General features: G+C 37.9%; 1 protein-coding gene and 1 pseudogene across 2 annotated transcripts; one reads left to right on the top strand and one right to left on the bottom strand.

Moving 5' to 3' along the window:
- The first annotated feature begins 2,568 nt into the window (after window positions 1-2,568).
- On the top strand, window positions 2,569-32,087 carry RAD21 (RAD21 cohesin complex component). 2 transcript variants are annotated; one of them, XM_058564822.1, is made up of 14 exons: window positions 2,569-2,731; window positions 9,612-9,786; window positions 14,622-14,751; window positions 16,078-16,177; window positions 17,958-18,064; window positions 18,755-18,961; window positions 19,446-19,571; window positions 19,922-20,044; window positions 21,830-22,053; window positions 23,607-23,766; window positions 24,206-24,354; window positions 27,340-27,489; window positions 29,061-29,144; window positions 30,344-32,087. In XM_058564822.1, the coding sequence occupies exons 2-14, from the start codon at window positions 9,643-9,645 to the stop codon at window positions 30,533-30,535; spliced, it is 1,896 nt and encodes a 631-aa protein (XP_058420805.1). In that variant the 5' UTR covers window positions 2,569-2,731; window positions 9,612-9,642; the 3' UTR covers window positions 30,536-32,087. The 2 variants fall into 2 exon arrangements, with proteins under 2 accessions (XP_058420805.1, XP_058420806.1); XM_058564823.1 differs by lacking the exon at window positions 2,569-2,731 and adding an exon at window positions 3,049-3,115.
- LOC131419757 (U2 spliceosomal RNA) lies at window positions 15,734-15,825 on the bottom strand (annotated as a pseudogene).
- Window positions 32,088-61,153: the final 29,066 nt, after the last annotated feature.

Genomic DNA, 61,153 nt, shown 5'->3' with positions numbered 1-61,153 from the left:
AAGAAAAGAACAAATAAACAAAAAAATTTTCCCAACTGCAAAAGGACATTCACTAGCTGAAGCTTTGAGTTCCAGCTGCCATGGCTACTTGGCAAATGGACTCCAGGCAGGGAGACGAACTCTGCCCCAAGCCAAAAGGAGGAGACCCAGAGCAAGTGGAGCACAAGACTGTCCACTTCCTCATCCACCTGCTGCAACAACATAGGAAGGGTAAAAGTAAGTTGTGTTGTGTGTTGTTAAAACCCTGGAAGGTCCAGGAATTAAGGGTAGTTGTTGCTGAAGATGAGGAACGTATGCGTTTAGATGACTGTTTTGCCTGCAAACTTCTTTACTTTAAAATGTGTCTACACTCAGAAACTACGACAGGGAAGGAAATTATTCTTCTATCTTGTAAGAAATTCCAAAACAGGCAGTTAACAAACTAACATGTAATTGGGCTGGATTAAAACTGCTAGATGTCCACATCAAAACATAATCATCTCACTACCCTCTACTCTGACTCGGAGCATTTTGTCTAGTTCTGGCTGCCATTCCTTAGGAAAAAAATTTATAGAGGATAATGGTCATAATGACAATGAAAATAGTAATAAAAACTTAGATTAATTTTACAATGTGCCATGTGCAGTTCCAAAGGCTTCTACATATATTAATTCATGAGTCCTCACAACAACCCTCAGATGAGAACCCTGAAGCACCAAGAGACTAAGGTACTTATTCATGGTCATACAGGCAGGAATTGGCAGGGCCATTTTGTAAAGCCCTGAAACTGACATTTTGGGCAGGGAGGGGAAATTTTTTACAGTAATAGTGTTACTCTAAATAATACAGAGGATCAAGGAAGACTCTCTAGAGTAAGTGACTTTTTTTTTTTGTGAGGAAGACTGGCCTTGAGTTAACACCTATGCCAGTCTTCCTCTATTTTGCCTGTGGGTCACTGCCACAGCATGGCTTGATGAGTGCTGTAGGTCTGCACCTGGGAGCCAAACCATGAACCCAGGCCGCCGAAGCAGAGCACGCCAAACTTAACCACTACGCCATGGGGCCTGGCCACATGAGTAAGAGACTTTTGAACTAAGATGTGGAAGGTTAAGAATTAATTAGACCCAAGGGAGGGGATGGAAATGCAAGATTGCTCTAAACACAAGGAACAGCAAGCACAAAAATCTTGAGGCAGGAGTGTTCACGGTGTGTTTGATGATGATTGAAAAGGCTGGGTGACGGGAGCACAGTGAGGAAGAGGGCACAAGAGGGGAAGCTGGAGCAGGAGGCAGGGGCTAGATGACTGGATCATCTTAAGCGTTTTGGATAATAGTCTAAGCGCTATGGAAGAGTTTTTAGAAGGGAGAGGAGTGACCAGATATGTGTTTTGCAAAGGTTCTTTTGTCTGCATTGCAGAGAATTGATTAACTGAAGGAGGACAAGAGTGGAAGTGGAGAAACCAGTTAAGGAGAGTAGAAGCTTGACACTGACACGGATGACAAAACAAACAAACAAAACCCTCATATAACCCTCTTCCATCTTCCCTGTCTCAATGTATGGCTCCCCCAGTCTGGTCTAGCTAATCCTGCAAGCCCCAAAACAGAAGAATCATCCTTGCAACTCCCCCTACCACAACCCCATAAGGAATCAGTCACCAATTCCTATTGGTTTTATTTCCTAAAAAACAATCCCTCAAATAAACAAATTACATCTAGACATTTACTCTAGTCCTCTCCAATATGCCTGGATAGTCTTTCTAAAATGTGGAACCCTCCCTTAGTGTCCAGATACATGGGCTTTCTTTCTCTTCCTCTATCCCCATCTTGCTCTCTTCTGCCACAGGACTTTTGCACATGCTGTTCACTCTTCCTGGAACTCAACCTTCACATCCCAGCTCCACTATTAGTTCCTCAAGACAGACCTTCTTTCCCACTCCCCAATTTCCCCACTATCAGGTCTCCCTCAATATCCAACTGCTTCTTCATAGCACAGATAAGTGTTTGTAGAAATTTTAAGATTCCTCCCTAGCTACACTGCAAGCTTCATGAAGGCAGATACTGTCTCTGTTGTATTCATCATTATACCCCAGACCACAGCTATCACATTATGTGGTTAGGGAGAAGACCGTCTATATATATAGGTTGACTGAATGAATGAACCTCTGCATTTTAAAGAGCTTGTTTAAGGGTTTTATGTTACCTTCGTCGTTACAAAACCATAAAAATGAATTTTTGCGTCAGGGGCACGCAAAACTGCACAACGACCGTTCTTCCCTTTAAAACAAGCCTCAGAATAAAGCTAAACTCAAATCACTTCACTGGCGAGCACTGCGCATGCGTTATTTTCCAGTGTCACAACGCTCTAAGACCCTCCGGCAAAAGAATCACCTTTGCGCTTGCTCGATTCGGGGCTGCACAACCAGGGGGCGGGGTCCAAAGAAAAGGAAATGGTCACTGCGCCTGCGTCGCTCCCGCTGGGTCTGAGGCAGGCTGCGCAGGCGCACAGGTACCATTTTGACCGTAAACATCCTGCCGATTTGAACCGAGGATTTGGGCGGCAGGAAGAGCCGCGGCGTAACGGCAGCCATCTTGTTTGTTTGAGTGAATCGGAAAGGAGGCGGCGGCTGTGGCGGCGGCGGGAGCTGCTCCGAAGCTACACCTCGCAAGGGCTCCCCCCCTTTCCCCGCCCCCTCCCCCGACCCTTTTCCCCTCCCCAGGCCACCCAGCCCGCCCAACTCCCGGCGGAGAGCAAGGTAAGATCATCGGCCGCCCCCTTCTTACCCTCCGGCTCCCTCCCCCCACCCCTTCCCCGCCGTCTGGGAGCCGACTCCGGGGTGGGGACGGGCGGGCGACGGCGACGGCGGCGCTCGCCGCGCCCCCGGACGGGGCCGTGCTGCCGCCTGCCGAGGCCCCTTCGCCCCGGGCCCGCCCTCGGCCGGGACCCGCGCAGCCTTGGGCCCGCATCATCGCCTGGTCGCGAGCAGATGGTTCTGGTCCATCCCAAGGCCAAAAAAGCCGTTACTCCGCCGGTTCCTGGGGAGCCGCGTCTCCCCGAGGGGGCAGAGGGCGCCCCGGGCCGCGGCGGGAGACGAGGAGGTTTGAACGAGCCCGCTCTGGGGACAGTGCCGCCTCCTCGGGTAAAAATGGCTGGCTGGGAAGACGCGGGATTCGGGGCGGGAGGAAGCGGCGGCGGGCCCGGCGCCCGCGATGCCAGCTCGGGGGGCAGCCGCCGGCCTCGAGTCTGCTGCGGGGGTCGGCGACGTGCGGCCCCTGCCACTGCGGGCACGGGGGGGCGGAGGGCGGCGGCAGGCCCCCCTCCCCTTTCTGTAGAGAAAAATTTTTACGTTGGGAATATTAAACGTTGGGCAGACTAATAGAAAACGCGACCAAGGGAAGTTGCCTCTGATTCTTGGGAAATTAGCATAATTGCACCCCCCCCGACTTTTCTAATGGTTAAGGATATTAAGTGTTGTAGTTACGCTTTGGAGAGGTGTGTGTTTCTGACAAATGCTTGCTGTCTTTTTTCCTCGCCGAGAAAAGGCTTTGCAAATGGTCTGCTGTGATAGTGCGGGCTGACACTGTCCTGTTGTGCTGCCAGACTTAGCGGCCTTCTTCAAGTTTGAAAGAAGAAGACGCTGGAGGGGTTGTCTGGCCGCCCTATGATTCGTTAGGCTGTTTTCAGCGCTCAAAAACGCACTTGTGTTTTTAAGGGTTTCTGCTAAAGGCTTGTGTTTATAGGCTTCTCTTTGCAAGAGAAAGTTAATATTTGCTCTCGTTACACTGTTTAGAATAATCACTGAATTCCAGGAAAAAAATTCCTATTTTATTAAAATGAATGTAAATGCCAGTAACTGTGTGAGTCTGCAGAATTTTGGAGACAGGCTGGAGAAAGAAGCCTTTTGAGTGGTAGTCATTAAATTTCTTTGTTGAATGTTGGAGGCAACTAATAATTGTTTTTACAAAGATATTGATGAGAACATATGCTATATCCAGTGATTAAATTACTTATCAGTTGGTAGATAGTTGAGGTGCCAGAAGTGCATAGCTAACACATATAGTGCTTTTTAAACGTAAATCAGAATTACATTGGTAGACCATAACTTGACCTGTTTTAGTGTTTATAAAGGCAACATATTGGTATGCTATACAATTAAATTTTCCATTTAGTGGTGTATGTTTAAAGTATTCTTAAGGTTGAGAGTTTCTTTCCTGATCAATTGCTATTTATTGGAACAAAAATTCTGAGAAATTTTATCTTTTCTAGTTTGGTTGCAGAAGAGAAATTCCTAATTCTTGAGAAATAAAGATTTTGTGTTTTTTGTTTAAATGTTATGTCAGAATTGTTAGGCATGATCATGCTGACTGGTATGTGCTCTGCTGTGAGATATTTTTCGAAGTTACTGTTTGCGTCTACAGTGGCACCCTGTTAGGGATGCTATTCTATTTAATTCTCATAATCCTGTTTGGTGAATATTTTCCTCATTTTATAGATGAGAAAGCTAAGACTCAGGTGTTAAATAACTTTTAACCATTACAAAACAGCTAAATAAGGAGGGAGCTGCATTTGAACCTAGGGCTATGGGATTGTAAAACTTGTTCAAAGAATGTTGGTACCAAAAGGGAGGGGAGCTCTAGTGTGCGGGGTTGGAAATAACCTTCTGTCCCTGGGACACTCCACCTGCTCCCCAAAGAACTAGTTCCATTCTCTTCTGAGTTAGGTATTATTGATGTTTCACAAGGTTACTGAATCGCTGAATTTCAACCCTCCAGGTTTTTACAGTTAGGGAAAATGAACAACAGAGTTTAAGCAGCTTAACTTGCTAGTTAATGGCAAAGCAAGAGTTTTTACTTTGGATAGGTGATATATGTGTATGCTCCAATTAAAAAAAAAAAAAGTACAGAAGAATAGGCCTCACTTTCCCTGCAGACCCGCTTTCCAGAGGTAACCAGTGTGATCAGTTTCATTTGTACTCCACAGATATTTTATGCTTATGCAGGTGCATGTAAATATAGAGTGTGCCCTCTTTTTTTAGTATACATATATATATCATTGTTGAAGCCTGCATAGAATTCTGTTGAATGGCTCTATTAATTGTTAAAAATCACTTACTAGTGGCCAGGTAGGTTATTTCTAATATTTTGCTATTAAAATTCGTGGTAGCAAGGCAACACAGTGTTGTAGTTAGAGGTGCTGGCTCTGAAGTTCAAGTTCCACTTGCATTAAATACCAGTGACCTTTGGCACATTGCTTATCTTCTCCTTTTCTGTTTCCTGGTCTGTAAAATGGGCCAGTGTTTACTTTATAGGACTGTCATAAGGAGGATGGACACACAAAATTCTTAGAGTTTAGTAAGGTTTTTTTAAAAAAATTGTTATTAATATTATATGTCTCCAAGTATATCTTTGGCATTATTACTGCAGTTTCTGGCTAGAAAGTATGAATGTTTGAAATTGTCATAAGATGTTGCCAAATTGCCCTTCAAAGAGGTCATACCAATTTATACAACCATTCTTCTACTCTACTTTCTAACAGATGAGGGAAATATTGGTAATGACTAACATCATTGTAGAAACTTGAGCTGTAATTTGACTTTGGTTTTGGGGAAAGATCTTAAAGAAATTGCTATTTTTTGCATTCCTGAATATGTTCTAAAATATCAGTTTTTCTGCCATTGCACATCAGACTTAAGTTATTTCTTAGCATCAATTGAAAAGAAGTTTGCTGCTTTAGAAAAAATTGATTGAGAAATCATGAAATTGCTAAACTGTGCTCTGGGACCAAATGCAGGCTTTCTGCTGAGATCTTTTATAAAGAATTAGCAGAATTTAGAATCTTCAAAACCTATGGAGATTAGGCAAACTGTTTTTTTAAGACTGGTTAAAGTTGGATATTACTAAGGAAAAAAATGGTTTGAAAGGCAGCAATGATTACACTTTCTCCTTTTTTAGATATAGGCCAATAGTTGATCCACCAGTGTGCCTCAGGCTTCCTTTAGTTATTAGGGTGATTTCCTCTTGCTAATTGTTTGCCAGATTAATTTTAGCACCACTCTGCTTTAGTTACCCCCCATTCCATGCCAAGAAAGCGTCTATTTAGGAATCTCTGCCTCAGCATTGCTGGGATATTTTAGGCATGGTAGTCTGACTAGCAGCTGAAGTGCTGGCCATGAGCTACCGACACCTGTTGAGAAGTGCCAGTAGTTTTAATTTCTGAAATCTCCAGAATTTTTTACATATGTCAATTGTGAGATCACTTGGTGTATCCCATTTCCTTATTCGTTAAGTACATATTTAATAGTTGTCATGCAACAGGCAGTATTCTAGAGGGTTAATATTAAGGAGTTTTTTATTTATTTGGGACACAACTATCTTCTGTAGTGAAACTTGGGACTTGTGTATGACAGAGACTATATTTTTAAGGACATACTGCTATATTGGATTTCTACAAAATCCTGTAGATTTTATTTATAATGCTGTAGAGGCAGCTTAATTTTTGTGCTAACAAACTTTAAGGCTTGAAGTAGAAGCACTGATTTGCAACATAGGAGGCTCTCTTTGATTATGGGAAGCATATTTTGATCTATAAAATACCGCTAAGTGGGACATACGATGCGCTTGAAGTGTTGTCATTTAATGCTTCTGTGAGTGTTTGATCTGAATTCTTCCTAGTTTAGTATTCCTTAGTCTTTTAACTCCAAGTTTAAGAGAAAGACTTCGCAACATTAGGCAATTGATGAAGCCTGTTTTATTTTTTTCTTTTGAGAAAATTTTCCTAGTGTGAATTAATGATCCTCTGGGAGCATCTGGTGCAGAGAAGAATTTCAGGACCCTTTGCCATTAAGTGATGGAAAATGGAGATGAGGCAAACCTGACTGAATTACTCTTCTGACACCACCCTCCCAAACATTTTTGACAGGCATAAAATCTCTTGCCTGTGATATGTTGAACTAATATATATTTTCTGTACCTTATTGAAAAGAATGGGCACAGTTTTTAATTGAAAGTACAAAGAGCAAAATTCTCTCTTTAAAATTTACAGTCTCTTTGTGAAAACATGAAAATTAGAGTTAACATAGTCTGGATCTTTTTTTAAAAAAGCTAATTCAAAAGAAATTTTACATTCCCAATAGCAGTGTATGAGAGATGCAGCTTCTCTGTATCCTCACCAGCATTTGGTATTGCCATTTTTTAAATTTCAGCTCTCGTAATAGGTGTGCAATGATATCTCATTGGGTCTTAGTTTGCATTTTCCTAATGGCTAGTGATGTTTAGCATCTTTTCTTGTTCTTATTTGCCATCAGCATATCCTCTTCTCTGAAATTTCTCTTTGTTTCTTTTGCCCATTTTCTAATTGAATTTTTTTTTATTATTACTCTTGAGTTTTATGAGTTCTTTATATATTCTAGGTCCAGCTCCCTCTCAGATACGTGGTTTGCAAATATTTTTTTCCTATTTTGTATCTTGTCTTTGCATCCTCAGTGGACTCTTTCATAGAGCTAAAGTTTTTAATTTGATGAAGGCCAATTTATCGGGTTCTTTTCCTTTGGGGGACATGTTCTTGGTGTCATGTCTAAAGATTCTTACAGAGCTTTAGGTACCAAAGGTTTTCCCTTATGGTTTTTCGTAAAAACTTTATGGTTTTACCTTTAAGTCTGTGACTTATTTTGAATTAATTTTTATATAATGTGTGAGGTTTGGGTCGAGGTTCATTTTTTTGCCTATGGATGATATCCAGTTGCTCAAGCATCATTTGGTAAAAAGACTGTCCTTCCTCCTTTGTTTGGCTTCTGCATCTTTTTGAAAAAGCAGTTGGACTTATGTGGATCTGTTTCTGGGTTCTTTATCCTGTTCCATTGATAATGTGTCTTTCTCTCCACCACACAATGTTGACTGTTGTAGCTATATAATAAGTCTTGAAATTGGTAGACTAATTCTTCACACTTTATTCTATTTTGAAATAGTTTTAGCTATTCTAGTTCCTTTGCTTTTTCATATAAATTTCAAAAAATCTTGTCAATAGCTATAAAAAAAACTCACAAGGATTTTGATAGGAGTTGTGTTCAAGTTTCTTTAAAAACTAAATATACACTTAACTTGCAACCCAGCGTTCACACTTCAGGACACTTGTCCCAAAGAAATGAAAACTTATGTTCACCAAAAGTCTGTATACACGAATATTTATAGCAGCTTTATTTGAAATAGCCAAAAACTGGAAACAACCAAATGTCCTAGAGTGGGTGAATGGCTAAGCAAATTCTGGTGTGTCCATCCCATAGAATGCTACTCAGCAATAAAAAGGAACATACTATTGATACATGCAACAACTTGGATGAATCTCAAGAGTATTACGCCGAGTCCAAAAAGTCACATACTGTATGATTCTGTTCATAGAACATTCTCAAAATGATAAAATTAGAGATGCAGAACAGAGAGGTGGTTGCCCAGTCTTAGGAATAGTACGGAGCACGGAATGGGTGTGACAATTAAAGGGATAGCAAGAGGGAGAGCTTTGTGGTGTTGACATGGAATAGTTCTTATTTGCTTGTGGTGGTGGTTACACAAATCTACACATATGATAAAAAAGTGCTTTTCATGTGTTACGGGTATGCTTGAGTTCATTTCTGTAAAAGCATGACTTGTATATCTTCGAGTCATGGACATTTTAGAAAAAGATAGAAATTCACCTTGGCAAAATTGATTTTTTTAAATCTTCTATGAAAGAGGGAAAATAAGTAATATAAGGGAAATAGTAATTTACACAGTTAATACACTCTGCAAGGTGGAGTTTTCGGGCTGCTTTTTTTCCTTATATTGGTGTATTAGCTTGCTGAAAGACAAATAAAACGTGACTAACATACTTGTATTTCTACTATTTTGGGCATAAGATGAACTTTATACTGTATCATTGTCCTAAATTTAGTATTTACATTGTAAGTAGACAAGTGCTTTTCAAGTTCCCGAGTTGAGAAAACTATATATTTTACCTTTTTAAGCTTCAGCTTTTCTAAACTACTCACCTGAAAATGGGGCAACCTGCCTACTTATCTTTGCTTTGTGGAATGTGAAATACTTAGCACAGGGCTTGTCATGAAGTAGCAATTATTGTATAAAGCCTTTAGCTGAGAATTCGATTTTTAATGGAGTTCTAAAAATGGAAATTTCCACATTGATTAATGTCTGTGCCTGACTGTTTTTCTTCTTGGACATTCTTTTTTTGCCATGAAGAATACATTCTCTAGCTTGTGGCCAGAAGCAGATTATTTCCACAGTCAGTAATCAGGATAGGAATGGAATTAACACTTGATGGAACTTCAAAAAGAAGAAGAGTTTTCTGATGACAATTTTTACCTTTTAAAGAAAACTAGCACTTTTATTTTAAGATGACAGTGGGGTGTGAAAGTGATTTGACTCTTTTGTCCCTTTTCCCTTCAGCTTTTAATATTTTGGGGTCTTTTTCCTGTCCTCTCAAAATTAAAGCATTTGGTTGGTTGTTTTAATGCGTACTACACTTGACTCAAGCTTTTCATAGTTCTCATGAAAAAGAATGGGAAACTTTTATTTTCGGATTTCTTATATGTCTCAATAAATATTTCAATTCTCATATGTTATTTATGTTAACTTTTTCCCCTTCAGGTTTCCTCTTGTTTCATAGTCCACCAGAACAATGTTCTACGCACATTTTGTCCTCAGTAAAAGAGGGCCTCTGGCCAAAATTTGGCTAGCAGCCCATTGGGATAAGAAGCTAACCAAAGCCCATGTGTTTGAGTGTAATTTAGAGAGCAGTGTGGAGAGCATCATCTCACCAAAGGTATGTCTGATGTTGATATTTTCATTCATTTTCTTGGTTGTTTATTGGTATGTGAAATAGAATTCTATAAAACAACTTTTTAGGTAGGCATCTATGTATATTGGAGGCAAAGAACATCTATAGATTATCCAGAGTTCTAGTTTGATATTCTCTTCTCTTTAAAAATTCTATAACTCTGTAAATAACAGATATTTTCATTTGCCTGTTTAAGTAGTAGATGAACAAGAGGTCGGGCAGTACCCAAATATTTTATATTTGGCTTTGAAGGTGTTTTTATACTTAAATATGTGTATATGTGTTCCTGGTTTAGGAATTTACAAAACATTCAAAATAAGGACCCATTAATTAGAAAAGGTTGCAGGGGGCAGATCAGACTGTCTTATCCACCTAGCAAATAGTATCTGTAACACTTGCTCCACCTTAGCTTCACAGGCTTACTGGCTGTTTCTTAAAGATCCTAAGCTTTTTCTCTATCTCAGAACGTTTGCACTCCTGTGCTCTTCCCCTCAGTTTTTAATTACTGTCTGTCTCCAACTAGAGTGAAAGCCTTACAAATGTCCTTGACTTATCTGCCTTGTTTACTGCTCTGTTCCTAGAGAAGCTTTTATTGACATCCTCTGAATCTATTCTGAAGCAGTGGTTTCAACTCTTGGATTTCACAAATAATATAACTTAAAGTAATACAAGGCTTTTGTGTTGCCAGGAAAGGATTTTAAAACACACAGGTACAGTTACTTCTACTTAATATCATTAGCATTTCATTGAGGAACAGACATGTTGACTTAAAAAATGTATGAAGGACTAATCTCAAAGGGAAAGTCCTTAAATATAATTTTTTAATATACATTACATCTGTGTTTTAAAGGTCCTCTCCTGGACCTTGTAATTATGCATATGCATATACACACATACATGCACCATTGTGAAACATTTGAGATCACAGCTGTCTGGACCAGCATTAGGAGCCACTCTTAGAATTGGCAGTTTGGACGGTGCTGGCATGTTAAATAAGAGTAGTTCTTTATTGCTGAAAGAGCGAGCAGATCTCAGAGGAATAAAGCTAGGATGTAGCAGAGACTTGTTCAGAAAGTTAATGTGGGAAAGTATATATTTTAGGTGGGGGAAATGAAAGTTTGTATTTGGAATTAGAGTAAATTATAAAGTTTCCATCTATATATGGAATTTTGGCTGGTTTTAGAGTTACAGCTGGTGGAATTTATTGGTATTAAAGACATTTGTATCATGTTCTTTCTAAGACAATATTGATTTGAAAACTTTGCAAACAGGGAAAAAGTGACCTATAGTCGTAGCACCTAGAGAAATCTTTAGTATTTTTGGTATGCCTTCTAGACTTTTATGTGTGCATGTTTTTTATGTGTAATTTTTCTCCTTTTTTGTGCATATACACAAAAACTGAATTACATGTTTTGTAGCAAGACTGCATTCAGGAAAAACACTGTTCATAGCCCTACCACCATTTTTAATGATTGCATTGTACAGTGTCATAGTTTCTATCCACAGAACCTAAATACAAAAAACGGAAACATACGGGGCCGGCCCGGTGGCGCAAGCGGTTAAGTGCACGCGCTCTGCTTTGGCGGCCCGGGGTTCCCAGATTCGGATCCCAGGCGCGCACTGACGCACCACTTGTCACGCCATGCTGTGGCAGTGTCCCATATAACGTAGAGGAAGATGGGCATGGACGTTAGCTCTTTCTCAGCCAAAAAGAAGAGGATCGGCATCGGATGTTAGCTCAGGGCTGATCTCCCTCACACAAAAAAATGTGTATATATTAAAACAAAACAAAACAAAAAACGGAAGCATACTTGACCTAAATTAAAGTGAGGTCATTTGTGTATCCATAAATTCACTATAGAAATACTAATGTCTATGATTATGGGAGGCTGCTCTAGACATGCCTGGGAATGTCTTAATATATGACATATACACTGCAGTACCTTTATAATATTCAAGAAGCTCTGAATTCCAAAACACATTTGGCCCCTAGGATTTCAGATAAAAGGATTATGGGCCTTTAATTCATTGTTTTGATTGTGCATGATTTGTTTTACCAGTCTCTCTCTTTTTTTTTAAATACATATTTTTTCCTAATTTTTTGAATTTTAATTCCTCCTATCCTATACAATGCATCCATTAAAAATTATGGTAATGCTATGCACAGAGCTTTTCCCGAATGCAGTCTCATTACAAAACAATGTGATGCGGTTTTCGTGTACACTGACACACACAAAAAATTGTGTATATGCACACATAAAAGCCTAGAAGGCACATCAAAGTATTGTTAAAGAGTTCTCCAGGTGGTAGGATTACAGGTTGTTTTGTTTCCCTCTTTTTTAAAAATAACCACTTAGTAAACATGGCTTGCAAAAATCTTTTTTCACATCTGTAGACTTTTTCTTAATATTGATGTTTAGGAATATAAGTGATGGGCCAGGTGATATACTTGTTTTTAAGATTTCTGGTGTGCATTAACAATTTGCTCTGTGGGGAGATTGTACCAGTTTGCACTACTAGTCGAGTTGTATGAGAACATGACGTTTTCTACTTAATAGTTATGCTTACTGAGATAAGTGAATGGAAAAAGGAGAGATTGAGCGCTTTTTTTTTTTTTTTTTTTTTTTGCAATTGACATGGGTGGCTAATCTTTAACATCCATAAGCCAACATGAGGGTGATTTGGCTTAAATGGATAGCAAATTTTTTCATAGTATGTGCAGAGTACTTTGTACCCCGTTAGGGACGCTACAAAAGAGTACGAGACGATCTGATACATGAAGGTATGCTCCAACAGCCACAAAGCAAGGTATGCGGTTCAGGAATAATGTAAAAAACTGTAGAGTGTGTGTGAGAGAGAGAATAACTTTAAGAACCATTTCTAAGTGGGTTTTTATTTGATTAATTTTGTTTTATTCTGATTGCATATAAAGATATTTCCACAGTGAACTGACCTGAAAATTTTTAATGTTTGCTCTTGGTGTGCAGTTCTTCTTAGGGGAAAATGTTGGTTTAGTTGTTTAAAACAAGTGTCAGACATATGTCTCAGTTGTAACTTCATGCTTTCTCTCCCCCCCTTTCCCTCTCCCTTCCTCCCCTTCTTTCTGGTTCTAACAGCCACTGGCAACCTCTGCGGAGCTTTCCCTGGATATATAGCCTGTGTTCTTTATTATACCTACACTCTTAACATGACAGCAAAAATGTCACACCTCTTTTTACCTACTCCTAGGCTAAACTCAGATCCAAAATAATCCAGAAAGAAAGCCTTTGCCCAACACGACCTTTTAAAAGTTGCTAATTTGGGACAAGCTAATGGCATGCAAAGATTTTTATTTTCCCTCCTCCTTTGTTATGTGACGGTGTAGTCAATAGTAATTTTAAATTTCCTAGGACCACATCATAAAAATAGATTTTTCCATTAGGAGCAGTGTTTTAATTGGGTATTATTTTTCATATTTATGAGATGGGATTTATCATCTGATGAGTCCTAAATTTGATCATAAATTTATGATCATTTTAGATACCTAAGAATTTATAGCAGTAAACTTAATAATTTATGCTATGTCCCGTGAAGTGGCCATAAATGAAGAAGCTGAGAGTCATTATAAATAGAATCCTAGACTGCGGTAGAGAGTACACATATAATTTAAAAATACGATGTTTTGTTTTATCTTTTAAGTAACATAGTGTACTAATTATAATTTAAGCAAATGTTTAACAACTTTCTTTGCTACGTTAGAATTTGATGAGTTTTATGGTATGATTTGGAAAGCAGTCCGGGAAAGTTTAAGTTCATGTTGTCTTATTCTCTCAAAAAATTTCCCTTATTATAGCCAGAGGAATTTTGAATCATTCTTTTTAGATTGGGTGTCTACTTCTCTCATTCTTTTCCCAACTGCTGTGTCTCATCCTACACACTGGATTCCACATAAGCATTGATCAAGATCTACCTTGAAAAAAAACAGGCTGAGGAGTATATTTTCTTGTGAAAAAAGATGGGTACCATTATTCTTCATCAATTAGTATGTTTTCTAGTCAAGTAATAAAAACTCGGTGAAAAGTGGCTTAAACAATAAAGAAATTAACAGTGTTACTTAACTAGCTGTTTAGAAATGGGGAGATCTAGGATTGGTTCAGCAGTTCAATGATGGCATCCAAGGGCGCTCACCATTCTTAGTTTGCTGGCTTCTTGTCCTTATACTTATGATACCGATGGTCTCGTGGTTACAGGGTGACTGCAAGCAGCTCCAAGCCCCACCTACTCACAATGCAGGAAAGGGAGAAGGAAGGGGGCATTCTTTTTTTGGGAAGATCTTTCTCAAAAACTCTGACATACTTTACACTTACTTCTCCTTGGCTGAACTGAGTTATGTGCCCTACTCAAGAAGAAGAATTAGCAGAGAGGCATGAGACAGTTGTCTTTCAAGGCTGGGGACATTTGCTTCCCAAACAAAATCAAAGTTCATGTAGCCGGCAAGGAGCAATGGCTTTGAATTGGCAACCAAAAGTGCCGCATACTCCTTGGTGTGCTAATGACAACAATCCATGGAATGTGTTAGTGCCTGCTTCGTAGCTATCTTCACGACTATGTTAATTGATGCATTATTCCCAGTCTATCCTTTGGGGGATACTCAGGGAATTTACAGATAAAGGCAGTGAGAAATATAGGCGATTGCGAGGTAACTTCAAATAATGATAAAAAGGATTAGATAAAGTAAAAACTGCCTATAAATTATATAAAAATACAAGATTTGAAGTATGCTTACCTCTAAAACCAAAAAATTAACTTTATAAATAAGATTATTAATGTTTTATTCACAGGTGAAGATGGCACTGCGAACATCAGGACATCTTTTACTCGGAGTAGTTCGAATCTATCACAGAAAAGCCAAATATCTCCTTGCAGACTGTAATGAAGCATTCATTAAGATCAAGATGGCTTTTCGGCCAGGTATTGTTGCCTTTTTTTTTTTTTTTTTTTTTTTTTTAACTTCGGAGTTTCTAGTGTTTAGTGTGGAAAACCACTAAACAGATATTTTTGATCAGCATATTTTGTTTTGATTTAACTGCAATACAAGGAACCCTTCAAAAATATGGCAAGACTTGGAGAGGCGGTGGTTCAAGGGAGGAAACCCACTTTACTTCTGTTCTATGTAAGGCATGACTGTCACCCCTTTTTTGTTCTTTCTTTGGAACTGCCTTTTTCTTTTAACCATTTTTTCAGCAATTTATGTAAAATTTAGTCATCAGAGGTTGAATTGTTGAAAACAAATTGTTACATGGTTTTTTAAAAACCACCTCAGAAAAGAAAATCTTAGGATTTTAATTTTTTCCTGAATAATTTTAGTGTATTCTTAAAATCAAATTCACTTTTAACTTAAGTTGTTGAGACTCAGATTTTTTATTATATGTTCTCTGTAGCTTTTTGTTGTTTTGTTTTAGATAATAGTTGATTCTGAAACTGGACTCTAGCAACCAAATTTCTGTTTGCATAGATAATTACTAGGGTATTTATCTGAATTCATATATCATTCTATAGTTTTTTAAAGCACTGATGAAATTTTATTCTAATTAAAGTAATCTGAATGTGTAGGAGAGATGCCTTATACAGTAGTTTCTACTGAGGTTCTATTTTAGTACTTCAATTTATTTTAATTTATGAACAGTGAAATTTTTGAGATCTAAGATTTTATATAAAAGTAAAATGTTTAAGGCAGAGGCTGTGATACTTATGGCTACTAAGTGCATTTTGCTTAAATAACATGCTTTTTTGTTTATTTTTGTCTCTTAGAGGACTACATTTTTATTGTAGACACTTGAAAAATATAGGGGAAAAATATAAAGAATATTAAAATTATGTAATCTAACTTTTCCTAAAATAACCAACTCCTCTTAATATTTGGGGTGCTTCTTTTTGGTCGTTCTCTTTCCTTATAAATTTCATGCTTATTTAGAAAACTTAGTAATATTTATTTGTTATGTTCTTTTACTACACTTGATCTTAGCCAAAAGGCTGAGAAGCGATTATTTGTTATGTTCTTTTAAAGACCTCAGCTTAATGCATAATTACTGCTTTGACTTTTTTTTTTGTAAAGCAAGTAGTAGTATGGCTTATGATTATAGAAAAACAACAGTACTTGTGCTTCAGTGGTACTTGGCATATGTTATCAACCTCTCTAGACTATAACCTTAGGAAATTATACTGGCTTTACCTTCCTTTGATCCCTAGATAATCTATGGTATAGCCAGGCCTTCAAGCTTACCATTTCTTTTCCAGGTGTTGTTGACCTGCCTGAGGAAAATCGAGAAGCTGCTTACAATGCTATTACTTTACCTGAAGAATTTCATGACTTTGATCAGCCACTGCCTGACTTAGAGTATGTCTCTCTCGCTCTCTTTTTTTTTTTTTAATTGTTGACTTAATCTACAAAAAACATTGGCTTCTAAATGTATAGTTTTACTTGGAATGTTTTAATATTGAGTTAACATGTAGCTAAAATGCGTATGCTTTCATTTAGTATAGTGTATAAATATTAAACATATAACCTAGAAGTGTTTCTTCTATAAGAAGATTGTATAGAAGATGTCAACTTTAACACAGCTAAGATGTAAGAATTCTCATGTGATTAGGCTAGAGGTTGTGTAAACTGAGCGGTCATCCAGGTGTGTGCTTTATTTGAACTGTTCTTCATGATTTTTCTTCAGAGGTATATATTAAAGTCATCTGCTGGTTATCTTCCTGGCCACGCTATATGCAGGCACAGTTTTTGTTCTTTTTTTTTTTGTAATAAACATAGGAGGTAACTTTCTATGAAAAGCAAGAAAGGGTCATTGTCAAAACACACATTTAAGAGGAGAACGTTATAGAGATGGCCATTATGGCAGAATACTGTGGTATGTTGTTTCCCTCTTCTCAAGTCCTCAAAATCCAGCCATCATTACCATGGCAGAATGTAACTGTAACTTTCCAAGTGAGTGAGTAGCACAATTGACAGCCAAGAAACCCTCTACGCCAAGCCCCATTTATTTTTGGACAAATTTCTTCTCTTTTAAAAATTATCTGTGACTCCTAATTAAAGTATTTTTATTATTTTGATTTTGTGTGTATGTGTGTTATAATTAGTGCCAGGCACTATCTAGCTCTTTTACTTTTTTTCCCTCTACTTGTTTTATTTTTTTTAATTTTACATCAGAAATTTTTTAACATAGCTAAACACTAGAGATTAGTATTCGGAACCCATGTACCCATCCAGCTTCTTTATTTATCAGTATATTGCCAGTTTTATTTTCTATTTTCCCAACTCACCTTCCAACCCCTACTGGATTATTTTAAAGCAAATAATATCTTATCTCATCTTTGAATACCTCAGTATGTATCTCTTTACAGGTAAGGAATTTTTAAAACATATCCATAATAACATTGCACCTTTAAAAGAATTATAATAATTTCTTAATATAATATCCAGTCAGTGTTCAGATGTCCCCAGTTGACACACAGGCCTATTTTTGTTCCATTATTTTTAAGTTAAGGTCTGTATAAAGTCTACAGGCTGCATTTTGTTGATATGTCTCATAAGTCTCTGTTAAGAATCTGTAACACCTCTGCATCCCTCTTGTGTTTTTCCTTGCCATTTATTTGCTGAACAAACGTGGTGATTTGTTTTGAAGTATTTATGTTCTGAATTTGGCCGATGATCTTCCAGATTGGTGTTTAAAAATATTAAATAAATAAAAAAACATGTAACATTAAACAATATGAGAGGTTATTATTTGTAGGGGAAGAAACAGTCTCAGAAAAGCTGGGTAACTTCAGAGTTTACACACCCTGTAAGTTCCAGGACCCTGATGAAACCCCATGCCTATCTAGCCCATGCATTTCTTAGCTTTTCCTCTATATACCATATTGCCTTATGTAGTGCTTTCGGCATATTCTATTTTGTTTGCTGGTCAATGTTGGTTTTAAGATTTAAATATAAATTAACTTCCAAATCATTATTCACATTCTTGGATTGTATTTATATAGTATTAAATATTAAGGGTCCTAAACCTTGATAGGTTGTATATATGTTTTTTTCTCATACAGAGAATTGGGGTATTTTATTCCTTATATATTATAGTGAGACTGGAGACTAAAATGTATTTGAAATTCTTTTAAAGTGACATCGATGTGGCCCAGCAATTCAGCCTGAACCAGAGTAGAGTGGAAGAGATAACCATGAGAGAAGAAGTTGGAAACATCAGTATCCTACAAGAAAATGATTTTGGTAATAGAGAAGCAAATCACTAGCCACCAGCTATGATGTTATAATTATCTTGTGGCACTACTAGCAATTTGGGAAAGAAAACCAGACATACAATACATTCATGATGACAGAAAGACTTAAAATTTCATCTCATGCATTTTCATCAGGAAAAGAATTTGCCTTCCTGCCAGTATATTAAGCATTATTTGCATTTATGCACTAAGACTTCATTCTTTGCCTACTCCAGCTCCTCACACACAGTGATAGAACCTATGTATTGATTTGTGTGACAAGTCTGAACGTGGAAGTAATGCTTGCTTTTAAACTAATCATGTTGGAGCAATTGCATTATGTACCTGTTTTTTTTTGAATATTCAAAACTAGTTGCAAGTCAAATTCTTTTGATGAAAACACATTATCAAGAAAGTTTGTCTTGTGAATGTTAAGGCAACCTAATGTATATACATATTTAGATTTACTTAACATATTTAGGGTAACCTAAATTTGAATCTTCTGTTTGAATTTGCTAGTCATGCCCCAGTTTGTGAAATATAGATGCTAAAGATTTAAACTAGATGTTTTAACATTCAAAGAAAAATAAGACTTGAGTAAGCAAATGTGACATAATTATACTAAATTATAAGCTGTTTTCTTTTGTAATGGTGATGTTTCTAATGTTTTTCAACTAATGACTGACTAAAATTTGTTCAGGCGACTTTGGAATGGATGATCGTGAGATAATGAGAGAAGGCAGTGCTTTCGAGGACGATGACATGTTAGTAAGCACTAGTGCTTCCAACCTCCTGTTAGAGCCTGAACAGAGCACCAGCAATCTGAATGAAAAAATTAACCATTTAGAATATGAAGATCAGTATAAGGATGACAATTTTGGAGAAGGAAATGATGGTGGTATATTAGGTAGGTCACAACAAGATGGTTATTCTAACATAACTTTTTTATTCAGTTGTGTTTTAGAGCAATAGCTAATTCCGGCTCTGGAGCAGCTCTCTAGGTATATATGTGTGAGTTGTGACCAGTTGCTTCAATAAAGTTTTTTTGTAAAACTGTAGCCTAAAAATGTTAAAACAATACCTGATTTTGTTTAACGGTGCTTGTCTCAGAGTTTTAAGTCTTAAAACTTCTCTATTTGTTTTGATATTTTGCTAAGTAAATAAGTGTTTTAAATAGATATGAACTAGAAAATGTAAATTACGAATGAGAAATTTTTTCATATACTAAGTGTTTTATACTTTTGTACACTACCTTGAAGAGAAGCAGATGCAAATTGAATACAGATTTTAATTTAATCCGTTTTAACACAGTTTTATTTTTCCAGTGACTGGCTGCTATTCTTTTAGCATTTCTTTTTCAAATTATAACTAAATTACATTCCTTATTTCAGATGATAAGCTTATTAGTAATAATGATGGCGGTATTTTTGACGATCCCCCTGCCCTGTCTGAGACAGGAGTGATGTTGCCAGAGCAGCCTGCACATGATGATATGGATGAGGATGATAACGTATCAAGTAAGCATTTCATGTTCAGTGATCTGGGCATGATTGTATGGCATCCAAAAAAGATTTAACGTAGAAGACCACAAACTAAGAGTGCCAGCTTTTAGTGAACTGTAAATCTCCTTAAAAACAGTGCTTATGATTACCAGTTCTGATTCTCTTATGTGTTTAACCCTGTGCCCCTCCCCCTTTTTTGCCCAGTAGGGTTCAAATTTGGAGGGACTTCCTCATAATTAGAAAAGTATATTTTCTTTGTACCAGTGGGTTTCTTTCAGTTTCTCAGAGGGATTTTTTTTTTCCATTTATAGGATATGTGTTAAATACTACCAAAGTCTTTTGTGACCAAATTTCTGTTTTTATAGTGGGTGGGCCTGATAGTCCCGATTCAGTGGATCCTGTTGAACCAATGCCAACTATGACTGATCAGACAACACTTGTTCCAAATGAGGAAGAAGCCTTTGCTTTGGAACCTATTGATATCACTGGTAAGCAGACAAACTTTTTGACTAATAAAATTTAGAGCATAAGGTCCTAGTTCTGGCTCTTGTCCACTAATCTGCTGATCTCATTTTAGATAACTAAGCTTTTTTCTCCTTTGTGACAGTCATCTATCATAGACTCTTTACTTAATTCAGTTATAATTCGAGTATCTTATAGAATATCTGTATAAGTTGCTGTGAAATATAAAAGTATAGAACAAGCTTTCTGCTAATATGTATCTTAGTCTTTTAGGGTTCTCAAAATGCTAGCAGGTTGCATGTGTAAAAATTAGAAAACGTTGCAAGGCATTTTACAGTGAAATACAAAAGATTGACTAATCAGTTATCTTCCAAATTCTGGATTCTCTATAGTTGGGCTACAATCTGGGAAAACCAAAAAAAAATTTTTTTTAACTGGAAATATCAAAGGTTGTAAAGTCAGTATTCTGTTTATTGTAGTGCTTATTAAGAAACATAGCAAAACATTTAATTGGGGGTGCTGCTTCTGAGTAGAAGAGGCAATTTGAGATATGTAATTTGGATATGAAATTTTAAAATTTCTAGATGGTTTATGGGTACAAGGGGGTGGAAAACTTGAAATCAGTTACAATGTAATTCAAGGTAGAGCTATTAGAGTAAAACAAGATTAACTTTTTAGAGGGGGTTCCTACTTAGAATCTGATCACTAAAAATTGTGGCTTAGGCTTCTGGTTTATAAAGGATGCTTACTATGTACCTGACTCTTAGAAACTAAAAATATAACAAGGAACAAGTCTTGATCCTCATGGAACTTAAATACTTATTAGGGGAACATGGGTAATTAAGTAAAGTGTGTACTGTATTAGTGACAGATATTACAGACAACTATACACGAGGTAAGGGTGTTTAAATACTGCAGTGTTTAAAATGGGATAGTCAGGCTTTACCGAGCATTGTAAGAACTTGAACTTTTGCTTTCAGGGAAGGGAACTCAGTAGCTGGAGGACAGGAGGTGGACAGAGGCTTTCACTGTATGACCTCTTTTTGACTATTGAAATTGGAACCACTTGAATGTTTTATATATAAAAACCTATGGGGTATAACATGTCTGACAGGATGAAATCTTGAGGAATTTATTTAATCTCATGAGCTTTTCTGTATCTTTGCAGATACTTTAGTATGGGTTACAAACGAATATACAAAAAGTTTCTAGGATGGAGTTCCAGGTCCATCTGACTGGGTTTGGGCTTGTTTCACTTCATCGAGCTGCTTGTACGATTGCCATATATGAATTGTAACTTTTCCAATAAAAATCATAGTAATTGCAACCATTTATGGGAGGACTCAATCTGTGCCAGACACTATACTAAGTATTTTACAACCCCTAAGTGGTTGGCCATATTTCAAATGAGAAAATGAAGAGGTAAGCAAGATGAAGTTAACTTTTCTTAATGGTCACTCAGCTAATAAGTGACAGAACCCAGGACTTGAACTCAACTCTGAATCAAGTCTTATATGTTCCACGTTTACAGTATAAAGCTACATGGACAAAAACGCATTGGCTCTTGCAGTATTTTGCGCTAAAAGTCTATACACAATTATCATTCATTCAGCAGATTTTTACTGAGCCTCTATTGTTTGCTAGCCTCTACTCTACATTGTATCTGGGAAATAACAGATTCTGCCCTCTTGAGGCTTAAGTTTTCTACTAGGTGTGTAGAAAAGCAGAGATACAATGAGACCAAGTCTGATAGCTATATGTTTCATGCTGGCCTCTCAGGAAAATGACCTTATTTTCTTTTATGATTCCAGTCAAAGAAACAAAAGCCAAGAGGAAGAGGAAGCTAATTGTTGACAGTGTCAAAGAGTTGGATAGCAAGACAATTAGAGCCCAACTTAGTGATTATTCTGATATTGTTACTACTTTGGATCTGGCACCACCCACCAAGAAATTGATGATGTGGAAAGAGACAGGGGGAGTGGAAAAACTCTTCTCTTTACCTGCTCAGCCTTTGTGGAATAACAGACTACTGAAGGTAATACAGTTTGCCTGTTTTTTTTTATTTTTTATTTCATATACATTTTGACCATTTTTAAAAATAAACTTTCGGGGGCCAGCCTGGTGGCATGGTGGTTAAGTTCACACGCTCTGCTTCAGCAGCCCGAGGTTCATGGATTTGGATCCTGGGCGTGGACCTACACACTGCTTAGCAAGCCATGCTGTGGTGGCGTCCCATATAAAGTAGAGGAAGGTGGGAGCGGATGTTAGCCCAGAGCCGGTCTTCCTCAGCAAAAAGAGAAAGATTGGCAACGGATGTTAGCTCAGGCTAATCTTGCTCACAAAATAAGTAAATAAATAAATAAAAATAAACTTTTAAAACCTTCGTTTGAATCATTTTTGATAAAGTATTTTTCAACTATATGGCACCTTCTCTTTTTGTCTCCCTTAAATCACAGTATACTGAACGTACTCTGATGTGAAAGATCATGATAAGTGACACCTGTATTTCTAAAAGATGTAGAATGAATGTTCCCTAAAAAGCCACCGATGCTTTTAATAATAGCTCTCTCTCCCCAACCTCCTATGATAAATTACTTTTTTCTTGCCTTAGCGTGTACTGTGTTTCAAGTCTGCAATCTTTAGATGTTGCTTTCTGGCTAGAATATGGGCTTCTTGTCTCACAGTAAAGAATTCTGGCTTTATGAGAATTTTCTTCAATTACAGGCCCTTTTCTGATCACTTTAGGTTCCAGACTATGCCAAAACGAGTTTCTGAGGCATGTAAGGAGGGAGTCAGTGCCTGTTAGGCTGTTATTCTGTCTAAAGTTGAAATATGCATAGAACCAACTGATTTTACTATATATTTTACTGTATTCTAAATATAAAGTGTTTCAAAGAAGGAACGCTATGGTGAAACTGCTATTTAATGGAAGCACAGTTACATAATCTTTTGGAAGAAGGTTCTTAATCTGTTTATATTTTTTGACTCAATGTTCTTATTATTAGGAATTTTTCCTAAGCAAGTAATTCAAAATATGAAAAAAGCCACTTTTGTAAAGATGGTCATTACATTGTTGTTTACATTTAAATTTTAAAAAAAAGGAGCTTAAAGTACTTAAAAATGATTCATATATGTATCACATGCACATATGTATCTCCACTCAGTGGAATTTTATGCAGTCCTTAAAAATGTTAAAAAGTTAATAAAATTACCATATAATATTAAGTGAAGAAAGTACTAATATTTAAAGCTATTTGGTATGATTCAGTTAGATTGAGTTTTAAGTGTATGAATATGAAAATAAACTGCAGGCAAATAAATTTAAAACTTGAATGTTATCTCTCTGAGTTACGAGACAATGGATAAAAATCTTATTTAATTCGAAATCCTGTATTTACAAATCATTTTAAGATGGAATGAAGTGTGAATATGATATAACATTAAGTAGAAATCATGCTAAATTATATATGCACTAATTACAACTATATTTATTAAAACATACTTATGGAAAATAGAAATTTCATTGGTCGGTTTTCAGTTAATGTGACTTATTTTATAATTATTTTTCTTAATTTTTTTTTTTGACAGCTCTTTACACGCTGTCTTACACCACTAGTACCAGAAGACCTTAGAAAAAGGAGGAAAGGAGGAGAGGCTGATAATTTGGATGAATTCCTCAAAGAATTTGAAAATCCAGAGGTTCCCAGAGAGGAGCAGCAGCAGCAGCATCAGCAGCGTGATGTTATCGGTCTGTTCTATTGGAATAGTTCCTTGATGAAATTTAAATGAACATTTGGCTCAAAATTTACCTGTATACTGCCAACGTAGAAGAAATTAGGAACAAAGGAGTATACTCAAATTTTTGGACAGGGAAAATTATTATATTGTCTGATTGCTTTGTTAGATACGAAGCTTTCTGTTTTCAGAACGATGTAAGGTTCAGGACTAGCTGAGTGATAGTCTGCTAAAGGATTGTCCTTTGTTGGACTTGGCCTTTTAAGGCCCCTTCCCACCTTTAAGTGTATTGTTATAAATTGAGTAATCTTTGTAGAGGTAAAATCTTTTTCAGCTTTCTTCGTTAGAGAAAGTACCTATGTCTTAGTGTATTAGTATTAAAAAGTAAATGGTTCTAAAATATTGTTGAAGACTCTATGACCCAAGTCTCCTCTTCATATAACCAATTGCAGATGAGCCCATTTTGGAAGAGCCAAGCCGCCTCCAGGAGTCAGTGATGGAGACCAGCAGAACAAACTTGGATGATTCAGCCATGCCCCCACCACCACCTCAGGGAGTTAAGCGAAAAGCAGGACAGATTGACCCAGAGCCTGTGATTCCTGTAAGTAAGCACATCTCTCCATCAAGATGTTTGGGGGTATTCAAACAATTATTTTAGACCCCTAGTAGTAGCAAGTGTTATTGAAGCCCTTTTGAAGTATTTTGGTTTAGGAAGAAAATGGCAAGAAATGGGTCCAGAGAGAAAGAATGGCAGCTGAGGGTATGAACACGATGTGCCCTAAGTGGGAGAAGATGTTCTAGGAGTCTTCAGCCTTGCTGACCCCTCTTGGATAGAGTCTTGCTTCAGAGTGGCTTAAAGTGAGCATTTTCTTGTCATGAGAACTTTTAAAATCTACTCTTAGCAACTTTCAAGTATATAATACAGTGTAATTAACTATAATCACCACATTGTGTATTAGATCCCCAAAACTTATAAACTTCCAGTTATAAGGTGAATGCTTTTTGACCAACATCTCCTAATGTCCCCCAGCCTCTAGTAACCACCATTCTACTCTCTGCTTCTATGAGTTCAGCTTTTTTAGATTCCATATGTGAGTGATACCATACAGTGTTTATCTTACTCTGACTTATTTCACTTAGCATAGTGCCCTCAAGGTCCATCCGTCTTGTCCCAAAAGGCAGTATTTCCTTCTTTCTCATGGTGAATAATATTCCATTGTATATATATACATATCACATCTTTATCCGTTGACAGACACATAGGTTGTTTCTGTATCTTGGCTATTGTAGATAATGGTGCAGTGAACATGGGGGTGCAGATATCTTCTCTAGAGTCATTTCCTTTCCTTCAGATAAATACCCAGAAGTGGAATTGCTGGATTATATGGTAGTTCTGTTTTTAATTTTTTGAGGAACCTCCGTATTGTTTTCCATAGTGTCTGCACCGATTTACGTTCCCACCAACAGTGCACAAGGATTCCCTTTTCTCCACATCCTTGCCAACACTTATTTCTTGTCTTTTTGATAATAGCTATTCTAACAGGTGTGAAGTGATACCTCATGATTTTGATTTGCATTTCCCTGATTAGAGATGTTGAGTACCTCTTCATGTACCTCTTGGCCATTTGGATGTCTTCTTTGGAAAAATATCCATTCAGATCTTCTGTCCATTTTTTAATCAGATTGGTTTTTTTGCTCTTGAGTTGTTTGAGTTCTTTATATATTTTGGATATTAACCCCTTATCAGATAGATGATTTGCAAATATTTTCTCCATTCTGGAGGTTGTGTTTTCATTTTATTTATGGTATCCTTTGCAGAAGGTTTTTAGTGTGATATAGCCCCACTTGTTTATTTTTGCTTTTGTTGCCTTTGCATTTGGTGTCAAATTCAAAAAGTCATCCCCAAGTTAATGTCACAGAGCTTACTGCCTGTGTTTTCTTCTAGGCTTTTTGTGGTTTCAGATCTTACATTCAAATCTTGAATCCATTTAGAGTTAATTTTTGTGTATGGTATAAGATAGTGGGGTCCAGTTTCCTTCTTTTGCACGTGGCTGTCTAGTTTTCCCAGCACCATTTATTGAAGAGACTATTTTTTTTCCCATTGTATATTCTTGGCTGCTTGGTTGTCAGTTAATTTACCGTATGTAGATGGGTTTATTTCTGGCTTATCTGTTCTGTTTCAAGTTCTAGTTTATTCTTTAGCAAACATTCCTGCATATATCCAGTGGCATGTCTTATTTTAGGCTGTCTTATTTAAGTAATCAGAATATACTTGTCAAATTGCTGGAAAAAAACAATGAAGCAACATTCAAGCTACTTGAAGTGAAGCTGCTTCATTCAGACTGGCTACCATGAAGTTCACTTAGGATAGGAAGACTAAAAATAAGTATAAAGGAAGTAAGGTCTGGTTTAAGGCTTCTCCACATTAATTAAATCTATAGAATAAATAAATCTGGGCAAAGGGAGGCTTTTTGATAACCTTAGGCTCTTGGTTCAGCCTCCGTCAAGAGATATTGGCAGAAAAGGTCAAATACTATATGATCTCACTCATAAGTAGAAGATAAAAACAACAAACAAACACGTAGAGACAGATATTGGATTCCTGGTTACCAGAGGGGAGGGGGGCAGGGGGAGGGCTAAAGGGATGGTTAGGCACATGTGTGTGGTGAAGGACTGTAATTAGTGTTTGGGTGGTGAACATGATGTCATCTATGCAGAAATAGAAGTGTAATGATGTACACCTGAAATTTATACAATGTTATAAACCAATGTGACTGCAAATAAATAAATAAAAAGATATTGGCAGAAGAATCCTCTACCAATTTTAAGCACTAGTTCTCTGTGCCCTCTGGTGGCAAGGAGTTGTCAGGAAAGCGTGTTTCTGTAGGAGCTCAGGAATGGGAATGGGAACAAGTAATGAGTGGGTTACTCTAGTACTACTCTCCTGGTAATCACTCTCTTGTCATTTCTTTGGTTATTAGACTTTGTTTTTTAATATTCTCAACGGTTTATGTTAAACCTGAGAGGAAGGAAATTCAAAGGATGGACCCAGAAAAATAGTCTCCTCATTCCTATTATTTGCTGCCATAAGAGCACCAAGGCTCTCATTTAGAGCCCAAGCTTAGTTGGAATAGCCTTAAGGCAGTGTTATGCAGTATAATGGTGTACAGTACCAGGCTACTTAATGTTAAAGCCTTTTTGCATTGCCCTGGAGTCAGTCAGTGGTTCTGTTTTGTTTTTTCTTAAAATTCTACTACAGCAGGTTTTTCTTGTTATTGGTAAATTTCTCACAGACTTTTAAATATTTGACTTCCAACAAGTAAGTATAAAAACAAAACACTTTTGTTCTAGGATAATAAGATAATGGATTAATTTCTTTTGTAAACTGCCTTAATAATGTAACTTTACAATAAAAGAATAAGATCTATACTATAATCAGTTTTTGATTGTATGTAAGTTGTGGAACTATGGAGATATGACCCCAGTATTCCTGTTTTGAAAACTTCAACAGCTGTATATTTGTGTATTTAAAAGACACCACGCTTAAAGTGTGCATCTTAAATTGCCTTATTTTTATTAATTTAAGCCTCAGCAGGTAGAACAGATGGAAATACCTCCTGTAGAGCTGCCCCCAGAAGAGCCTCCAAATATCTGTCAGTTAATTCCAGAATTAGAGCTTCTACCAGAAAAAGAGAAGGAGAAAGAGAAGGAGAAAGAAGATGATGAAGAGGAGGAGGTAAGGAAACATAAAAGATGTATGAATAAATTCCCATTCCAGATTTAGCAAAAATCTTCAACCAGCTCTCTTGTACTTTTCATATTTGAGCTAAGTTAATTGATTTTGAGCATCAGAGTGATGGAAAATGTTGAAATACAACCAGAATTTAACCGCATTGTTAGTAGTTTAGATCCTCATTAAGAACATCAGATTTTGTGCTGTGCTATAGCTCATTGGTTCCCTTGTGGGCTTTTGAAGGATATGGGACTACCCTTTCACTGATTTCTTGCTTGACTTCTAAATTGTTTCTAGCTTGCTTTCTTATTGTGCGGTCAGTGGTCAATTCTTGCTGCTATTAGCATCTGCCTCTGGTGTAACTACTCTATGTGTGGCCTGGAAATCAGAAAATAGTTTTGGTTTTGTTTTCATGAGACCTGGGTGGGATGTGACTTGGCTTAAAATAGATTGAGTGAGGGCTTGAATGACTTCTATTTTGTAAAAAGTAGAGGTGCTTTATGAATGGATTTCCTTTGCTGTTCAAGGTCTTTGTTTTTCCTCCTTTTTTTCTGAATCTTTGAGGTCCTTGTATAAAAGACTTAGAATATATTCTTCTATTGATGCTCTGTTCGATCTTTTATTTAGACCTTTATTTTAAAGTGAATCTTTTTAAATTTCATCCAAGACTAATGGTTATGGATTGGATACATTTTCATTAGCATCTGTTCATATTTGTAATTTAACATTATGCCAGCCACAAATGTCATAACCACTTAGTGCTTATCTGTACTATGAGCACTACATTGTTTTAAAGTCAAAATTTAGCCCCAGAGCTCCAGCCTGTGTACTAGGGTGTGCCATTATCTCAGACTTAATTGTTGATGAATCAGTGTGTAAAATTGTTGTGTTTCCTGTTATGTGTGAAGCTGTTAATTCCTGGCTGTTTGGAATGTGGTATATAGTTTCAGCATAGCCTGGGAGCACTCAGCTCTTGCCCCGTGCCACCTTCAGAGTTCAGAAAGTCATTTAGGAAGCAGGTCTGTAGGTGGCAGGTGACTGGAAACTGGGCAGCTCAAGTAAAACATATTATGTATTATAGCCCATTTCTTTTAAAACACCATATAGACCAGTACTACTTACTCATCTTTGCTAGTCTGCAGGGTCTTTGGTACTGGTCCACAATGAGCTTAGGAGTCTGTCAGCATATAAATCATTTAGATGCTACCAAAAGAATATATCCCAGCATAAGTTCCTTAGCATAACAGGGGCCAGTAACCAACAGCTCACCAATTAGCAATCATTCATGGACTGTGTAGACCAAATCCTTATAGACTAATGTAGAATCATATATTCAGCCAAATGTTTGCTTGCAGCTACAGAAGACTTTCTTTTTGTAATTTGAGAAGGACAAACTTCAATGTTCATACTAGATGCTAAGTGATTTTTTCAGCAGTATCAAGTATAATTTTCTGTTAGTCAAAATACACAATTTAAATTAATTTAGAGCTTTCAGGAGATACAGAAATATTTCATTTTTCAGCAGAGTTGTTTTGTCAGCTTTTTTTTGTGTGGGGGGTGTCATTTTCATTCAGGATGAAGATGCTTCAGGGGGTGATCAGGATCAAGAAGAAAGAAGATGGAACAAAAGGACTCAGCAGATGCTTCATGGTCTTCAGGTATGCCAGTGCAGTCTCTGGGAAAAAGACTTCATCAGAGATTTTTGGCATTGCTACCTCAAAAAAATAGTTACATGCTATAACCAGAAATCCTACCTTTGTGAAACTTTTCCCAAAACTGCGTATTTTGAACTATTGTAACACACAAACTGTCAGGACAAGAGTATTCCTGGAAAGCATCCAGGCAAACACTTTCCATGTGGTTATCCTGCAAAGCAGAACTGTGGTGATGTTTTATGGAACTTCTTTTGTGTGTCTACATCTTATTGTTGGTTGAGCAAATTTAATGTGTTGAATCGTTGTGTAGTGTCAGATGTCACTTATCCTTGAGCCTGAATCTATCAGATACAGACGAGATATCTTGAGCAACTGTGAAATACCAGGCAAGTTGCTCAAGGTTTCCTAAAATAGATTCAAAGGATAGTTGGATTTTATAAATCAGTTGAAATTTTAAGAACTATAAGTGCTAGATTTTACTGTTGATCACAGTAGATGCCCAAAGAATTGAGTTGTTTTAATACTTGTTGGAACAACTTTGCTTTTGATTTTCTTTTGATTTTAGATGTACTGTCATATACTTTGTCCCTTTACCTTCCTAATTAACTATTCAAAAAAGTCCACTCCCAGCCTCCCGCAGAGTATACAGTATACTTTTTCCAGTATCCAAAATTGGCATCCTTTAAAATTACTGCTGGGGGGGCCGGCCCGGTGGCACAAGCGGTTAAGTGCACGTGCTGTTCTGCGGCGGCCCGGGGTTCGCCAGTTCGGATCCTGGGTGCACACCAGCGCACTGCTTGGCAAGCCATGCTGTGGCGGCGTCGCGTATAATGTAGAGGAAGATGGGCACGGATGTTAGCCCAGGGCCAGTCTTCCTCAGCAAAAAAAAAAAAGAAAAGAAAGAAAGAGGATTGGCAGATGTTAGCACAGGGCTCATCTCCTCACAAAAAAAAAATTACGGCTGGGGCCAGCCCCGTGGCCTGGTAGTTAAGTTCAGCCCACTCCACTTCAACAGCCCAGGTTAGGTTCCTGGGCACAGCCCTATACCATTGTCGGTGGCGATGCTGTGGTCGTGACCCACGTACAAAATAGAGGAAGATTGGCACAGATGTTAGCTCAGGGCGAATCTTCCTCAGCAAAAAAAAAAAAATTACTATATTGTGCAGATTACTTTCACTTAATTCTTTTTTTTTTTATTTCAGCGAGCTCTTGCTAAAACTGGAGCTGAATCCATCAGTTTGCTTGAGTTATGTCGAAACACAAACAGAAAGCAAGCTGCAGCAAAGTTCTACAGCTTCTTGGTTCTTAAAAAGCAGCAAGCTATTGAGCTGACACAGGAAGAACCATACAATGACATCATTGCAACGCCTGGACCAAGGTTCCACATTATTTGAGCAGCTAGAAACATTATAGCTAGTGTTCATTTCACTAGTGTGTACAAATTGCCCCCATGTGTAGGGCACACAAAACCCTTTGAGAAAATTTAGATTTTTGTCTGTACAAAGTCTCTGCCTTTTTCTTTCTTCATTTTATAAACTTAACAATTTCATCTTTAAGGGAAACTACTCATATGGATTGTGATTGTGTTCTGATGGAGAAAACAAGGACCCAGAAGATTGTTTTAACAGTTCAGAACAGATGTTGTGCAATATTGGCGCATGTAATAATGTCGAGTAGCAGTCAGAAGTCAGGATTTTTATCTTAGTTGTCCATTACTCTATTGGAAAGGAAAACTTGTCAGGAAAAATGCCTGACGATTTAATTAAGAACTATGGTGTGAGTCTTTGACAAAAGGAAATTATCTTTTCCCATCAGTAACACCAGCAATCTTCTTGGTAACAACTGTGTTTAGGGATGTTGCCCGGAACAGAGATTGTCCTCTTGAGATGTGTTTTAAAGTATAATTCCATAATGACCAGGGGGATGTGTGAAATTGTGCTGTAACTAGTCCCCTTCGGCTACAAAAAGACAGGACTTGGTTTAAAGTGTTCTATTTTATTAAATCATTCCACTTGAAACTTTTTAATGAACCTTGCTATCCTGAGATCTGTTGTTTTAGTGAGGCTCTAAAATGAGCAGAAATAGACTTTTTAGAGTAGATTGAATATTAAAAACATTTATAACTTTCCAGGAACTATAAATCAAAGTTTTAAAAAGATGTTTGGATATATTTCAGTATTCAGATCATGAAAATAGAAATTGCTATGCCAACTAAAAGGACAGACTGATGGGAAATTATACACCTGGTTGACTTAACCTTTAAGCAGACAATGCTATAAAAACTAATGGCTTCTCTGATATTTATTGTAAGTTTTAGTACTGGTCTCTTTTTCCAATGCTGCACACTCCTGTGTTTGAAACTTTATTTTTAATAGCTTTGCAACAGAAATCTTATATCTGGTTTCCTGTAACTCAAGTGAAAAAAAACACACATCCAAATAAAGGCTTTATTGTTATTAATAGACCAGATAGCATCAGAAATTATGTGACTATTATGATTATCAAAACATATCTTAACTTTTTAGGGCAAAATTACTCACACTGAAAGTTTCTAGCTAAGTGTTGGCACTTTTGTGGAAAAAAATCACTTTTGAAACTCAGACTTCAGTGTATACCCAGTAATTTAAAATTATGTGAAATGTTTTAAATTTGTGAACTGGTAATTACTGTTTTGATGATTCAGTTTCTTGAGAATGGTAATTGTATAAATTTGCTCTTGCAGCTTTATTTTCAATATGATGTGCCTGTAAACCATGGATTTTTCTCCCTTTGTAAAAAGACATTGTAGATAATTGAATGTTTGATTATAGAAAGGTCATTAGTTTCTTGTTACACATTTTGTTAGTCTGGTTTTTGTTGCTCATCGAGTTTAATATTGTTCTTGAAAATAGTTGATGCTATGTTATGTATAACTTTTCTAATAAAAGTTGTGTTATAAGCTGTAAATGTTGTAGTATTGGTTATTCAGTTTGTGTTCCCCAGGAAAACATTGATGAAAGAAAGAAATTATGCCTAATCTTTTATTTGCCTTAATAGAATAGTTATTCAAATAGTGAATTTTTCAAGGGGTCTTAGACTTAAAAAATGTAAGACTAGAATAGTTTGTCTTTGTTAACAGAAGAGCCATGTGATCTGAAACTTTGATAGATGTGTAATCTTTATAATGTATATTTGAATGTATTTAGATTAAAATGAAACCAACAAATGCTTGGTGCTAAGGAATATTTGGGGCACAGCTTTATCTCTGTACTAAGTACATACAAATTATGACATGCCTGTGGGTATGTGTCCCTGGGAGTCCTAAACAAACTCAGCCGATAAGCATGTACCAGCGATCTCCTGGGTCCATCTGAGAAGCCTGCCAGAAGCCAGGGCATTCAGTAACTTGGAATGTACCCACCTTTGTGTCCAAGCCTCTGATTTGTCCTACCCCCAGCTGTGAGCTTTAAGACACTAAGATTTGATGGTTTAAGCCCTGCTGTATCTTAAGCATAAATACTTTAATACTGTTTGTAATAGGAAAGCCAGTGTTTACTAAGCAGCAGTTCTCCTCAAACCAAAAGATGCTTTAATTTGGGACTCATCACCTGTGGTAAAGATGGACTAGTAAAGGATTATAATCTAATATGAGCAAGTGATGGGAGCCTAGAATACAGCGTGCCGAAGTACCTGGGGGTAGTCTAGAAAGGATTCTCGGAGACAAAAAGCCTTTGCTAAGATTTGAATGATAGCATAGTTAAGTAAAATGATTTTGTTTTGGGTATAGCAGAACCAAGGAGTTTTGACTTGGGACTAAAAATCCTAGGTGGAGACTTGGAGAGTAGAATCCTGTGTTCTTAACGTTTCTGATCCTAGGGTACCACATGTGAGATAGACATCTCCACTTGGAAGGACTGCATGCATCTCAATCCATCTAAAACTGGACTAATTCTACTTCTTCAGAGCCACTAATGCTTTATCTTGATGAGTGGCTCCTTTACCTTCCACATCTCCAATACCTGGTGATTCGTTTATTTCAATACATTCCCTTGTTATCATTGTTTAAGACTCGCAGAGATGACTACAACAACCCAATTCATTCATTCAAAAGATATTTCATGAGTACAGTTCTCAAAATATCAACAATGCTCATATAAATAACACATCTCAAAGTTCTATTTAGCTGGTTAATAAGGGAACCAACAGGATAACAGGTAAGAATTTAAGAAATGGGATTTTTTTATGTCAGTGAAAAGGAGAATGCTGAAATAAGGTCACTGATTTGAATACAAAGCTAGCTAATATTAACAGGGCGATAAAACACAGTTGTAAGACATCGGGACCCTAATCAGTTGTGAATTCTATGTTCAAGTTATATTCCTTCAGTACTGTCAATGTAAATTATTTAACAAAATTATGTAATTTTAATTTTTCTAATTTTAAAAATGTGAAGTTATTAAATCTAATGTATCCAAAATACCACTTCAAAATGTAATCGATGTTTTAAAAATGTACATGTACTTTTTACTAAATTTAAAAAATCTAGCTTGTATTTTACAACTCAATTGAATTCAGACTAGCCACATTTCAAATGTCCAATAGCCATATGTGACTAGCGGCTACCATAACACAGCTCTAGCATGACGTTAAAAGGTCGCACAATCTTAAGATAATTTTTCTAAACCTAGGCAAGGTGCTCAGAGTTCAAGAATGTACAAAACAAGTTCTCTGCCTTCATAGAGTTTACATTCTAGCATGAAAACAAGTAATGAACAATAAACAAGTCAAAAATCTAATGTTAGGAAACATCAATTGCCATATTAATAGGCCTCATTTAGAAAGCAAAGTTCTGAGCAAAGAATGATGTGAAGGAAGCAAGAGAGTTAGACAAGAGGATGTATAGGGGAAGAGTGTTTCAGAACGGGAACGGCTAGAGCAAAGACTCAGGCATAGCCTGACGTGTTCAAGATAAGGCAAGACCGGACTGGCTAGAACAAAGTGAGTGAGAGGGAAAGGAATAGAAAATAAGGCGGGAGATGTAACAGGGGCCAGATCACGTATAACGGAGGTTCTTGACCTCACTGCCCTTTGCAATCACCCAGGGAACTTTAAAAAATATTGTTGTCTGGGTCCTGCTCCCTGGGGAATGTTTCTCTGCATTCCTATTGCCCACTGAATGCAAAATAGTTGAACAGATGCATGGATCCATTCATGCATTTGTAAAGTAATGAATTTATAAAAGAATAAAGGAATTTATAAAGTAATGAATCTCCCACCACAATCTTTGAGTAACACTGATGCTCCTGGAAGGTCTATCTTATTTACTGTGTGCTTTGGAGTATTCCCTGACATCCTGCCACCAGTACTCAAATTTGAGAAAGACAGGTCAAGTGACAGACAAACTGGAATTTGCAGTTGAAAGGACCAGGGTTGCCTTGAGACTCCCTTTGCTCAATTATAAATCTGAGCCACTGAGAGCCATGCGCTCTGAGAACTTGCACAGTCTTGTGAAGATTACATGAAATAAAGAAAGAGTGCCTAAAAGAGTGGGCACTCAATAAATGGTGGCTATTGTAAAAATGTTTAAAGCAAGGGATTCATATTAGAAAACGGAGTTTTCAGGAGATTGTGACAGAGTGGGATACAAAATAGGAGAATGAAGAGACTAAAGGACATTGTAAGGGAATCTGAGTAAAGATGCCAGAAGGAACCTAGAGGATAGTCTCCCTCTGAATATTCCCTCGCTTTTGGCACATCCTCTTTCCTCTGCCTGCAATGCCCTATGAGATGAACAATCCTGGGCTGCAAATGTGGTGACATAGGAGGCTCCTGAACTCCCCTCCTCCCATGGACACAGCAAATGTGCAGCTACGCACGGAGCAATTTCCTTTGAAAGAAATCCAGAAACTAGATAAGCAACTCCTACACATTGGGTGAACATTGTGGGTTTTTTTCTTATACCCACATCAAAACGAGTATAAAAGTCTGAGTCACACTCTTGCCACAAATCCCAGATACTGTGTTTTTTACAAGACCTTCCACCAACAAAATACTGTGTTTTTTACAAGACCTTCCACCAACAAAAAGATTATAATTCGTTGAAGGCTCAGATGATGGTTAGCACTTTTTAGCAATAAAGTATTTTTAATTGAGGTATGCACATTGTTTTTAGATATAATGTTATCACACACTTAATAGACTACAGTATAGTGTAAACATAACTTTTATATGCACTGGGAAACCAAAAAATTAGTGTGACTCACTTTATTGGGATATTCACTTTATTGCAGTGGTCTGGAACCAAACTCTCAATATCTCTGAAGTATGCCTGTATCTTGAGACAAGTGAAAATGGAAACACAACATACCAAACCTTATGGGATGCAGCAAAAGCAGTTATAAGAGGAAAGTTTATAGCTGTGAACACCTACATTAAGAAAAAAGAAAGATCTCAAATAAATAACACAACTTTATACCTCAAGGAACTGGAAAAAGAAGAACAAAGTCCAAAGTTAGTAGAAGGAAAGAAATAACAAATTCAAGTGGAAATCAATGAAACAGAGACTAAAAAGACAGTAGAATGATCAATGAAACTATGCTGATTTTTTTAAATGATAAAGAAAATGGACAAACCTTTAGCTAGACTAGGTAATGAAGAAGAGAGGAGGGCCGGCCCAGTAGCCTAATGGTTAAGTCACGTGTTCTACTTCAGCAGCACAGAGTTTGCAGGTTCGGATCCCGGGCACAGACCTACACACCATTCATCAAGCCATGCTGCAGTGGCGACCCACATACAAAATAGAGGAAGATTGGCACAGATTTTAGTTTGGTGACAATCTTCTTCAAGCAAAAAGAGGAAGATTGGCAACAAATGTTAGCTCAGGGCCAATCTTCCTTACCAAAAGAAGAAAAAAGAAAGAAAAATTTGAACAGAACAATCACTAGTAAGGAGATTTAATCAATAATCAAAAATCACCCAACAAAGAAATGCCCAGGACCAGATGGATTCACTAGTGAATTCCACCAAATAGTTAAAGAAGACTTAATACCAGTCCTTCTCACCTTTCCAAAAAATAGAAGAGGGAACACTTCCAAACCTATTTTACAAGGCCAGTATTACCCTGATACCAAAACAAACAAAGACACTACAAGAAAAGAAAGTTACAAGACAATAACCCTAAGGAACACAGATGCAAAAATCCTCAACAAACCCAAATATAACAGCACGTTAAAAAGATCATACACCATGATCAAGTGAAATTTATTCCAGGCATGTAAGGATAGTTCAACATCCACAAATCAATCAATGTGATACACTTCATTAACAAAAGGATAAAAATCATATGATCATCTCAATAGATGCAGAAAAAGCATTTGACAAAATTCAACATTCTTTCATTGTAAAAGCTCTCAACAAAATGGGTGTAGAAGGAATGTACTTCAACATAATAAAGGCCATACATGACAAGCCCACAGCTAACATCTTATTCACTGGTGAAAATCTGAAAGCTTTTCCTCTAAGGAACAAGACAAGGATGACCACTCTTGCCAATTTTATTGAAAATAGTATTGGCAGTTCTAGCCCTAGCAATTAGACAAGAAAAAGAAATAGAATAATCCAAATCAAAAAAGAACAAGTAAAGTTGGATCTGTTTGCACATGACATGATATTATACATAGAAAACCCTAACAACACTACCAAAAACTGTTAGAACTGATAAACAAATTCAGTAAAGTTGCAGGATACAAGATCAATATACGAAAATCAGTTGTGTTTCAATACACTAACAACAAACTATTGGAAGGAGAAATTAAGAAAATAATCCCATTACAATTGCACCAAAAAGAATAAAATACTTAGGAATAAATTTTAACAAGGAAGTGAAAGACATTGAAAACTATACGACATTGATAAAAGAAATTGGAGACACAAATAAATGAAAAGATATCCTGTGCTCATGAATTAGAAGAACCAGTATTGTTAAATATCTAAACTACCCAAAGTGATATACAGATTCAATGTAATCTTATCAAAATTCCAAAAGAAATGGAACAAACAATCCTAAAGCTTATATGAAACCATGAAAGACCTGAAACCGCCAATGCAATCTTGAGAAAGAACAAAACTGGAGGCATCACACTTCCTGATTTCAAACTATATTACAGAGCTACAGTAATCTAAACAGTATGGTAATGGCATAAAAACAGACACATAGATCAATGGAACAGAATAGAGAGCCCAGAAATAAACCCACACATGTATGGTCAACTAATTTACCACAAAGGAGCCAAGAATATACAGTGGGGAAAGGACAATCTCTTCAATAAATGGTGTTGGGAAAATTGGACAGCCACATGCAAAAGAATGAAATTGGACCACTATCTTAAACCATACACAAAAATTAACTCAAAATGAATTAAAGACTTAAATGTAAGACCTGAAACCATAAAATCTCAGAAGAAAACATAGGGGGTAAGCTCCTTGAGATCAGTCTTGGCAAAAATTTTTTGGATTTGTCACCAAAAGCAAAGGCAACAAAAGCAAAAATAAACAAGTGAAACTACACCAAACTAAAAAGCTTCTGCACAGAAAAGGATACTATCAACAATATGAAAAGGGGACTTTTGGGAGAAAATATTTGCAAATCATCTATCCAATAAGAGGTTAATATCCAAAATATACAAGCAACCCATACCACTCAAGAGGAGAAAAACAATCTGATTAAAAATGGACAAAGAAACTGAATAGACATTTTTCCAAAGAAGACGTTTAAATGGCCAAAAAGTATGGGAAAAGTTGCTCAACATCTCTAATCATCAGGGAAATGCAAATCAAAACCACAATGAGATATCACCTGACACTTGTTAGAACGGCTATTATCAAAAAAACGAGATGTTAAGTGTTGGCGAGGCTGTTGAGAAAAGGGAACTCTTGTGCACTATTGGTGGGAATGTAAATTTGCACAGTCACTATCGAAAAAAGTATGGAGTTTCCTCAAAAAATTAAAAATAGAACTACCATATGATCCAGCAATTCCCTTCTGGGTATATATCCAAAGAAAATGAAAACAGGATCTCAAAGAGACAGCTGCACTCTTATGTTCATTGTAGCGTTTTTCACAATAGCCAAGACACGGAAACAACCTAAGCGTCTGTCAACAGATGAATAGATAAAATGCGACACACACACACACACACACAGTGGCACATTATTCAGTCATGAGGAGAAGGAAATCCTGCCACTTGCAGCAAAATAGATGGGCCTTGAGGCATCATGCTAAGTGAAATAAGTCAGACACATACAGATGAATACTGTATGATATCACTTATATGTGGAATCTAAGAAAGCCTAACTCATAGTGGCAGAGAGTAGAATGGTGGTACCAGGGGCTGGGGGATGGGGGCAAAGGGGAGATGTTGGTCAAAGAGTATAAACTTCCAGTTATAATATGAAAAAGTTCTGGGGATCTAATGTACAGTATGGTGATTACAGTTAATAATACTGTACTACATACTTGAAAGTTGCTGTAAGTGTAGATCTTAAATGTTCACACCACAAAAAAGAAATGGTAATTATGTGACAAGACGCAAGTATTAGCTCCCGCTATGGTGGTAACCATTTTGCAATACATAAGTGTATTAAATCAACATGTTGTACACTTTAAACTTACACAATGTTGTATGTCAATATTATATCAATAAAATTGAGGGAAATATAAAAGAAAAATGAATGAAATGAAATGAATTGTTATAGTTAATTGGCAACATTTTTCCACCATCTTAGATAGAAATTGCAGGTTTTAAGACATCTTTTTTTGGTGAGGAAGATTGGCCCTGAGCTAACATCTGCCAGTCCTCCTCTTTTTTGCTAAGGAAGACCGGCCCTGGGCTAACATCCATGCCCATCTTCCTCCACTTTATATGGGACGCTGCCACAGCGTGGCTTGACAGCGGTGCGTCGGTGCACGCCCAGGATCCGAATCTGCGAACCCTGGGCCGCTGCAGCAGAGCACGCGCACTTAACCACTTGAGCCACCAGGCCGACGCCTAAGACATCTTTTTTTAAGGATCTTTTTCCAAACAATTAATCTATATAGTGCTAAATAATTGGAAAATAATCACAAATTCTTAGAAGTCAGAAGGGATCCTCAGCAGTCACCTATGAGAATCTAACCCAAAGGCGGGTGAACTTCCACACCATCTAAAAACACAACTACCTATTAAATTTCTAAGGTAGTATGAACTACTGGTGACTATGATATAATTCACTAAGTAGAATTACACATGTACCTTGTCATGACATTATGTTTCTTGAAACCACATAAAAAAATAAGAATAGGGTCTGGCCTGGTGGCGCAAGCTGTTAACTGCGGCCGTCCAGCTGCTGCGGCCCGGGGTTCGCCGGTTCGGATCCCCGGCGTGCACCGACGCACTTGTTGGCAAGCCATGCTCCGGTGGCGTCCCATATAAAGTGGAGGAAGATGGGCACAGATGTTAGCCCAGGGCCAATCTTCCTCAGCAAAAAAAAGGAGGATTGGCAGATGTTAGCACAGGGCTGATCTCCTTACCAAAAAAACAAAATGAAATAAGAATATATCAAATTGGACCCCCTGGGAGAAAAATCACTAACTTCACAATCAGGTACACTTGGATTTAAAGCTCAGCTCTGTCACTTACCACTAATGTGCCCTGGGCCAACCTCTTCACTTCTCTGAACCTTAGTTTCCTCATCCGTAAAGTTGAGTAGCTATATCTACCTCATGGGGTTTGTGAGGATTAAACGAAATACTCTATGAATGCTACAGGCATCAAGCATACTTACCTAGAAAGTATCAGGAAGTATGTGGCTACATCCCTCTAAGCATTTCGCTTTCTTTTTTCATTTTATTCACATTATTACAGCAAGCAATTAATTTCTATAAGTCTCTAAGTCTCTCCTATAAAAATAACTTATTTTAAAAATTTAGGGGCTGGCCCCCTGGCGCAGTGGTTAAGTTCAGCACACTCCACTTCGACAGCCCAGGTTCGTGGGTTTAGATCCCCAGCGCAGACCTACACCACTCATCAGCCATGCTGTGGTGGCGACCCACAGACAAAATTGAGGGAGACTGGCACAGATGTTAGCTCAGCGCAAATCTTCCTCAGCAAAAAAAAAATTATCTCTTACAAAACCTGGAAGCCAAGGGGCATACACAGACAAACAGCCATATTCTGTAAGAATGGGAAGCAAGCCCTGGACATGACCTCCCAGGTAGAGTTGGAGGCCCCAGGGCATTAGAGGGTGACTGAGTAATTTTGAAAATAAGGAACCACTTATTTTGACGACCTTCTTTTCCTGCCTTATAGTCTTACTTTCATGCTGTTTCCTCTAAACACTCTTCACGTTATTGTCAACTAGCAAATCAACACAGAAACTTTTTTTTTTTCTGCTGAGGAAGATTTGCCATAAGCTAACATCTGCTGCCAATCTTCCTCTTTTTGTATGTGAGCCACTACCACAGCATGGCCATCAACAGACGAGGGGTACAGGTCCACGCCGTGGAACCGAACCCAGGCCACCAAAGCAGAGCATGCCAAACAACCACTAGGCCACTGAGGCTGTCCCCAGAAAATTTTAAAGTGGTGGGAAGACACGGAGGTTCTTATTTCAAGAACATGCTTCCAAGAGTGTTTGCTTCCCCTTCTGTATTCCTCCTGCTTCTCTCCCAGCTGAGTGAAGTGGCCAGGTGTGCAGCAGAAGAGGGTGGGTAAATAGAGGAGGGCGGGGTGGACAATGTCTTCTCAAATCTCGTCAACTGCTGGTTCAGAAAAGAGGACCCAGCACTGTCGTATTTTTAGGTTTATCAAGAAAGGCCAGGAATCCAGATTCTTATGTGAACACTTCTGATTTTTAAATATCTGATTCAAAATTGTTTTCAACGTCACGCAGGCCACAAGTCTGCAGAGAGATCCAGCCCGTTAGCCTCAGGTTTGTGGCTTCTGTTGAGCCAAGTGTGAAGACTATAAGAAAAGTAATTTTGTGCCGCTAAAGCAAGGTTCCCTGGGCTCTTTTCTCAGTCATTGCTTTCAAGACCCCAGGCTGGCTGCTTCCTCTTTAAAGACATTGTCTCAATTTTTCCCAAAGCCTTTATTTGATTCTTCCGGCCCACAGGGAGAATTCTCACTTGACTTTATGCTTAACATTATGCCCTGCTGATAGCTTGTGTAATATGTGTTGTATAAACATTGTACAAGCGTATAATCTAATGGAAACCTCTTCTTAGAAGAAGGGCTAGAAAAATTTAAACTTACCGACGAAGAGTCTCAGCCTCTCAAATGTCCCAAAGCCGAACAATGCAGTGATTCTCAGATGTTATGAATACAAGAGCCATGTGGGAGATTGTGAATCTGTCAACTTGAAATTTGGCCCAGGAACCTGCATTTTTAACAAGCATTCCTGTGGTTCTGAGGCAGGCAATTCCCAGATGCCATTTTCAGATATCACAATTTAGCCTTATCCTCGGAGCTGCCATTTAGAACACTTGGCCAGCATCTGGACCCCCGATTGGTGGGAGGAGGAGCCCTCCATGATCAGCTATTATTTATGCTCTAGGATTAAATCAGTTCTCAGTTGGTCAACAGCTGTTTAGTGGGAAATTCTCATACAATTCAAGGATGGAATGAAGCTCTCCAAGTTCAGCAACTGGTACAGTGTTATTTCCAGAGGGCATCTGGCCAAGGGGGTTCTCATGTCCCATTCCAATTATTGCAGCTGCTGACAGTCTCCTAGGTGCTAGGAAAATAGGAAGAAAGCAAACAGATGGGAAATAATCATATCAACAGCAATAATCAAAGCAGCGATGGATTCTTTTTATCAAATGAGTTTGGCATAGCGGTTGAGGGCATGGGATTGGAATAAGAGAAAGGTGGGTTCCGGATCAGCTCTGCCTCTAAATAGAAACCTTGGTGAATGCCTTAACTTCTCTAAGTCTTGGTTCTCTCCTGAGGAAACTCGTGGGCTCCTGTGAGGATTAAATACCATAATGTAAACAAAGCATAGCATAATGACTGGCCCATGGTAACTACTCTGTATGGATTAGCTGTTACTCAGGCTACAAATGTTTGAGTGCTTTATCCCGAGCAAGGCAGGATTTAGCTGCCAGGTGTGCTGACGTGAACAAAACAGACACGGTTCCTGCCCTCACAGAGCTACATTCTGGTAAGTTCAAGGGAATCAGGAGAGCCTCTCCAAAGAAATAAACCCTCCTTGGATTCACCCAGAGAAATTATTCCCCCGTCTTCTCTGTTTCCGCAACATTTCATTCATACCTCCTTTGTGAAACATATCACAATATGCTGTAATTCACCTGCTTACCTGTCCTTCTTTTGCCTACTTGGCTTTGAGCTTTTAGAGGACTTATCTGTAATCCCAAAACCCCTTAGCCCAGTGAATGACTCTGAGTTGGGGTGTGATAAATTTTTATTGTATTCAGCATCGCCGATGGTAAAGGATGAAAATAAAATAACTCATCAAGCCAATGGCTGTACATACTGGTCTCAAGAGTGGAATATGATTCTTATAGTTTTTAAAGGCTCATTACCTTCTCTTAAAAAACAAGGAAGGAAAAAAAAACTAACAAAGAAGGGAGAATAATTTACCTACTAGTGGGCCAAGGTTTGCTCCATGGGACTTGAACTAAGCATCCTTTCTGGGATCAGCACGCAGCTCTCCCGCCTCACCTGCTATGGAGAAGCCCGAAGGTAAGGAGGCCGAGGATCCGGTATGGTTTGCTCTTGTCCGAAAGTTGTTTCAGAGCCCACCTAGCAGAGATAGTTGGATCAGAACAAACAGCCAAAGGCCCCAGATTCAGAAAATACATTGACAAGTTTGGAAGAGAATCTCTTAGAGTTTATATAAGTGGTAAAATACAGGAGAATACTTGATCTGGGATTCCAAATTCCCACAATAATTATTGGTATGAAACTTTGCTTTCCAGGAAACAACAGTGTCACTTTGTTCACGCTGTTTGAAAGGTAATAGCAGCTAGTAAATCCTGAGTTTCTTTCCCAAGCCATCCCAAATGTGTTTAGATTGATTCCACTGAAATAACAGAAATTGCCATATTTGCTTGATATCAGAAGTTGCATAGGAAGTGTTATCCCTACTTTGCCAAGCCCTCTGATCATGATGAGTACTAAATGAGGTCATGTATGTACACATACTTAGCAATCTGGAAAGCTCCACAAATGTAGTTAAAATAATAACAACACAGCTTCCTCGGGAAGAGAAGATATCCTATTAGATGAAGATAATGTTAGGCCTTAATCTGAAAGTCAGTTTCAGCAAGGTAATAGGATAGTTCATAGTTAAGGTGGATTTCTTTGAGTAAGTATTGCAAGTTTTATGAACTTAAAAGTTTTGGGGAATTTTCACACTTATGGCTTTTCTTGATGAGATTCTGGGGCAGAAACAACTTTCACAAACTTTTTGAAACCTTGCCACAGTTGATGGCTTCCATAATCATACCAAAAGGATAAAATTAATTAAGAGAGGGATTTTCAACTTGACAAACATTTATTGAACACCAGGCAGTATGCTAGGTGCTAATAGCATATAAACACATAATCCTTGCAATTATACCTTCCAAGATTTCAAGGAAGCACTGAGTGGCATTTGAACTAGACTTTGAAGAATGAGTGGGATTTCATTCAGCAGGTGAAATACAGAGGATAGGATGGAAGGGTGTTCCAGGAAGAAAGCATAGCACAAGCAAAGCATGGAGGGAGAAAGGAAGAGGGTTGATTTGGAAGCCCAAATATAAGGAAGCAAAGCTAAGGTAGCAGGCAGAGGACAGGACTAACTCTCAGGCTAAACAATCTTGCTGGACTTTCTACACATTTTAGGCTCAAGGATCACCTATCATTTCTCCTTCCTTCGGCATAGTCTTCTTTACATTCTCATGTTCACTAACAAATATGGCCTTTCAACAGACTTTTCTGCTTTCTGCTTTTAATCAGGTCGTGTGGGATCTTTATACCTCAACAAACCAGACAGAGAATAGAAAGCTAAAGAACATTTGCAGACAAGAGCAATTCTGTTTGTTGAGTGGGACCATTTTTATAAGTCCTTCTTGTTCCAGCTGTTTATGTATGAGCCTTACTGCCCAGAAAACTGAGCCGCCCCATCATGTCTCCTGTGTCTTGTGCTCTGAGAGCCTGGATGCGTAGGAAGAATGCCGGACCCTGGAAAATCATTTAGGAGAAGAGAGAGCTGGAGGCTTCCAGTGTCTTCAGACTTTTCCCTGGGTTGCTGACGGAGGCACTCATGGCCAGCAGTATTGGCAAAGGGGTAGGCCAGGGGTAGAGAGTGAAGAGCAGCTGCCTCAAGAATTTCTTTTCCTGGAATCTTTTGTCAATGGTGCTTGTCTTGATCCTGAGCCAAAATTCAGGGCAGAATGCCTTTGTCATGGCCCAAAGGTGAACAATGGTTAAGAGCTTAGGCACAGTCACTTTTGCTCTTAGGAGAATCACAAAATGATAATGATGATAATAATAATAATAATAAAATTTTTGCCCACTTCATAATAATAATAATAATAATATTTATCATGGCTAGAATTTGTAGAACACTTTCTATAGGCCAAGCTCTATGTTAAACATGTCACATACGTTATCTCATTTACGCCTTCTAACATCTCTATGAGGTAAATTCTATTATTACTATTAACTTCATCAATAGATGTGGAAATTGAATGTAGCATAGACTATAATGAAGATTCCATTTTTTTCCCCTACACTTCATAGCTCTACTGTGGTTAGATGACGTCATGTGACTAATTCTGGCCAATGGGCTCTGAGCAGAACTAAAGCATAGTTCTTCTGAATTGAGACAGTGAAAAGCCCACGTGCACTTCTCCCGCAGTTCCTCTCTTCCCCTGAGCTCAAGTGATTGTGAGGTTAGGAGTGCCACGAAAGCTACCAGCTAGTGGAACCTCCACCATGCTGGTCCCTGAGTGACTATGGGGGGCAGAGCCTTCTCATAAACCTGGGATAAATATTTCCATTAGGAAAGGATAAGCCTTTGTCCTGTTAGGCCATTGAGATTTCAGTGTTAATTTATTACTGCTGCATGATCTAAGCTAACCTGACAATATACTGAGGTCCTAAGAAGTTTAGTAACTTACCCTAAGTAATAGATCTCGTTAGGGGAGTGAGTTGGAACTAGAACCAAAATTTCCTGGTTCCCAGGCAAATCTTCCTACTACACAAATTCAAATCCGACTATAATAAGGGCCATAGTTTCCATTGCACCATTCACCATGTGTGTGGGAATGACTCCAAAAACCTATCCAGGAAGGACCCAGCCCATATGGGATGTCTCTAAAAGGCAGCTCATAGATTAGCTCTGACAGGGCAGCTGGTTAGAGGCAGATGTGAAGACTGAATTCCCAAGCAGACCTTGCATGTGACAGAGCGGAAATGTCACTAAAACCAGAATACAAGCAGAAGGATTGCTGAACAGCCTCACAAGGTGGCATGAATCTACCATAGTCCAAGGCCTGGCCCTCAGGCTTACCCAATCTGGTTAGCAAACCCGAAGCCAATTCATTGCTCTGGGTCCAACTCGGAGTATCTAACCCGCAGAAGATTTACTTTAATGTGACTTAATGACCGTCATATGGCCCACAATGATTTTGCTGGCGTGACTAATTAGTGCATTTTTACAGTTGACACAATTGATCACTAGCTCATCTTTGAAATATATTCTTGAGTTGGCTTCTGGAGTATGTCACTCTCACCTCCTCCGCTGGTTGTTTGTCTTACCCCCCTAGAAGCTCATTCTCAGATTCTTTTGTTGATTCCTCTTCATCTCCCTATCCTTAACATCGGAACGCCCCAAGGCTCAGTCCTTGAACTTCTCTGTTTTATCTGCACATTCCCATGGTAATCTCTTCCAGTCTCATGGCTCTAAACAGCATCCACATGCTGATGACTCTCAATTTTATATCTCCAGCTGTGACTTTAATCTTGAACACTTGGCCGCCTGTTTGATATCTCTCTGGGACATCTATTAGCCATCTCAAATTTAACATGTCCAGAACTGACCTGCTGATCTTCATCTACGAACAAGCTCCTTCTGCAACTTCACCATCGTAGTTAGTGGAACTCCATCCCAGCAGTTCCTCAAACCCACAACCTCGGAATCCTCTTTGACTCTTCAATTTCTCTCACACACCCCACTTCATACTCTCCAACAAATCTGGCTGCCCTGTCTTCAAAATAGAGCCACAATTAATCACTTTGTACCACCTTTATTGCTACTATCCAAGTCACTATCATCTCTTTCCCTGGACCACTGCAGTAGCCTCCCAACTGGTTTCCCTTTCACCTTAGCCTACTCCCTCCCTCAAATTCTTCCCAACACAGAAGTCAGAGTGATCATGGTAAAACCTTTGTCAGAATATATCACTCCTCTGTTCCCAACCTTCCAATGGCTTCCCATCCCTCTCAGAGTAAATGCCAGTCACTATAATGGCATACAAGGTCCCGTGCAACTTCACTCTCCCCGTTACCTCTCTGATCACATTTCCTATTTCTTTTCCCCTTGCTCACTCCACTCCAGTCACTCTGACTACCTTGTTACACCTGGAACAAGACAGGCCCATCACACCTCAGGAATATTATACTGGCTACTTCCTTTGCCGGGAATGGTCTTCCCTCAGACCACACATGGCTTACTCTCTCACCTTCTTCAAGTCATTGTTTAAATGTGACCTTCTCAAAGAGGCCCTGCCTGATCATGCCACCAAAATTTGAAATACCCGCAGCACTTCCTATCCCTCTTCTCTGCTTTATTTTTCTCCATAGTGCTTATCCACAATTAAAGTACCATATATTTTACGTGTGTGTGTGTGTGTGTGTGTGTGTGTGTATGTCTGTGTCTGTGTCTGTGTATCCCCACTAGAATGAATGTAAGCTTCATGAGGACTGGAATTGCTGTTTCCTTAATTCACTTCTTTATCTCCAAGACCAAAATAAATAACCCTCAACCATAGTAGATATTTGGTATTTATCTTGAATGAATGAATGATTATTCTACAGCAGATAAATATAGCCAAACTATGTTCAGAAAGTTGTTTGGTGAGCAAGGATTTGAGCAAGGGACAGTAGTATCTGATGAGCCAAATATTTTAATGACATAATTTTAGAACAGGGATGTACCTGTCATAGAGACCAGAGTGTTCCATACTATGTGGCCACTGATTCTCCACTGCCAAGGTTAGCTTTCCCCACTTCCATGGCTAACAAAGTAATTCTTCTGACAAATTGACCTATTTTTTTCCTTCAAACCTATTATCGTCACCAACTGGGTGATAATCAAAGCTTGCTTTGGTCTAGGAACTGTTCTGCCTCTTCTATAGTGTCCACATCGCATCTTTTTTGTGCTGATTGAATAATTTAATTCTCAAAGAACAATTTCATTTAAAATTCCCTGTTTCAAAGTTCTTGAGAGCACTTCCCCTTTGTGAAGCAGCGAGAGTTCATGGTCAAGTCTCTCACCAAGGCTCCACTCAGGGGAAGTAACCTCTTCCTTAACGTGCCGTCTGGCAAGGATGGTGATGGGTTTTTATGTAGATGAGCTGTCACTCAGGTGTAGCATCATGTTATCTTTGGAGTCAAATAGATATTTGTACAAATTTCAACCAGCAGAGCATCCTACAGTTCGATTTGCTGCTCCTAGCCCTCCTTGCTTTCCTGAGGTGGGGGATAAAACTTCACGATCAATGATGATGGGGAAACCCCACCTCCTTGCCACACACTCAGAATTATGCAGAGGTTTCTACCTTCAGCACTAGTCAACACTACTGGCCAATCCCTTGCCTAGTGCTTATACTTTTAATGACTAATCCAAAAGACTTTCCCCAAATCCTCCATTCTTGCTCACTCCCCTCTGCTTCCTTGCACTTAGCAGATAAATTGCTACATACTTATAAAAGAAAATTTAAGCCCTTAGCCTCAATATACCTCAATGTACTGCCATTTGCCTATAGACTTTCCCCCACCCACATCCATTCTTAACTCTTTTCCTTTGGCCTCAGAAGTTTTCCAGCTAAGTAAAAGTTTAATCCTCTCCTATACCTTTCTGCTTCCTCGAAATCCTTGTTCCTCAATTACCCTGCTTTTTTCCTGCATCCATCCTCTCTCCCCATCCCTCTATCCCACTCTCTATTTCTCATATCTGTCTGTCTATCTGTCTGTCTGTCTATCTATCTATATGATGGCAGGAAGAAAGAAGGAGAAATATTTATATATATGAGAGAGAGAGAGATTTTATATATTTTTTTCCTTCCTACCATCATATAAGTATACTCAAATCTCAATCCTGCCTGCCAATGACATTGTCTGCCCCATACCTGCCATCTCGTCTCTCTCATGCACCTCTGGAATGAGACATTGACATGCATTGTCTACTTTCTCATATTCCATTCTGTCCGCAAGTCACTGCAGTCTGACTTTCTCTTCCCACACTATGTATGTTGCTCGTTGCTCAGGCCAAGATCAGCAGCTTCGTAAACGCCAAATCCAGTGATTATTTTTAGTCTCTATCTCACTGGATTTATTTTTTGGATCTGATACTATTTTGAAATTCTGTCCTTTCTGAAGTTCTGAATTCCCTTGTCTTCTGTGATCCCACTTTCCTCTCATTCTCCCCTTACCTCCTATCCTCTCTTCTGTCTCCACCTGTTAAATGTTAGTTAACCTATGGGTCAATCCTCAGATCACTGCTTGGCTTACTCTTAACAAAAACAAAACTAAACAAAATTAGAACACAAAATTTAAAGAGAAAAAATTTCAGACATATCAAGCAGCTACTTCATAAATACAAACTTTAGCTGCAAACATTTTTAGTGACTGAAAAACAATTCTAAATGCATGTCCCACTCAGGTCAATGGTGTCTTAAAGAACCAAAGTGGTGGCTAGGAATTCTCTGTTTCTCATTATGGGCTTCCTCCTAGGAGAAAAATACCGTAAGTAGATCATTTTTTTCTTGATTTTTTTGGGAGAAATAGGTTAAAGAGAAATTCAAGAACTGTGAGCCCTACCAAAGAGGATATCAGGAATAATATAGAAACTCCCTTGCTACAGTGGAGAGGCAGCTAATAAGAAGACACTCAATGAAGAATCCAGAATGACCATATTGAAGAGCTAAAAGAGCCTCCCAAGTCAGGATAGAGCCAAGAACACAGCACATAGTGTTTGGATCAGTTAGTTTTTGCTGTGTAACAAATAATCACAAAATCTGGTGGCTTAAGACAGCAACCATTTATTCACAATTCTGCAGGTCATAAACTGGGGCTTGATTCAGTTGGGATGGCTCATTCCTGCTCCACGTGGTGTCATCTTTGCTTACTCATGTTTTTGTGGTCAGCTGGAGGTTGATAGCCTCACTTACGTGTCTAGTTTTGGTTGGCTGTTGGTAGGGACAATGGATGTAACTAGGCCATGTGCTAGTCATAATCTAGCAGGCTAACTCAGGCTTAACAGAGTTCTCTAGAGCAGGAAGTAAGGACAAATCCAGTGCACACACGTTTCAAACTTCTGTTTTGCATCATGTTTACTATTGTCCCATTGGCCAAAACAAGCAAAATTGCTAAGCCCAGAGTCAGTGTGGGGAGGGGACTACTCAACTAGTATGGATTCAGAGAGGGGGATTATGGTGGACATTTTTAAAAGAACTTAACACAGTGTTAAAAAAAAAAAAAACCTGATTGGGAGCCCCCATGATTGGGAGCCCCCATACTATAAATCTCCTCAAAGCAGTTTTTTTATAAGGATAACACCAGAGGGAGTGACTTCTTCCTTGTGCCATTTTGCAGGAAAACAAGTTATTTAAACATTTTTTTTTTTATTCTGCAGTGCTCATACATTGTTTTTTGTCTCCCTAGTATCCTTTCCTTTAGAGAACCACTCTTCTCACATTGGATGGTTCTGGTGGGGTTGTCAGTTATAACACCATATCTTAGTTCCTTCCACCCTAACCTCATGACTCAGTCTGGCTAAAACTCAGAGGCTGGTCTGGAAGAGAAAACATGAGCAATCAGAACCAATCAAATGCCTTCCCTGGGAGTGATATATGGATAGGGGCTTAGGTAGGGGGCAGGGGACAGGAAGCCTTTTGTATGCCGGAGGATATGAGTGTGGAGCTGAAAGTTAGTAGCCATATTTCCCAGCACATAGGGAAAGCCTCTTTGCAACATAAAACTAACCAGAAAACAATTGAAGAACAGTGAGGTATTGATCCAGTGACAACGAATTCTGGTTCTAGTTTGTGAGGTCCTGGTTCCTACAGTAATTCCTTCCATTCTGCTTTACCCCAACATCCTTTTCTATTAAGTGACCTGATAAACTCCCTTTTTCTTTTTTTCTCAATGTGGTTTGTTGGGGGTGTTTTTTGTTTTGAGGAAGATTGGCCCTGAGCTAATAACATCTGTTGCCAACCTTCCTCTTTTTTCTTTTTTCTCCCCAAAGCCTCATTACCTAGTTGTATATCCTAGTTGTAGGTCTTTCTAGTTCTTCTATGTGGGATGCTGCCACACCATGGTTTGATGATTGGCTAGTAGGTCCGGACCCAGGATCCAAACTGGCGAACCCCAGGCTGCAGAAGCAGAACATGCGAACTTAACTGCTATGCCACCAGGCCAGCCCCAATGAATTCCCTTTTTCTTAAGCTAACTTGAGTTGAGTTTCCATCATTTGCAACCAAGACTCTGACTAATTTGAAACCCTGTAATAGCTATGAAATAAACTCATCTTCTCATTCTTGCCCAGTCACCATCTTCAGCTGTCAACTCTTGAATGCTTCAAAACTTCACTAGAGAAAGTGCTGTCATGAAGAGGGCATGGAGGAGGAAGGAAGTGGAGCCTGAAGAAATGAAGGGTCCACTGGGATAGGAAAAAAGGATGAAAAATTACCACTCAGAATGGCCTGACAGAAGAAAAAGGAGACAGATAAATGGGAGACTTTTGGCAGCCAAGAAAATAAATGAAAGGATAAGAAAAGATGACATAGAATACCAAGAACAGTATTACTTGAAACACTCATAGGAGCAAGAACTCAGAACAATGGCTTTGGGGTTGTCAGTAGGTTGTCTTTTGGAAAAATATACTTAGGATCATCATGAGAAAGAAAAAAGAAAGGAAAGAGTGATGAGCAAGCTACCATACAGCACATTAAAATGAAAAATGGGTTGTGAGGAAAATTACTTCTTGATAGAAGCACAGCCCTGTTACTTTTAAATTTTGGTACTCTATCAAAAATCCATTAAGATGATACAGACTTATTCTCACACAGAAGCTATATTATATGCAGCTTTCCCAAAGAATCACATGGTAAAGTATAATCTGGGACAATTATGTTCCAACGCTGTTCCCTTTGGCATATAACTAAATTCCTTTCCAAGCTGCCTATCTTGTTCTCTAACACCACCCTAAATTTTTTCTCCCCAACTTTTGCATTTGTTTGAGAATTTTTCCCATAATCTCAGTACCCTCACACTCGTCAACCAGGTCCAGATCAAACTTTTACTTTCAAATACAACACTCATGTTCCTACCGAGAGCCATTTCCACTGTGATGCACACATAATGTACATACTCTGCCAAACTTAGTTTCAGTATGTGTACTATTATCTCTGTGATTTGTTCAGAATGTTTTAATTGGAGGGGAAGAGGCTCTTGAGATGCTAAGAGGAGCATAACTTATAGCAGTTATCAACAATCCCTGGATTTAAGTACAGAATCTCTGCTTATACTACCAAATTCTTTTGAGCATGATATAAAATTATATATGCAAAAATGCTTCAGAAAGTCACTCTAAAATGAAATGAGTCATAATTATTAGTTATAAGGTATTTTTTACCTTTATTTTTTCACTCAGTAAAGTTTGCTTCCAAGTTATGTGCAATTGTTTCACGACTAGCGACTAGATTTACGGTACAATGGCCCCACCTAAACTGTCCACAGGAGGTAAACACTGACATCCTGGAGATGTGTCTGGCACACCTGCCCCAGCCTAGCAGCCTCTTTATAGCTGTTCCTGGCAGGTGCCCCCTGCATCTGGAGCTAGGTTCCACTCTCCTCTCATTAACCTCACTCCACACACTGGCTCTAGCCTCAGGAGATCTGACCTGAACAAGATATTTATTCAATAAAATAGAGATGTTAATATTAAGAAAAGAAATACTATAGGAACCAACACTGGAATGAGAATCAACTTGGGGCCCAAGGGGGAAATGAAGGAAGCCAGGAAAACAGAAAACTTTCACAGAGTTGGTGAAAAGCATGGGTCTGAGAATCACAAAATCAGACTCAAGTCCTAGCTCTGCCACTTATGTGCTCTACGACCTGGCACATGATTGCTGCTCAATAAATAGTGGTTGAATGAATAAACAAAGTTCATTTTCAGAGCTTCAATTCGTTATATGTAAAACACGGAAGTAAATATCTGCTGAAGGGAGTTGTTGTATAGATTAAATAAGGTAATGTATAGAAAATGAATGGGAGAGCACCTCATGGAATTATTGCTCAATAAAGAGTATCTACTACAGCTACCATTACTATTACCCTAAAAATTATGAGAGAAAGCACATACCTGATTCCCGTAAATCGCTGGCCCAGAAAACAGCATATTCACCATTACAACTGATTTGTCTTTGGTGTAAGAAAAGCGGGAGCAAATAAATTACAAGAAAGGCCCAATTTTCCATTTTTGCCTTGGAGCAAAAAAAAAATATTAACCCAACCTAGGTCATTATGATATTGTTGAAAAAAAATTCTCAGGATAAAAGCTAGTTCTATGAAATTAAGTCTGTAATGGAAGAACAATGTCTAGGACTCAGGAAACCAATGTTCAAGGCCTCATTTTGTTTCTAACTATCTCTTCCTACATTTTGGATTTTCAGATGAGGAAGGTATAGGCAGGGAGAGAAAGTGATTTCTCAAAGAGGCTGAATGATTTCTAGGTCCCTTTCAGCGTGAATCAGGATATGGTTCTGTGAAGCAGCCAAGGGCTGATGGGAATCAGCACTGATATGGTCTCCTGATGCCTTTTTTTGTTGGTGACGCAATGAAGCCAAACCAGTGAATCAATTGATGTTCCACTTATTCCAAACTCCAAATGGACCATTTCCACTTGTCTGCCTTGGGCTGTCAGTCAGTTTCTGGCTTATGTGGGTTTCCTAGCACCTGTTGTTGAAGGAGATTTAGGGGAAAATGGAGTCTGCTTTCCATAAGAGGACAACACAAAGACAGCACCATGAGAGCTAAATCAGAGTGATCTAGGGAATTTAAAAATTAAAGATTCCTGGGGGCAACTCCTGAAGATTCTGAGTCAATGGGTCTGTGATGCAGCCCAGAGACATGTATTTTTTTAAAGTTTCCCAAATGATTACAGTAGGCATCCAGATTTGGGAACAATTGTCTCCATAAGGAATCACAAACTCAAATTCCTACAGGGCCCAGGCAAATCAAGCTAAAAATAAACAAAGTTTTCTAGGTCTATATTTCATTTTCCCACTTCTGAGATAGAAGTGAGTTTAAGAATTGTTTTCATTTTCTCTTTTAACTTCACTATAAGAAAAACAGGACAAAGAGAATAATAAATGATAACTGACACTCAGCCTTAATGCTGGGGAGCAATAGGGAGTGGTGGGGACTGCAGCAACCTGGATAATTCACAATCCATCTAAAAGGAGCACCACTACTCAGCTCTAGCTAATTGTTAGCTTGCAGTAATGTATGCCCTATATAGCCAGACCTTTTAATTCATCCAAAGGGGAAAAGAGTCAGGAATCTGGATTTTGATGTGAAATTTATAAATTTCTAAATGTTGGGAACTCATATGAATTCTTCTAAGACATTGTTTGAAAGAAACAAAACCTATGTGCAGAACACAAAGGGCCAACAGCCACAAATTTGAGATGTCTCATCTGTGTTTGCACATTTACCTGTTCCTATAGCAGGAAGTACAGGGCAGTAGAAATAGCATTGCCTCTGGAGGCAGAAGTCCTAGGTCAGCTCCCAGTTCTAGCAATTTATAGAGCAAGTACTGAATTTTTCTGAGCTCAGATACCTCATTTGTCAAATGGCAGCAGGAAAATTTGATGTGCAACATTGCTCCGAGAATAAAGGAAACCATAACTAAGAAAGCATTTCATAAACTGTAAAATGTGAGTTCTCATTATTACAGTTAAAACAAAAAACAGAGTTGCATGAAGTAAAATGTTCTCAGGTAACAGAGACTGAAAAGTTTTGTCTTCGAGTTGATCTTAGAAAAAGAGAGTTCTGGGTCAGACAGTTATGTGTTCAAAAAATGACAAGATCAGAGACGTCAACTCAGCACAGCCTTTGCTTTTGGCCTGATTTTGCTTCCATTTCCTTTTTGTCAAATGGTGAATGCTGATCGCTTGACTCGGCGGGGGCCTGCAAGGCTTGGATGCTGGAATCCTCCAGGCTCCTGACATCATCACCTGCCACAGCTAGAGGGAATGTGGACAGAGAAGAAGGGGTAGAGAGAAGGCAGAGGCAGAGTTAGAGGCAAGTGAGAGGATACAGGCCCTGTGCCCTGAATACAATGGATTCAAAGACAGAGGATGAAATTGGTGCTGATTAAATGAGAGAAGGCCCCAAGCCCAGAACACTGGCTTTAAAGCTATTTCACTGATGTGGAAAGTCAACCTGGCACCAGCTCATAAGGAAAGAAGAGAGGCGAATCTGTCGTCTGCTAAGCCTGGCAGAGAAGTCTCAGGCCCCCAGACCTAGTCAGCACTGCTCCTGGTGGAAGCTGTCAGGTCAGACGGTAAACTGCTGTGCTCCTGCATTTACCGAACCTGAAGTGAGGTAGAAGGTCAGATTCTCTCAGAGTTAAGGTACATTCTTAAATCTTCCAGCTGAGGAGAAGCGGGAAATGAAAAGCTACGAAGTGACTTATCGCTGTCTCATCTCTTCTAGAAGTGACTATAGCAGAAATTATACAAAGTTTAACTAAAACAGGGGCTTCTGACCTATTTTATGCCATGGATGCCTTTAACTATCTCTTGAAGCCTAGAGACTGCTTGTCAGAATAACGTTGATACATGCTCAAAATAAAATATATGAATATAAAGAAAACTAATTATGTTGATATATAAATTATCAAAATACTAAAAATATTTGTGATATAGTAATAATAGTGCTTCTTTGTTAATGAATTAAATAACTAGATCTAGCAATAAGTCTACAAACTTCCATAATTAAAGTAGCGATGAGTACTAATGAGTTGAGATATCTGCCACAACCGTATTGCGATATGAAAATGTGTATGGTTTCTATTGATGAAATCATAGGTATTGCTGATATTCCTGTGGTTTGTTGCCTACATTTACATTAGAAGGAAATTCTATATTTCAATTAGAAGTTAGTACAGATGTAATCTTTTTACTTTCCAATTTCAGTGATCCCTTAGGGGTCTAAAAACTTCTAATTAAAAACCCTTATTATAAGGTGATAGAAACCAATTTAATTGGCCTCTGCCAGCCCTCAGCTTACAGGCAAATGAATGTAACTCTTCAAATCCTTCCCTTTGGAAAGGTACAATTTTATGTTAACCATTGGTCAGAATATTTGTAAAAAGGGTAGATCTCATCTAAATATATAGGATGTATTTATTTTCTATAAATTAAATTCTCAAATTGGTAAGAAATCTCATGTCAGTCATTCTTGGTGTTCCTACCCAATCAGCTTTGGGTATTTGTCAAAATTCCTCAGTCTCACATCATCCAGGGGGGGCCTGCTGGGTTGATCATCTGCTCACACAAGCTACGCATATGGTGTCCACTGTTCCTCTCTAATGGCTCCTTTAGGTTCAGTGGCTCTTTGTTGCTTGAGAAATAGAAATTTTCCTTTATGTCTGCTTCAGTCCTTTCTTCCTAAAAGTACCACATGACTATTCCTTTCTAGAGCCTTCAACCCCCATGATTGTTCTCTCACATATTTTCTCCAAGGCCATAAAATATAGACAGACTACCTGCTTAAATGGGGGAAAGGAAAAAAAGGAACTACAGTAGGGGGGAAAGTTAATATTTAAAAATATTATCTAGTCACATATTTCTAAAATTTGACTTTGAAACCAATTTCAGAAAAATATTGATGAATTTGATATAAAAACCAATCTCTTAACTACACAGAAACTTTATGATTTAATCAAAATTGTCATTACTCAATTTGTTCTCCCACCTTGTTTACCAGGTTTTATTCCAAATAATTTTAGGCTATTGGCAAAAATAAAATCCATTCTCAGCAGGCAAAGAATTGCAGCTGGGAGTATATTAAAAATATGCGACAGGAAGGACTTTCTATATATGACTCAAAATCCAAATGCAATAAAAGAAAACGTTGATAAATTTGACTATATAACAATGAAAAACATGTATAGAATAAAAAAACACAAGCAAATTGAAAACACAAATGAGACACTGGAAAAAGATTTACAAAAAAAGGGCTAATCTCCATAATATCTAAAGAGCTCCTAGAAATAAAAGAAAAGACCAACAGATGTTGGGGGGGGATGGGGGGGAAAGGTGAAGGACAAGAATATACAGGAAAGCAAAAGAAATACAAATGATCCTTAAATATAATACAAGATTCTTATAATATAAGATTCTCAATCTCATACACAATAAGAATAAAACAAATAAAACCTCGCTGAGAGTTGTCCCCTTCTTGCCAATATGTACCATAGATATTGGGTTTATCCTCCTATATGAAAACTAAAAAAGAGTTAAAATTTATGATACAACAGTTTTCAGACATTGAACACCTTACAGCTCAGGACAGTGGTCCTTGAGAGAAGGAAAACAAATGAGAGGAGCCCTCTGATTACCCAGGATTACTGCTTGGAGAGAGCGTTCATGTTGCCATGCAGAGAGGGGAAACCCAATTGGAGCTTGACACTCTCCCTGAGTTGAGAGATGGAGCTGGTAGTCCTGTGAGGCAAAGGTAACTAGAATTCACAGGACCACCTGTGAGAAGAGAACTGCACAAAGAAAGAACTTCAGCATTCTGCAGAGGGTCCCCCTTGACTCTTCAGCTGAATACTAATCGGTGAATGCATGTGAGAAAACTACCTGAGACTATGGAAAGAACCACATAAAGGGAGCAGAGTGTCAATACCTAGAGATCACACAGGGATGGGAATAGTTTGTGTTCCATCACCCACAGTGGTAAGCCTTGTAATCAAGGGGGATTGGGTTGAGTCCTCAGAAAATTATTGCCTCGGTAGTGGGAAAAAGTTATCCCGACACTAAAGATGGTTCTACACGTGCCTAATAAAGTTTAAAAGCAAGACTTGAAAAGAGCAAATTGTTCCTAAGGAACATAACTGCATCCCAATAAGAAAGCTCAAGAATATAAGAATACAAAAAAATCCAGTATCAAACAACTTAAAGTTCATAGAGTCCAAGAGCCGATCCAAAAATTCCAGGCATGCCTAGGAGGAGGAAAATGCAATACATAATGAGCCATAAATTAAAAAGATTATAGACTTAATAGACAAAGATTTGAAAAGAGTTATTATAACTATATTCCATTTGTTGAAGAAGGTAGATTGAACATGTTAAGACATGTAAGATTTTAAAAAATTAAAATGGAACTTCTAGAAGAGAAAAAATTATTGTAATGAAAAAATTCACTAGATGGGATTAACAGACTATTGGACACTGTAGAAGAAATGATTAGTGAATCTGAATACATAGTAATAGAAACTATCCAAAATGAAACATAGAGAGAAAAAAGACCAAAAAAGCTAATAGGGGCCGGACGGGTGGCATAGTGGTTAGGTTCGCGTGCTCTGCTTTGGGGCCCAGGGTTCGTGGGTTCGGATCCCAGTCACGGACCAGCACACCTCCTATCAGGCCATGCTGTTGCAGGCGTCCCACATATAAGGTGGAGGAAGATGGGCACAGATGTTGGCCCAGGGCCAATCTTCCTCAGCCAAAAAAAGAGAAAGATTGGCAACAGATGTTACCTCAGGGCTAATCTTCCTCACACACACAAAAAAGGTGAACAGAGTGTCAATGAACACTGAGGGAAATTCAGACAGCCTAATATAAAAATGGTGTCCCTGAAAAAGAGAGTGCGCAGAAAAAATATTTGAGAAAATAATGGCCCACAATTCCCCAAATTTGATGAAAACCGTAAAGAAAATTAACAAGCCCCAAATACAAGAAACATGAATCCTACACCAAGGTACATCATAGTCAACTGTTTAAAACCACTGGTAAAGAAAAAAATCTGAAAAATAGCCAAAGAATAAAGACATACTATGTAGAAAGAAATCAAGATTAAAAACAACAGAAGAATTTTCATCAGAAACACAGCAAGCCAAATTTTTTGCTGTGTACAAGAAACCCACTTTCACTATAAAGACATAAATAGATTAAAAATAGAAGGATAGGAAGAGATATAACAGGCAAACACTAATCGAAAGAAACCTGGGGTGACTATATTAACATCTGACGAATTAGATTTCAGAGCAAAGAATATTACCAGCATAACTTCATAACGATAAAGGGGTCAACTGATAAAAAGGATATAGAATCTTAAACAGTTATGCACCCAATAACAAAGCTTCAGAATACAAGAAGTCTGATTGAGCTCAACAGAAATAAGCAAATCCACAATTACAGTCAGAGAGTTCGTCATCCCTTTTCATAAAAATTGTGAGAAAAAGTAAACAGAAAATCAGCAAAGATATGAAAGACTTGAATAAGACTCTCAATTAACTTGATCCAAATGATATTTATCAAACTCTCCAACCAACAATGGCAGAATACACATTCTTTCCAAATATATGTGAAACATTGTCAAGACAGACCATATTCTGGGTCACAAAACAAGATTCAACAAATTTAAAAGGATTAAAAACAAATAAAGTACATTCTTTGATCACAATGGAATTAAATTAGAAATCAACAGAAAACGTGCTGAAAACCCCCAAATCTAAATAATGGACTTACAATAATCCATGGGACAAAGAAGAAATCAAAAGGGAAATTAGAAATTACTTTGAACTGGTAAAAATGAAAACACAAATTGTTAAAGTTTGTGGGATTCAGCTAAATAAGTACATAGAAAGAAATTTATAGCATTGAAGAATAAGGTTCTGAAATCAACAACCTAAGGTTTCACCTTAAGAAACTAGGAACAGAAAAGCAAATTAAACCCAACGTAAAAAGAGAAACAAAAGTAATAAAGAGCAGAAAATAATGAAATGGACAAGAGAAAAATAATAGAGAAAAACCTTAACAAAAAAAGAAAACTGAAGACCAATATGGCTTATAAACATAGATGCAAACATTCTCAACAAAAGTTTAGTAAATTGAATCCAGCAACATATAAAAAGTACAGTACACAATTACCATGTGGGGTTTATTCCAGAAATGCAAGGTTGTTTTAATACGTGAAAATCAATATCATTCACTGTTAACAGACTAAAATCAAAACTTCATATAATTATTTCAACAGAGGCATAAAAAGCATTTACTCGACAAAATCGGAAATCCACTCCTGATAAAAATTCTCAGCAAACTAAGGATAGAAGGAAACTACCTCAATCTAATAAAGGGCATTTACAAAAAACCTACGACTATATTCACAGGCAACACGACTCTGCATGTAAAAAAATCCGAAGAAATATATTTAAAACTATTTTAACAAAGTTGCAGGATACAAGATCAATACACAAAAATCATTTGTATTGCTAGTAAGAGATAATCAGAAAATAATTTTTTAAAATAGCATTTAAAAATATGAAAAATTTGGTAAAAGATATGTAATACCTGTATACTGAAAACTACAAAATATTGCTAAAAGAATTTAAAGGAGACATAATAAATAGAGAAATATACTGTGTTCTGAGATCAGAGGACTCCACATTGTTAAGATGTCAATTCTTCCCAAATTGATCTATAGACTCAAATGTAATCCCAATCAAAAGCCCAGCAGGATATGGAAATGCAAAGAGCCAAGTACAGCTGAAACAACTTTGAAAAAGAATAACAATGTTAAAGGATTTACACTTTCTGATTTCAAGGCTTATTGTAAAGCTACAATTACAAATACCATGTAATATTGGATCAGGATAGACAAAGAAATCAAGAGAATGAAATAGAGTCCAGGAATAGACCAATACACACATTGCCAATTGATTTTTGACAAAGATGCAAGGGCAATTCAGTGGGGAAAGGATAATCTTTTCAATAAATGGTGTTGGAGTAATTGACTAGCCATATGCAAAAAAATGAACCTCAACACTCACCTCACACCATACACAAAAATTAACCTGAAATCGATCATAGACCTAAGTAAAACTAAAACTATAAAACTTCAAAAAGAAAATAAAGGAGAAAATTTAATGATCTTGGATTTGGTAAAGATTTCTTAAATACAAAAATCATGAACTATAAAATAAAAAAATGAACAAAATGAACCTCATCAATATTACAAACTTTTACTCTTCAAGAGTCATTGTTAAAATGAAAAGTCAAACCGTGGACTAGAAGAAAATATTTTATATGTACACACACAGAGCAATGGACTTGTATATACAATATATAAGGAACACTTACAACTCATTAATAAGACAAACAACCCAATTAAAAATAGACAAAAAGAGATTTGGCAAGCAAATAAGCACATGAAAAATTGCTCAACATGATTAGTTCTTAGGTAAGCACAAATTAAAACCACAATGAGATACCATAACACACACCTTCTAGAGTGGGTAAAATTAAGATTGACCACATCTGGTGTTGGTGAAGATACAGAGTGACTGGAAGTCACATTCATTGTTGTTGGGAATGCAAAATGGTACAACTATACTTTGGAAAACAGTTTGGCATTTCTTAAAAAGTTGGACATATACCTACTGTATATCCAAGTCATTCCACTCCTAGGTATTTACCCAAGAGAAATGAAAGCATGTCAATATGTAGACGCATAGAAATGCCCACAGAAAGT

Source organism: Diceros bicornis, chromosome 21 (genome assembly GCF_020826845.1).
Source record: "Diceros bicornis minor isolate mBicDic1 chromosome 21, mDicBic1.mat.cur, whole genome shotgun sequence".
Lineage (NCBI taxonomy): Eukaryota > Metazoa > Chordata > Mammalia > Perissodactyla > Rhinocerotidae > Diceros > Diceros bicornis.
The sequence above is the reverse complement of the archived record's forward strand: the minus strand, read 5'-3'. Positions and strand labels throughout refer to the sequence as shown.

Bases quoted from the DNA above. Each gene is read 5' to 3' on its own strand.
- RAD21 (XM_058564822.1), top strand. From the start codon at position 9,643: ATGTTCTACGCACATTTTGTCCTCAGTAAAAGAGGGCCTCTGGCCAAA. The intron at 18,962-19,445 runs GTAGGTCACAAC...TCCTTATTTCAG, and splicing joins AAATGATGGTGGTATATTAG to ATGATAAGCTTATTAGTAAT. The intron at 23,767-24,205 runs GTCTGTTCTATT...AACCAATTGCAG, and splicing joins TCAGCAGCGTGATGTTATCG to ATGAGCCCATTTTGGAAGAG.